Source organism: Triticum urartu, chromosome 6 (genome assembly GCF_003073215.2).
Source record: "Triticum urartu cultivar G1812 chromosome 6, Tu2.1, whole genome shotgun sequence".
Lineage (NCBI taxonomy): Eukaryota > Viridiplantae > Streptophyta > Magnoliopsida > Poales > Poaceae > Triticum > Triticum urartu.
Window position 1 is genome coordinate 361293089 of NC_053027.1, and position 72089 is coordinate 361365177.

Below are 72089 nucleotides of genomic sequence, written 5' to 3' on the forward strand. Positions count from 1 at the left end.
GTGCTTGGGAGGGTCCTAGAGCGACACGTTGGCGGATGTGCTGGAGCGCGGGCACGAAGTGGGGGTTTCCCGCGGCAAGCTCCTTGCCGCGGTCGTCGTCTTGTCGTGTTTGGGAGCTTGTCGCTCACCGGGCCTTGTCGGGACGCGTGGCGCGTCGCGGCAAGTTTTCTTGGTATGCCTTGGTTGGCCTTCCCGGCAAGCTCCTCTTGCCGGGGTTTTGTTTCCTTCCCGGCCAGCTCCTCTTGCCGGGGCCTTGGTTTGATTACTTTGCTCTTGAATGGTCTTCAAAGTAGCCGCGGAGGGTCTTGGCGGTCACTCGGCAAGCCTTGCCGCGGGATGCTGCGACTGCCCGTGCACAAGTTCGGGATACTAGGGTACCCCTACTCTAGTACACCGACACTAGGGTTTAAGCTTCTGTCACTTTAGCAACCCATCATCTATTTATTACTTCCCAATGCCTTCCCCTAGGCCAAAACAATGGTGAAGTGTCATGTAGTCGACGTTCACATAACACCACTAGAGGAATGACACATACATCTCATCAAAATATCGAATGAATACCTAATTCACATGACTACTTATAACAAGACTTCTCCCATGTCCTCATGAACAAATGTAACTACTCAAAAATCATATTCATGTTCATAATCAGAGGGTTATTAATGTGCATAAGGGATCTGAACATATAATCTTCCACCGAATAAACGAACTAGCATCAACTACAAGTAGTAATCAACACTACTAGAACCCACAGGTACCAATCTAAGGTTTTGAGACAAAGATCGGATACAAGAGATGAACTAGGGTTTGAGAGGAGATGGTGTTGGTGACGATGTTGATGGAGATTGACCCCCTCCCGATTATAGGATCGATGGTGATGACGATGGTGACGATTTCCCCCTCCCGGAGGGATGTTTCCCCGGCAGAACAGCTCAGCCGGAGCCCTAGATTGGTTCCGGCAAGGTTCCGCTTCGAGACGGCGGCGCTTCGTCCCGAAAGCTTCCTTCTTATTTTTTCCAGGGCAAAAGACACCTTATACCAGAAGATGGGCATCGGGGCCTGCCAGGTGGCCCACAGGTAGGGGGGCGCGCCCAGGGGGTAGGGCGCGCCCCGCACCCTCGTGGACGGTGGCTGGCTCCCTTCTGGTGCTTTCTTCGCCCAATATTTTTAATATATTCCAAAACTGACTTTCATGGAGTTTCAGGACTTTTGGAGTTGTGCAGAATAGATCTCTAATATTTGCTCCTTTTCCAGCCCAGAATTCCAGTTGCCGGCATTCTCCCTCTTCATGTAAACCTTGTGAAATAAGAGACAAAATGCATAACTATTGTGACATAATGTGTAATAACAGCCCATAATGTGATAAATATTGATATAAAAGCACGATGCAAAATGGACGTATCAACTCCCCCAAGCTTAGACCTCGCTTGTCCTCAAGCGGAAGCCAATATCGAAAAATATGTCCACATGTTTAGAGGTAGAGGTGTCGATGAAATAAAATACGGACATGATGGCATCATGATCATTCTTAGAACAACAACATAAATATAGTCATATGATTTTTTATGCTAAAGTAACAATCTTATTCACAATGTAAAGTATGCATCAGAAACTTCATTGAAAACTAGCAAACTATAATCTCAGTCATTGAAGCAATTGCAATTTATCATAACATCAGAAAGAGTCGATATAAGAGCTTTTCAGCAAGTCCGCATACTCAACTATCATTTAGTCTTTCACAATTGCTAACACTCACGCAATACTTATGGGTATGAAGTTTTAATCGGACACAGAGAAAGATAGGGGCTTATAGTTTTGCCTCCCAACCTTTTACCTCAAGGGTAATGTCAACAATAATGCTTTATGAAGACCCACATCCAATTAGCTATATATATCAGGATCTTTCCAACACATAGTGCTTGCCAAAGGATAAAATGTATAAAGGAAAGGTGAAGAGCACCATGACTCTTATATAAGGTCTAAGACAAAAATAAAAGATAGGCCCTTCGCAGAGGGAATCAGAGGTTGTCATGTGCTTTTATGGTTGGATGCACAAAATCTTAATGCAAAAGAACGTGACTTTATATTGCCACTTGTTATAGGGACCGTTTTTATGAAGTCCGTCGCTTTTATTTCTTCCATATCACAAGATCGTATAAAGCTTATTTTCTCCTCACTAATAAATCATACATATTTAGAGAGCAATTTTTGTTGCTTGCAACAATGACAACTTACTTGAAGGATCTTCCTCAGTCGATAGGTAGATATGGTGGACTCTCATGGCAAAACTGGGTTTAAAGATATTTGGAAGCACAAGTAGTATCTCTACTTGGTGCAAAGAACTTGTCTAGCATGAAGGGGAAAGGCAAGCTCAACATGTTGGATGATCCATGATAATATAATTTATTTCGGATATAAGAAAGCATAACCCATTACGTTGTCTTCCTTGTCCAACATCAACTTTTTAGCATGTCATATTTTAATCAGTGTTCACAATCATAAAAGATGTCCAAGATAGTATATTTATATGTTTAAACCTCTCTTTCTTTATTACTTCCTATTAACTGCAACGATGACCAAAACTATGTTTGCCAACTCTCAACAACTTTTATTCATCATACTCTTTATATGTGAAGTCATTACTCTCCATAAGATCAATATGATCTCTTTATTTCTTTTTATTCTTACTTTTATTTGATATTTTTTTCCTCAAGATCATAGCAAGATAACAAAGCCCTTGGCCGAAAACTAATCTTTATTATATATAGCTCAGGTACTCGATTACATAAATAAGGATCAACACAAAATTCAAAGCTAGATCTTAGTAAACTCTATTCTACTAGATCAAGATATAACCAAAATGATTGAACTAAGAAAAACGGTAAAGATAGAGGTGTGATGGTGATACGATACCGAGGCACTACCCCAAGCTTGGTAGTTGCCAAGGGGAGTGCCCATACCTGATACTAAGTTCTCCGGAGGTGATAGTGATGATGGAGTTGTTGATGATGTAGTGTCGCACATCGAGCATAGGAGATCCTCCAACTTGCGGATAATGCCCTTGAGTGCGGTGATATGCTCTCACAACAAAAGATTTTCACGTCTGAGATACTTATTTTGTATGCGAGCTAGCTCAATCATCTTGAAAGCTTCAATCTCAGTTGGGGTGAGATGGTTGTAGTAAGGTTGAGAGGCGCCTTCTTCTTCTACTATCGGGACTTGCTCCTTTGCGACCTCCTTGATCTTGTCACCTTCCTTAATTTCCCCAATTTCCTCTCGCCTCATCTCTATCTTCATTAGCCAAGCATCACTGCCCACGTTGTTGGAGGAGGGGGACGACATGATGCCTGGCCTTGAAAACTCTGACAGAAAACAGCTCATAACAAGAACAGGAGATATTTGCGTGGTACGATGGTAAAAACCTTCGGGAGATTATATAATGAACTTTTACTGAATAAAAGAAGTGCCCATGAGCTAGGGGGCGCGCCCTCCACCCTCGTGGATGCCTCGTGTCCTTTCCGGACTACTTATTTTCCTATTTTCTTACATATTCCAATACGGAGGAAAATTGCTATTAGAACTGTTTTGGAGTCGGTTTACTTACCGTACGACATACCTATTCCTTTTCGGAGTTTGAAAAATTCTGGAAAGTGTCTCTTATGTACTCTTCTGGGGTTACGGTGTCAATAACATTGGTTTCAACATTTATGGGATTACCTGAGATATAATGTTTGATTCTTTGACCGTTCACCACCATCGGATTTGTGCCTTCAAAGTTGTGGATTTTTCTGGCACCGGAATGATAGACCTCCTCAATAACGTAAGGACCTTCCCATTTAGAGAGGAGTTTTCCTGCAAAAAATCCTAAACAAGAGTTGTATAACAGAACATAATCACCTACATTGAACTCACGCTTTTGTATCCTTTTGTCATGCCATCTTTTAACTTTTTCTTTAAACAGTTTGGCATTCTCATAGGCCTGGGTTCTCCACTCATCAAGTGAGCTAATGTCAAATAGTCTCTTCTCACTGGCAAGTTTGAAATCATAATTGAGCTCTTTAATGGCCCAATATGCCTTATGTTCTAGTTCGAGAGGTAAGTGACATGCTTTTCCATAAACCATTTTATATGGAGACATACCCATAGGATTTTTGTATGCAGTTCTATAGGCCCATAATGCATCATCAATTTTCTAGGACCAATTCTTTCTAGACCTATTAAAAGTCTTTTGCAAAATTAATTTAAGCTCTCTATTACTCAGTTCTATTTGACCACTATACTGTGGGTGATATGCAGATGCAATTCTATGATTAACATCATACTTAGCAAGCATTTTACGAAAAGAACCATGAATAAAATGTGAACCACCATCAGTCATTAAATATCTAGGGACTCCAAACCTCAAAAAAATAACTTCTTTAAGCATCTTAATAGAAGTGTTATGATCAGCACTACTGGTTGGAATAGCTTCTACCCACTTAGTAACGTAATCAATAGCAACTAAAATATGTGTATACCCATTAGAGGAAGGAAACAATCCCATATAATCAAAGCCCAAACATCAAATGGTTCAATAACAAGTGAATAGTTCATAGGCATTTCTTGACGTCTACTAATATTACCAATTCTTTGACATTCATCACAAGACAAGACAAACTTACGGGCATCTTTGAAAAGAGTAGGCCAATAAAAACCGGATTGCAATACCTTATGTGCAGTTCTATCTCCAGCGTGGTGTCCTCCATAAGCCTCGGAGTGACACTTGCGAAGGATATGTTCCTGTTCATGCTCAGGTACACAACGTCTAATAACACCATCCACTCCTTCTTTATAAAGGTGTGGATTATCCCAGAAGTAATGTCTTAAATCATAGAAAAACTTTTTCTTTTGCTGGTATGTGAAACTAGGTGGTATAAATTTAGCAACAATGTAATTAGCATAATTAGCATATCATGGAGCAGTATGAGAAGCATTTATGACATCTAATTGTTCATCAGGAAAACTATCATCTATAGGTAGTGGGTCATCAAGAACATTTTCTAACCTAGACAAGTTGTCTGCAACGGGGTTCTTAGCTCCCTTTCTATCAATAATATGCAAATCAAATTCTTGTAGCAAGAGAACCCATCTGATAAGTCTAGGTTTAGCATCTTTCTTTTCCATAAGATATTTAATAGCAGCATGATCAGTGTGAACAGTTACTTTAGAATCAACAATATAAGGTCTGAACTTATCACAGGAAAATACAACTGCTAAAAATTCTTTTTTACTAGTAGCATAATTTCTCTGGGCACTGTCTAGAGTTTTACTAGCATATTGGATAACATTTAATTTCTTATCAACTCTTTGTCCTAGAACAACACCTACAACATAATCACTACCATCACACATAATTTCAAAGGGTAAATTCCAATCAGGTGGCTGAACAATAGGTGCAGAAATCAAGGCCTTCTGAAGTATTTCAAATGCTTCTACACAATCATCATCAAAGAGAAAAGGAACATATTTTTGTAAGAGATTAGTCAGAGGCCTAGAAATTTTTGAGAAGTCTTTAATGAACCTCCTATAAAAACCGGCATGACAAGGAAACTTCTTATACCTTTAATGTCTTTTGGACATGGCATCTTTTCGATAGCATCAACTTTAGCTTTATCAAATTCAATACCTCTTTCAGAAACTTTATGCCCCAAGACAATACCTTCATTAACCATAAAGTGGCACTTCTTCCAATTCAAGACAAGATTAGTTTCTTCACATCTCTACAAAACTTGATTAAGGTTGCTTAAGCAATCATCAAAAGAAGTTCCATACATGAAGAAATCATCCATGAAAACCTTAACAATCTTTTCACAAAAGTCAGACAATATAGCAGACTTACAACTTTGAAAGGTAGCAGGTGCATTACATAAACCAAAAGGCATATGTCTATAAGCAAAGGTACCAAAAGGGCAAGTAAAAGTGGTCTTTTCCTGATACTCTTTCGACATATGTATTTGAGAGAAACCAGAATAACCATCTAGAAAGCAAAAATGTGTATCTTTGGATAACTTTTCTAGCATTTGATCAATAAAAGGTAAAGGGTAATGATCCTTTCTAGTAGCTTTATTTAATTTGCAAAAATCAATTACCATTCTATAACCTGTAACAATTCTTTGTGGGATCAATTCATCTTTCTCATTGGGAACAACAGTAATACCTCCCTTCTTAGGGACACAATGGACATGACTTACCCACTGACTATCATCAGGCAAGTTGTGTTTCAAAATATGTCCCTGTTTAAAGAATACTTCATCTATGTCCCTTCTTTCATTCATAAACATATCATTTTCATGGTCTAGCAAATATTGTTCTAAAGGATCATTAGGAGGCACGCCAATAGAAGCAAGACCAATAATTTCATCTTTACTAGGCGATTATTTATCATGGGGTTGTCTACGAAATTTAGCAAAATTAAAATCACGAGACATATCCCCTAAACCAATAGAAACAATATCTTTTTTGCAGTCTATCTTAGCATTAACAGTATTTAAGAAGGGTCTACCAAATATAATGGAACAAAAGTCATGTTGTGGGGAACCAAGAACAAGAAAATCATTAGGATATTTAACTTTCCCACACAAGACTTCAACATCTCTAACCATCCCAACTGGTGAAATAGTATCTCTATTGGCTAGCTTAATTGTAACATCAATACCTTCTATATCAGCCGGTGCAATATCATGCATAATTTCTTCATATAAAGAATGAGGTATTGCACTCGCACTAGCACCCATGTCACATAAGCCATGATAGCAATGATCTCCTATTTTAATAGAAACAACAGGCATGCCTACAACAGGTCTATGTTTATCTCTAGTATCGGATCTAGCAATTCTAGCAGCTTCATCACAAAAGTAAATAACATGCCCATCAATATTATCGACCAAGAGATCTTTAGCCATAGCAACACTAGGTTCAACTCTAATTTGCTCAGGGGGTGTAGGTGTTCTAGCATTACTCTTAAACCACAGTTGAAGCTTTAGCATGATCCTTTATTCTAACAGGGAAAGGTGGTTTCTCAATATAAGCGGTAGGAACAATAGGATCAACATTATAAGTGATAGTCTTTTCTTGAACTTTAATAGGTTCAACTACTTTTACTTCAATGGGAGGATGATATTTAAGCCAGTTCTCCTTAGGGAGATCAACATGAGTGGCAAATGATTCATAGAAAGAAGCTACTATCTCAGAGTCAAGTCCATATTTAGTGCTAAATTCATGGAAAGCAACGATATCCATAAAAGATTTTACACAATCAAACTTAGGTGTCATACCTGACTCCTTACCTTCGTCGAGTCCCCAATCTTCAGAGTTCCGTTTAATTCTTTCCAATAAATCCCATTTGAATTCAATAGTCTTCATCATAAAAGAACCAGTACAAGAAGTATCAAGCATGGAGCGATTATTGAGAGAAACCCGAGCATAAATTTTTTGAATAATAATTTCTCTTGAGAGCTCATGATTGGGGGATGAATATAACATTGACTTAAGCTTCCCCCAAGCTTGAGCGATTTTGACCTAGAAAAAATAAGGAGAAAGCTTTCGGGACGGAGCGCCGCCGTCTCGAGGCGGATTGGGAAGAAGTACTTTTGCCTTCCGGCGGAGCGATTCTGCCGGGGGAACTTCCCTCCCGGAGGGGGAAATCATCGTCATCCTTATAACCAACAACTCTCCCATCTTGGGGAGGGCAATCTCCATCAACATCTTCAACAACACCATCTCCTATCAAACCCTAGTTCATCTCTTGTGTTCAATCTTGTTACCGAAACTATAGATTGGTACTTGTGGGTGACTAGTAGTGTTGATTACATCTTGTAGTTGATTACTATATGGTTTATCTGGTGGAAGATTATATGTTCAGATCCATTATGCTATTTAATACCCCTCTGATCTTGAGCATGATTTTTATTTGTGATTAGTTACCTTTGTTCTTGAGGTTACGGGAGAAATCATGTTGCAAGTAATCATGTGAACTTGATATGTGGTCGATATTTTGATAGTATGTATGTTGTTATTCCCTCGGTGGTGTCATGTGAACGTCGACTACATGAAACTTCACCATATTTGGGCCTAAGGGAATGCATTGTGGAGTAGCAATTAGATGGTGGGTTGCGAGAGTGACAGAAGCTTAAACCCCAGTTTATGCGATATTCCGTAAGGCACCGATTGGATCCAAAAGTTTAATGCTATGGTTAGAATTTATTCTTAATACTTTTCTCGTAGTTGTGGATGCTTGCTGGAGGGTTAATCATAAGTAGGAGGTTTGTTCAAGTAAGAACATCACCTAAGCACCGGTCCACCCACATATCAAAGTAGCGAACCCAAACCGAACCAACATGATGAAAGTGACTAGAAGAAATTCTCGTGTACCCTCAAGAACGCTTTGCTTATCATAAGAGACCGCTTTGGCCTGTCCTTGGCCTCAAAAGAATTGGGCTACCTTGCTGCACTTTTGTTACTACTATCGTTACTTGCTCGTTACAAATTATCTTGCTATCAAACTACTCAACTACTTACAGTTTCAGCACTTGCAGACATTACCTTACTGAAAACTACTTGTCATTTCCTTCTGCTCCTTGTTGGGTTCGACACTCTTAGTTATCAAAAAGAGCTAAAATTGATACCCTATACTTGTGGGTCATCAGACCCTTACCGGGCAAGCGTACTGCGTTGCATTATCCACATTCCGCCATCAATCCACCAAAGCAGGAGTAGGGTTTTACGCCTCGCAGCGGCCCAAACCTGGGTAAATTGCTTGTCTGCTCTCTACCGTGCTGCCGCGCGCTGGTCTGCTCTTTGTGCAACACGATGTCCCCCTGCCGAACCAGCAAGGGGCCTCCTGGTCCCATAGGTGGTCGTGGATATCCTGCGACATCTTTGGCGCGCTAGGTAGGGGGATCGCTTGCTCGAACCTGAAAGTGTGTGCAGCGCGTCATCTTCATCACCATCTTTGTCTTCGATGGCGCCCTTGACCATGGCGCCTAAGAAGAAGAAGTCCGGCCCTTCGGCCCATCCGTCCACCTCAAAGGCTCCGCCGCCTGCAGCCTCGGGCGCTTCAGAGGATTCGGAGGCGAGCGAAGACGTGAATGCTGCTGGGGGCGTGGTTGGAGTAGGTGGCACCATTGCCACTCCCCCTGCGGCCAACACGGGGGCTGGAGATGTCGGAGGAGAACTGCATCAACAACGCCTCGGCGGTCACAATCGACAAGGTGTGGGCAAGGGGGTCGCTCCGTCTGCGCCCTCTCCTCCCACTAACGGACATAGCCGCAACAATGGCGCTCGGTCCAGGGTGAGCCATTGCCCTCCGGCTGCACCCATCGTGGGAGCAACCGTGGACCATGTGTCTCCTCCCAGACGAGTCGACCAAACTGTTGCGCTCGGCGGAGCTACTGACCGTCGAGCACCACCGCCACATGACCCCGCGGCCCAGACAGTCGCCCCGTAACTGCATGGACGCGGCACCACCGCCGTCGCTGCTGCTGGCACCATCAGGAGCCAGGCAATGATGCAGCTGACGTCATCGACATCCATGCCAAGCACCGCCACAGAGGCTATGGCGCGAGCTCAGTTGCTGCTAAGGTTTCCACTCACGGCCAAGCAGATGGATGAATGGCATGCCACCATCCAGAGCCTGCTCGGTTTTGCCGAAGCTGGGGGCTCACGACGAGTCCGCCTGCCAGGGCCTCCCCAACCAATGGCAACCACCCGTACTGCTGGCCGAGCGGAGGGGGTTGTCCCCACGGTGCAGTCCCCACCACGGCAGCCAACGCAGGCGCAGCTGAATCAAGACCCCGATGACGTGTCGATGGCCTCTTCCGACCCTCGAGCACGTACAGACCAACGTCGAGCCCCAGAGGATAGGCGACGGGGAGATATGCACGTCGACATAAATCGACGCCACGACGACCTCCGCCAGACCGACGGGTGCGGTGGCCTCGACGTCGACGAACCTGCGCTCGGTGTTGGCGGGTGCCTACCTTTTGAGGTTGGCTGCCCTGCCTTTACACGAGAGCTGAGGCAAGTCCATTGGCCGTCCATTCGCACATTCAAGCTAGAGATACCTGAGAAGACGACGGAAGGCTAAACCCGGCAGAGTTCCTGAGCATCTACACCATCGCTATTCAAGCTGCCGGGGGAAGAGATGAGAAGGTGTTCGCCAACTACTTCCCATTGGCCCTCAAGTACAACGTGAGGTCTTGGCTGATGCACCTGCCAGAGAAATCCATTTCGTCTTGGGCGGTCATGTGCCACTAGTTCATCGGTGCCTTCACCGGTGACCACCAAGAGCCCGGCAAACCCAGCGACCCGCAACTTCTCCAGCAGAAAGAAGGAGAAACTCTCCGTAAGTATTTATAGATATTTAGTAAAGTTCATAGGAATATTCCAAATATCCATCTGGCAGCCGTTATAGCAGCCTTCCAGTCAATGTGAGCAACCGTCGTATTCATTCCAAGAGGAATGTGCCGTTGCCCAAGACTGTGAAGGAGCTATACATGCTGGTAGATAAGTGTGCTCGGATGGGGGAAGGAAGGAACTTTCTCGGAGAGGAGGATTGCATCAACGTTGCTTCAGAGGATGAAGATGAATCAGCAATCCAAAGGAAGGGCAAAAAGTGCAATAAGAAGCCAAGGGATGAAGCAGTGATGACCGTAGAAGGTTTGGGCACACCTAGTACCAGCAAGAAGGCTAAGGCTGAGGGGCCCGGCAAGAAATTTACCGCTTGCACAACCTACCAGGAAGCCGCTGCTGCTGAGAAAGCTAGGAAAGGCGATGGCCCGTACTGCAAGATCCACCAGACCAAGGGTCATGATCTTCAGGAATGTTACCAAGTTGAGCAGCTTGTCAAGAAATAGAGGGCAGAATATGACATGTGTGATAAGGAAAAAGGTTAGAATGCTACTGGTGGAAAGGGCCAAGGCGGCGAAGCGGCAAAACAAATCGCCCCGGCAAGCCCTATTGGAACCAAGGAAAACCCACCAGGGGTCAAGAGAAGGAAGTTTGTGATGATGGGAGTGATGAAGGGAATGGAGAGGAAACCAGTAAGCAGGAATTTCAGAAGGCCACTTACGACCTATGTGTTGATGGGGGTGCATATTTTCACACCTCCCACCGCCAGCTCAAGTGATGGGCATGAGAGATCAATGTTGTGGAGCCAGCGCCAGAGGCCCGGAAACCGCTCAAATGGTCCCGCACGCCAATCATCTTTGATGTGGAGGATCACCCTAACCGCACCATCATGGTAGGATGCTTGCCTTTGTTTGTCTCCCCGACAATTCGCAACCTCATGGTTACAAAGATGTTAGTGGATGGCGGGGCCGGTCTGAATCTGATTTCCCCAGCAGTCATCAGCAGGCTTCAAATAGGAGAGGAAGAGATAGAGGTTACCGGCATGTTTCAAGGAGTTAACCTTGGCAGGAGTCATCCTAAAGGGAAGATTACGTTGCAGGTGATGTTTGGGGGAGAACTAAACTACCAGACAGAGAAGGTTGTGTTTGACGTGGTTGGTCTCCCCCTGCCATACAATGGGATGTAGGGCGCCCGACCCTAGCCAAGTTCATGGCAGCATCCCACTATGCTTATAACACTCTGAAGATGCCTGGGCCACTCGGAGTCATCACTATCCCGTCAAATGAGAAGGATGCAATTATCTGCATGGACAAGATGTACCGGGATGTAGTCGCAGCAGAGGCTGCGGCAGCAACGGTTCCCGTCAAGGAAAGTAAAGGAAAGAAAAGGGATTGTAGGACCTCTGGCAAGGAGTTCGGGAAGCGTGGCCCCTCCGAGTGCATGGCACCCGTTGACGACGTGCCAGAGTGTTCCAACAGCAAGAGATCCAAGGTTGATGCACCCCAAGTGAAGAAGGTCCCGGCAGGGCTGGCTAGCGTTGATGGTACTTTCACCATCAGTGCCACCCTTGATGACAAATAGGAAAACACGCTCGTTGCCTTCTTGCGGGCGAATATTGATGTGTTTGCCTGGCAACCATCTGATATCCCCGGTGTTCCCAGGGAGGTAATCGAGCACCACCTTGCTGTGTGCCCACACGCCAGACCTATCAAGCAGAAAGTCCGGAAGCAGGCCTTGGAGAGGCAGCAGTTCATTGCCGAGGAAATCAAGAAATTGGAGGCAACTGGTTTAGTCAGAGGAGTACTGCATCCAACATGGTTAGCAAATCCAGTGTTGGTCCGGAAGGCTAATGGGAAATGGAGGCTTTGCATTGACTTCACAGACCTCAACAAGGCTTGCCCGAAGGACCCATTTCCCTTGCCGCGTATCGATCAGATTGTGGATTCCACCTCCGGGTGTGATTTGCTCTCCTTCCTAGACGCATACTCCGGATATCACCAGATCTTCATGTCCAAACAAGATGAAGAGAAGACATCATTCATCACCCCATGTGGTACGTACTGCTTTGCCCGCATGCTGTTCGAACTAAAGAGTGCCGGGTCCACTTTTGCAAGGGGGGTTCAGATTGGTTTTGAGCCACAGTTAGACAGACACATAGAAGCTTATATGGATGATATCATGGTCAAGACCAAGGATAATACCACTCTTATCCTGGATTTGGAGGAGACGTTTGCTAATCTATGCAAGATCAACTTGAAGCTTAATCCGAAGAAGTGTGTTTTTGGAGTCCCCTCCGGCAACCTACTTGGTTTCTTCATGTCCCATCGGGGGATCAAAGCTAACCCCGACAAGATCAACGCCATCGAGAAAATCCAAGAACCAAGGACAGTTAAGGATGTGAGATGCTTGATGGCATGCGTTGCTGCACTAAGTAGATTCATTTCCAAGTCTTCCGAGCATGCCCTGCCGTTCTTCAAAATTTCGAAGAAGGCATGGCCTATGAAGTGGACCCTAGAAGCAGATGCAGCTCTGTAGGAGTTGAAGGCCTACCTGTCGTCTGTGCCTACCATGGTTGCACCCAAACCCCAAGAGTTGTTGTTGATGTACTTGACGGCAACCAACCAAGTGGTCAGTGCGGCCTTGGTAGCACAATGAGAAGTGGATGAGGCAGGAAGTGCACAGATAACGACAGAGTCAGAAAAGGATCAGAGCAGCATGAGCATGGCAATGAGAACAACCCCATGGACACAACAAGGAAGAAGGTGGTGCAGCGCCCAGTGTACTTTGTCAGCTCCTTGTTGCAGGGGGCTAGATCGTGGTACTATGGCATGCAAAAGTTGATTTTTGGTCTCATTATGGCCTTAAGGAAACTGCGCCACTACTTCCAAGCCCATGAGATCACGGTTGTTACTCGTTTCCCACGGCAAAGGATACTTCGAAACCCTGAGGCTACCGACAGAATAGTGGAGTGGGCTTTGGAGTTGTCCAGCTTTGGTCTGAAGTTTGAGAGCACATCGACCATTCAGAGCAGGGCGTTGGCGGAGTTTATTGCAGAATGGAGGCCAACCCCTGATGAGGAAGTGACACAGACAGCTATCCCTGGCAAGGAATTGCCCCAAGAATGGATTATGTATTTTGATGGTGCTTTTTACCTACAAGGTGCAGGGTCTAGTGTGCTTCTTGTTGCCCTCTTCGGGGAGCACTTGAACTACGTCATCCAAATGCACTTTGCCCGGGAAGAACCCACCAACGATACAACTGAGTATGAAGGGCTCCTTGCCGGGCTCAGGATTCCAGCAGAATTGGGAATCAAGAAGTTGATCATATGAGGAGATTCGCAACTTGTGGTGAGACAAGTCAACAAGGATTATCAAAGCCCATTGATGGAAGCATATGTCGAGGAAGTGAGGAGATTGGAGGAGCACTTTGACGGGTTGCAAACAGAGCATGTACCCCGTGCGGTAAACAGCATAGTTGATCACCTGTCAAAGTGTGTGCTACCTCTTGAGCATGCGTTGGTTTTCCCTTGAAGAGGAAAGGGTGATGAAGCAAAATAGCATAAGTATTTCCCTCAGTTTTGAGAACCAAGGTATCAATCCAGTAGGAAACAACGCACAAGTCACCTAGTACCTACACAAACAATCAAGAACCTTGCAACCAATGCGATAAAGGGGTTGTCAATCCCTTCATGGTCACTCGCAAAAGTGAGATCTGATAAAGATAGTAAAGTAAATATTTTTGGTATTTTTGCTGTATAGATTGGAAAGTAAAGATTGCAAAATAGTAAACGAGATGCGATGTAAATAAAAGAGACGCAATATAATAAGAAAGAGACCTGGGGGCCATAGGTTTCACTAGTGGCTTCTCTCAAGATAGCATGTATTACGGTGGGTGAACAAATTACTGCCGAGCAATTGATAGAAAAGTGCATAATTATGAGAATATATAAGGCAATGATCATGAATATAGGCATCACGTCCGTGTCAAGTAGATCGAAATGATTCTGCATCTACTACAATTACTCCACACATCGACCGCTATCCAACATGGATCTAGAGTATTAAGTTTATAAGAACAAAGTAACGCTTTAAGCAAGATGACATGATGTAGAGGGATAAACTCAAGCAATATGATGTAAACCCCATCTTTTTATCCTTGATGGCAACAATACAATACGTGCCTTGCTGCCCCTACTGTCACTGGGAAAGGACACCGCAAGATTGAACCCAAAGCTAACACTTCTCCCATTGGAAGAAAGATCAATCTAGTAGGCCAAACTAAACCGATAATTTGAAGAGACTTGCAGAGATATTAAATCATGCATATAAGAATTCAGAGAAGAACCAAATAATATTCATAGATAATCTTGTTCATAAACCCACAATTCATCGGATCTCGCCAAACACACCGCAAAAGAGTATTACATCGAATAGGTCTCCAAGAAGCCTGGCTCCTGTGCTTATGCCCTATGTTCCCGTTTGTTTGGCTAGGGCATAAAGGGAGCACCTCTGCGATTGTTACAGCCGGGTCATCCAGACTTGTACCTCAGACTGGGTGAAGCCGAAAGCTAGCATTCTTAAGGGAATATTCGGTCGGCGAACTAAAGACATTTTACCTTCATCACACCATGAACCCCCAGATGTTACGTATACTGTGATTTTTCAATCACAGTTCAGACATGCATACTAGTGCATATCCGCCCAGGGAAAGGAACCCTTAATGGAACTATTCTCCCTGGAAGATGTTTCTTACAATAAACATGTAATATAACATAGCTTGCCGTATACAACTTTTATGTTCAAGAAACTATGACCCCTATGCCTGGTTTCCACGCATGCCCCGGTCTATATTACTGAGCGGGTATTCGGAAACACTCCGAGCCTTCGGGTCCAGAGGTCGAAGTGAAAAGGTCTGCCATGACAATCGTTTTACAATCCGGCTAGGGACAAATTTGTCAATTGAAGTACATAGTCACTTGGACTCAAAAACTTTTTCCTCTATGCCATCTAACAGGTTATCTAGCTTACAATCCCGTTGGGAATACTAGGCGGCTATCTTCACCTGGTCATACACCAGACTAACTGGAATTTTTTTCCATCTGACCCCTAAGGTCCGACCCGGGCCATATGATTCGGATCAAGCTCGGTGTATCATGTTTTTACCATGCCCAAGGCCTCTCGCTCACCTTCTCGGCATGTCGACATCTTTCATAATCGGAAGTGTCGCCGAGCTCCCTGGAATAGCTTCACAAGCTCCTTCATACTTCCTCGAAGAGAGGCGGATGTCCACAAAGCTTTGGCAATGCTCCGCATTGCTTGCCGAGCTCGCTCGTGCAGTTGGGACAACTCTTGCAGAAGGTCGCCTCGAGAGTCGGACATTTCCTCTTCGGGATGGCCAGTTAGCATACCTGCAGACATAAATTTGTCAGATCATTTCTTTGCTGAATTGCATAAAGGTAAGGCCAAAAACATACTGAATATGCCGCCTTGTAGCCTCCTATTCTCCTTGATGACGTGAGCTAGCCGGGCTCGCACATCTTTTAGTTCTTTGCCCAGCAGGGTATTGGAATCCTGTAGCTTCTTCTTTTCATCCCTGACCCACATCCGCACACGTTTGCCTGCTCCATGTTGCCTTTTGGCCTCCTGTTCACCAGCCTGGGCGATTTTCAGTTTTTCCCTTAGTTGATCTACTGATCCTGTCAGCGGAAACACAACAATATTAATATTACTGGTATATGATTATACTTTTTCTGATGGGGGGAAACATTATCAGGCGGTGCCTCCTTGGATTTCTCCAATTTGGTGGTAGTCGTAGCTAGCTAGGTTCGACACTTTTCCAGCTCTTGAGACAGCAGGATATTCTTCTCCGTGAGTACCTGATTATACAATGATCCTTAAATCAGTTGTATCAACTGTTTCAAGTCTCGGGGGCTACTGGTATATGATTATCAAATCAACACTTACCCGCATATCTTTTAAATGCTGGTCTGTGGCTCTGGCAAGTCCATCCCAAGCAGCTCGGATATATGCATCGGCCGAGCTGAAGGCATTGAATGCCTCTTTCGAAAAACCGAGGTCGTGGAGAGCGGCCCTCCGGCACCGATGATTCATGACACTCTCCACTTCAGAGTTCATGACGGACATATCATCTGAATCCTCTATGGAAGGGCAATCCGGCGTCACTCCTGTGTCAGCCCCCATCCTTAGGGCAGTGTCTAGAATCTGACTAGTGGAGGCGCGACAGGCAGGATCCCCGGACATAGTCCGGCGAACGCTCTTCCTGATAAAATGCAGCGGATAATATCACAATTCGATGTGACGACCAAGAGGCATATTTACAAAACAAAGCCGTACCTCTTCGATGAAGGTTTGGTCGTGTTATCGTCGGCCTTCCTCTTTGACGACTTGTTCGGCGCGGGTGCCGCGTTCTTCTGAAGCGCCTCTGGTGTAGCATGGCGCGCCGAGCGCCTCCCCTTTGAAGCACGAGACAGTGCGGTGGTTGAGGTACAGTAAGGAAGCTCTTTCGGAGGAGATGTCTCCTGATTACTTACATGTGAGGCAGCAAGGAGGCCGGGATAGTCGGCCACGATTGGCACTACTATGCCATCATAGCTCGCCTGTTAGAATACTCCCTCCTCGAGCTCTACAAATATGTCCGGATCCTCTTCATATCCGGGATCAAGGTCCCGATTACGGTTCTCCAGCTGTGGAGCGGGGCTATAGATCCCCGCTATAACCTTCCGCCATTCCTCTTACAGATGGAAGGGTTAATGCCAAATTAAGCCTGACTTGGGGAGAGGATTGAGTAGAGTCATGGGATTAGAACTCACATAGCTAGGAGGATTGTACATAGAAAATCCTTCCTGAAGTGTAAGATGGATGAACTCCTCTTTCTCCCCTTTATACATGTCGGCCAGTATTGTGGCCAGGGCGGTAAGGGAATCCGGACCCTTTCGTCCACAACGCGAGGCATTGCCTTCCCCATTGTAGTGCCACATGGGAAGCCCCCTGAATTGGAGCGGCTGGACACGTCGCACTATGGAAATGGCCATTACATCGATTATTGATAATCCGGACTGGGTGAGTGTCCTTGTCTTGCCCATTAATTGTTGGACTTCCGACTATCTTCCTCCTAGAGGCTCCAAGGGCGCCAGCTGGGCGTTTCTTCAATGGAGCACTGGTAAATTCAGGAAGGCCCATTCGGACTGGGTCAGGGAGAGCGACGTCCTCAATATATAACCATTCTAAGGGCCACTCTTCGGACGCCTTCTTCGGCGTGCCGGATAAGTATCTGGTCCCGGCTATGCACCATATTTCGGGGCCGCCCACCTCGAATATAGATCCCTTTGGGAGCAAGGGATGAGGCTGAACAGTTTCCTCCATAGCTCGAAATGGGCCTCGCAGCCCAGGAATAGCTCGCAAAGAGCAAACTAGCCCGCGATGTGTAGAATGGAACCCGGCGTGAGATTGTGCAATTGGAGGCCGTAGTACTCCAGAAGACCTTGGAGGAAGGGGTGTATTGGAAATCCAATGCCTCTTATCAAGAAGGATGTAAAGCACACTCGCTCCCCGCCGGCTGGATGGGGGAAATTTTCCGCTAGGGCTTCACCCATAAAAGAGGTTAATCCTGCCCGGACAGGGACTAGATCCGCGGGGGGGGGGGGGGGGGGGGGGGGGGGGGGGGGAGGAGGAATCGCTGCGTTTGAAGCTTTCTTAGCTGCCTGTGGGATACTGAGCATTTCCCCCAATCGCCTTTTTTGGAGCCATGGGGGCGGGAGGAAGAACTGGGAACGCTAGCCATGCTGGAATGGTTTCTCCTAGCAAGCTCTAAGGATTTTCCGCTCGATGTGGAATGGGATTTGAGATCCAGTCCCTTTAAATAGATGCCCTTCTTACATGGCCAATGTGGTATGTGCAAAAAGTACTTTGACCTTTCGTGTTCGCTTGACACATGGAAGCCAAAGCGGTGGAGACGCAGAAGCCAATGGGTACGACATTAAATGGAAAGCCGAGTATGACTCTTTGGATCAAATGCTTTGAAGTGTTCGGAGGAAGAACCTGCCTTGCAATGCCGAAGATTATCAGCGCGCCGGACACATCATCATTGAAGCCTGGTTCTGGGGCTACTGAGGGAGTCCTGGATTAAGAGGTCCTCGGGCGTCCGGCCTGTGTGACATGGGCCGGACTATTGGGCCATGAAGATACAAGATAGAAGACTTCCTCCTGTGTCCGGTTGGGACTCTCCTTTGCATGGAAGGCAAGCTAAAGCGTCCGGATGTATTATTTCCTTTCTCTGTAACTGACTTTGTATAACCCTAGGCCCCTCCGGTGTCTATATAAATCGGAGGGTTTAGTCCATAGAGGCAATCATAATCATACAGGCTAGACTTCTAGAGTTTAGCTACAACGATCTCGTGGTAGATCAACTCTTATAATCCTCATGTTCATCAAGATCAATCAAGCAGTACATAGGGTATTACCTCCGTCAAGAGGGCCCGAACCTGGGTAAAACATCATGTCCCCTGCCTCCTGTTACCATCGACCTTAGACGCACAGTTCGGGACCCCCTAACCGAGATCCGCCGGTTTTGACACCGACGGACCCAAGACAAGAACTTTCGATACGCCATAGAAGCACGACAGGTGGTGGATCGAGGAGCTGCCGATAGTTATCTGGTCCCTCAGTACGACACCTAATTGAGCTACCGGGCAGACTCCCTTCTTCCTCGTCTACGGGGCAGAAGCAGTTATCCTCACGGAACTCATTTACGGGTCTCCTCGAGTGCTTGCCTACGATAAAGTAGTGTAAGATCAGCACCGGTGTGACGATGCTGTGCTACTCGAGGAGAACCATCTCTGGGCTGCTACGCGTGCTGCATGCTACCAGCAGGCCCTGCATCGCTATCACAACCATAGGGTTCATGCCCGATGTTTTGAGGAAGGTGACCATGTCCTTAGACGCGTGTAGTCCGCCAAGGGTACAAACAAGCTGTCACCAAAGTGGGAAGGCCCTTACCGGATGGTACGAGTCACCAGACCTAGTGCAGTCCATCGGGAGACCGGAGATGGCACCCAGTTGCAAAACTCATGGAATATTGAGCATCTCCGCAAGTACTACCCGTAAGGTGCGAGGCTGTCGGGAACTGCCCGTCAGCCATCCTTTTGTACAGGCCTTGCCTCAGCTGCATGTAACCCCTTGTACAAAACCGGGGCGATGACCCTGTGCAATAGAAAATAAAGAAGCGTTGTAGAGGGGGTCCCCAACTAAGATTGCATGCATTCACGAGCACACCAAGATCACTGCATAAGCATCTCATGAGCATTTGCATATGCATATAGATAGGATTGCATCCTGCATTCATTCTCATCTATATGAAGTTGAAGGTTCCTGCCGTGAACTTGGCTTTGACAAAGGGCGAGAAGATTGCACGGCACAGTGATCCCCGGCAAGGCCAAATAGATAAGTTTTATCTCTTGTCCATTAGTGTTCTATAAAGCTATGAATTAGCATGAGAAAACGCTGCCCCTCCTTTGTAACTTAGGTGCTCCCATTCATGACTCAAACGGTTGCTTCAGTCAGGATGGTCGTAGTAGCCTCTCGTAAAAAGGGAGCTAGCGGGGGGCTGGCCCCTCTGTCTATTCCCCGGCAGACATAGCACTCCGACAGACAAAGAGGGTGCTGGCAGGATATCCTACTGGGGAAAACTCGTTTATTTACATTAAAGAGGCATTCCACCTCTGCATGGACATACACATGCACAGGTTCCCGGTAGAGTTTATCTTTTTCATTCATATGCTGATACAAGTACAAGCATTATAGAACACAAAAATGGACTCGAGAGATTACATTATTTGAATTAAAATTTGGCGATTGCCTACAAATTTAAGATTGAAAAAAGATAAGTGCTCTGTAAACTCCTCTCCCTATCCCCTTATCCCAGGTATTGCGGTGGGAAGAGGAAAGGACGGGCGCTGCGTCGGCTCAACGCCACCCCGATCCTTGTCAAGAACTGGCAACCCCAACCTGACAAGATCGGGAATGGCGAGGCTGCGAAGGAGGAAGAAGTACGGAGCACCATGACGACCCCCTGGTCACCGCCCCCAGGACTGAAAGGGGAGCTCCATCACAGGCACCGGCAGAGGAGGGTGCTGGAGCCCAGCCAGAAGGCCCCAAAAGGAAGTGGAAGAACCAGGGGGACGAGCTTTTTCCCGGCAGCCAAAAGGAACAGTGATGATGGCGTCAGGAAAAAAGGGGGAAGATCCAGGCAGACGGGCAACAGGTCGCCAGTACAAGATGAGCGCATCGATGTGGTTGTACTCCTGCAGGACGGCCTGCCTCCCGTCTTCTCCTTCCCCCAGGCTTTATCTCCATCCACACCATCCCGGAGGAAAGCCGAGGCTCTAGTCCAGCACCCCTGTCGGTGTCAAAACCGGCGGATCTCGGGTAGGGGGTCCCGAACTATGCGTCTAAGGCGGATGGTAACAGGAGGCAGGGGACACAATGTTTTACCCAGGTTCGGGCCCTCTTGATGGAGGTAAAACCCTACGTCCTTCTTGATTAATATTGATGATATGGGTAGTACAAGAGTAGATCTACCACGAGATCAAAGAGGCTAAATCCTAGAAGCTAGCCTATGGTATGATTGTATGTTGTCCTACGGACTAAAATCCTCTGGTTTATATAGACATCGGAGAGGTTAGGGTTACACAAGGTCGGTTACAAAGGAGGAGATACACATATCTGTATTGCCTAGATTGCCTTCCACGCCAAGTAGAGTCCCATCCGGACACGAGACGAAGTCTTCAATATTGTATCTTCATAGTCTAAAAGACCGGCCAAAGAATATAGTAAGGCTGTCCGGAGACCCCCTAATCTGGGACTCCCTCAATAGCCCCTGAACCAGGCTTCAATGATGATGAGTTCGGCGCGCAGTATTGTCTTCGGCATTGCAATGCGGGTTCCTCCTCCGAATACATCATGGAAGGATTTGAATACAAGGATAGTGTCCGACCCTTCAAAACAAGTTCCACATACCACCGTATAGAGAATAATATTTCCACAAATCTAATCTGCTGACACGTTTCGGCAACACGACATTATGCCACGGCCCCGTAATTATTTGAACCGTTTTTCTTCAACCAGCCTCACACATAACGCAAGGCGGTTTCTTGACACATCTTGTCAAAGCAGAGATCGTGCTCCCCTAATTACGGGATTCTCATCAATACGGTCGTGGGTAACCCAACCGTATCTAGGACTCCTAGATTATAGGCAAGTCCCAAACAGCTACGAAGAGGACGCTTGATATTCACCCTCCTTATAAAGGGACAAGGCTTTTACTTTTTTCCCTCCCGTGCTCAATCGAATCCTTCCCCCGCTCGAGTTCTAACACCCAAAGCCCAGGTCAGGTGCTCCGGATCTTCAATCATGTCCGGATCTAGCCTTCAAGGCCGGTGGATGCCCTCCTCCGTTGCGGAAGAAGACATCAAGAAGCTGAGGGAGGCCAGATACCTGACCGCCGAGGTTTCGCATCGGCTGCCTGCTCGAGGGAAGGTCGTCCCTACTCCTGAACCCAACGAAGACGTCGTGTTCATCTCCCACTTCCTCCGAGGTCCAGGCCTCACTCTGGACCCCTTCATTAGGGGGCTGATGTTTTATTACGGGCTAGATTTCCACGATCTGGCCCCGGACTCCTTTCTCAACATCTCATCATTTATTGTCGTATGTGAGGCCTTCCTCCACATTACCCCTCACTTCAGCCTATGGCTCAAGACCTTTGACGTGAAGCCGAAGATGGTCGAGGGGCAGCATGTAGCGTGCGGAGGCGCGTCAATAAGCAGGATTACTGGAGCTCCATGGCCAAAGGGTTCTATTCCAGAGGTGTCCGGATTATGGCAACGGGAGTGGTTTTACATCACAGCTCCCAGAAAGTGCCAAGTGGGTGGCTGCCCCTGCTTTTCGCTCAGGCCCTCCACCACAACTGATGTCATGGATTAGCAGAGGGCTGAGCTGGGGTCCCGCCAAGGACGTGCCTGTACTGCAAAGCCGCATTCAAAATCTCTTCAAAGGAGATTTCAGTTTGATTATGGTAATGCAAGTCATGCTGGTTCGACGAATCCAGCCATGCAAACGCCGGCCTCTTCGCATGTGGGAGTTCAACCCAGAAGGACCTCACGCTATTCAGGATTTCCTCGGCCTGATGCACGAGGAGATGTATAGATCATTCTTCGGACCCCAGATAAAGTGTTCGGATACTACCGAGGATGTGGGCCTGAGCAGCAACCGCACCGCCGACCAAGTAAGTTATCCTCTAGCCGAACACACTGACTTTCATTTATCATGACGTTATTCTGAGAAATCGCTCTTTGACCAGGAATGGATAACAAAGGCGAAGATGATTCGGTGTTCGGCCCCCCTTCCTGAGTGTTTGGAAAATCCGGTACTGGAAAAGATGCTCGAGCTAGCACCTTGCCCGGAGCCCTCAAAGGAAGACAAAGGGGGGAATAATGAGGGCGAAAGCGGGCCTCCATCGCTACCTATTCCGACCGAGGGAACGAGCGCCTCCGTGAGGGGGATAATCGAGGGGAGGAATCGGACATTCTCTCACCCCGGGGGAGGAAGAGGACTACCTCTGAAGATCCAGAAACCAAGGTTTCCAAGCGGGAGAAGAAATCTCCACCAGAGGGTCCTGCTTTGGAGGGTTCTCTTTCCGCACTAAGTCCGCGCGGGGATCAGCCCTCTAACGAGCTATAAGTAATTAAAAAGTACTTTAATGGTGAAGATATATTACCTTACCTCTGAGGAAAATAACCAAATTATTTATCTTGCAGTTTGGATCTTTGCCCTTCTGAGAAGAGCTCGTCTTCGGGGAATCTTCTTCCGGAGATGATGGAGAGCAAAACGCCTCCCCCGGACTCCTCCGCTCAAGAAGCAGCGACCTTGAAGTGTCGTCACGGAGGGCCTCTCCGGATCCAGTGAGGCCAGAAGATAATCCCATAGTCACCCGAAGTCCCCAGCGTCTGGCTCTCGAAGAGAGCAAACAGAAGAGTCCAGCACCGACTGGTATGCGGTCGGACGTACTGAGAGAGCTGTTGGAGCGAGCGGCCATCTCAGAAGAACACCATACATTGATGGGTACGGTGATGGAAAGGATCTCATCCGCCGAAAGCGGGTTGCATGATGCCTTTATGAGTCTACTGACGGGCTTTGAGGTACGTAAAATGATGTACATTTGTGATGGTACCGCACATTTTTAGGTGTGCCTTGTGTAGATAGTAGCCCCTGAGACTCTGGTTGTCACCGAGAATGGCGGCAAACAGAGGATCGTAGTCCCAGGCAATAACCATACCGCTTTAATGTGCAGGTAGTGGGAGCTTCGGTGGCTAGCCAGACTCATGAGTTTGCCGAACTGAAGCGGCAACTGGATGCGGCGGATCCCGACATCGAGCTTGTTAACAAGAGGCTTGACGAGGCACAGGGTAAGTGCTATTTTCTGGTGAATGCCACATAGTAAGAGCAGCATGATGCAGTATCTTTAATATGTTGTGACTGCAGATGGAGCTGCCACCGTGGAAACCCTGCGGGCGGAACTTGCCCGAGCCAAAGAACAAGCAAGGATTAGTAATGCGGCTGTTTTGAAGGCGGCCAAAGAGTTGAAAGCTGAGAAGGCCGCACATTGCGAGAGCAAAGAGAAGATGGCCAAGATGGCCGTAAAGTTAAAAGACACTGCCGACCGTTGCCAGTTCCTTGAAAAAGAAAACCGAGCGAAGGCAACGGACCTTGAAAAGGCCACGATGGCGAACAAAGACACCCTCTCTGCTATGAGAGCGAAGAAGGAGGAGCTGCGTGAAGCCGGGGATATTGCGGCTGGGAAGCCCTTCATGCTATAGAGAAAGTTCGGAGATCCACGGTATGCCCCTCTGGATCGGCTGTGGAGTTCAGCAGATGAGCGCTGCCGATGTGGCCAAATACTTCCAAGGTCAAACAGATCGTGAAGTTGACAAACTATTCTGGTCGCAATTCAATGTTCCAGAGCGTCTGCTTCTATTGACTGATCAGCTAGCCGAATGGGCCGAACTAAATAGGTTGTCCAGACTCGCCATGAGGTCTGTCGTGGATCAGCTGTGGCCGGAAAAGTCGAAGCCGAACAGCTATTTCAGCTTATAGTGCAGCAGTTCCTTGGTGCGGTGCCGCGCATCAATGCGATGAAGAGGTCGGCGTGCATAGAAGGCTCGCGGATGGCCCTTGCCCGTGTTAAAGCATACTGGGCGGAGATGGATGCTACCACTGTTGCGGCGCAGGGTTCGGCCATAGGCCGAGTGGCTGCCGAGCACTATTTCGAAGAGGTTCTCGAGGGTGCTCGTTTGATAGAGGCCCAGTGCTCGAAGAATATTATGTTTGAGTGACATGTATTCCCATTGTAAACACAATGTTTTTATGAAATTTATTAAGGCTGTGTTTAACTTTTGCCTGAAAATAATATGATGCCTCCTGTGCGGCCATTTATGTATACATGTGTATAACCTAAAAGATTGCAGTCGTCGGCTTCAGCCCCCACGCATATAATGCGGAGGTGTTCGCAGAAGATGCGTGTTCACACTTAACCCAACGTCTTGGTCCTATTAAGGAGGTGATAGGGCAGCGAACGAGGCAACCGGACTATAATGCTTTAACACTTTCACTTAGCCATAGGAGTTTGACGGTGGGGCTACTATATAGCCCCTGTTCGCTCCACATTCTCCCGAATTCAGGGTGCGTACATGCCTGGCAGGGAAACGGCCCTTCATTAAGGCGGAGGAATTCTAACATTCCGATAGGTCATCGAGTGGTTGACCAGTCTCACGCTATATCATGACAGTTAGTTTTCGGCTTTCTCTACTAAGGTGCTCGTCCGGATGACCCGGGGCACAATCGCAGTAGTTCTCCTAGTGCTACCTTAGCCGATAGAGCGGAACGTAAGGTACCAAAACATAGGAGCCGGGCAAACCCAACATTTGACCAAAGACATGATTCGGAGCTGATGCATATAAGGCCAAACTCGCGACGCCAAACACTCCCTAAGGTATTCGTTCTTTATGGTATAAACCGGGCCTAAATAGTGCCCTTTGTAAGAAGCCCCTGGTGTCCAGGTACGTGCATTATTCTGACGTGGCGACATGCCAAGACGCCAGCATCCTTCTCAATTGTACTGAGAATCCGAGGGATGTGTATCAACAAGAGACAGTAAAAAAGGTTGACGCAGGGTCTTAATCTAAAAAGAATCCTTGGGACGGGTCCCTGCTGCACATCTGCGCATGTGTCTTCGTTGTGCCATATCCTGGACGGGTGTAGCACGATGGTCATCTGTAAAATAGAGAAACTTAGGTGAAAAGTTGTCGTGCAAAAAGGTAGGTTTGAAGAAACCATGTATAATTCAAGATGAGTAAAAATTGCCACTTGTCTACACGCGTTGAGCCCCTTGTATTTGTAATAGGGGTGTGGCTTATCAAACCTGTGTGAGTTACATATAGCTGCGCCGGACTCATCTAACCGTGTCCGTGGTCTTGACGACCTATCAAATGCTTTAGCTGGTGAGGCCCTTTTTAGTGTGCGGCTGCCAAGGCAGTCGCACTCTCTTCGGCGCGCAGGGATCGCTTAATATTTCCATTCACTGTAATGATGCCACGTGCACCGGGCATCTTAAGCGTAAGGGAAGCGTAATGCGGTATTGCATTAAAGCGAGCGAAAGCTTCGCGTCCAAGTAGTGCTTGAAAGCCACTTTGGAATGGAGCAATGTGGAATGTTAAATTTTCGCTACGGAAGTTATCGGGGAATCCGAATATAACCTCTAGTAGCAGGGAGCCCGTGCAATGAGCCCCTGGGCCTGGTGTTACTCCTTTAAGGGTAGTGTTGCTGTGGCAAATTTTCCCTGGGTCTATCCCCATTTTTCGGATTATATCCTGGTATATCAGGTTTAAACTGCCGCAACCGTCCATCAGGACTCGTGTAAAGTGGTATCCATCAATTATTGGGTCTAATACCAGGGGAGCCCATCCTGCACGCTGGATACTTGCTGAGTAATCACAATGGTCGGAAGTGATCGGTTGAGACGACCAGTGGCAGGACTCCGTGGTGATAGGCCCTTGGGCATATTTTTCTGGGAGTGCCGTTTTGTTTCTCCCTTTGATCATGTGTAACATGTTGACTGTTTTGACTTCTAGTAGAAACTTCTTTTGTTCCCCAGTGTCTTGCTTGGGAGGCTCATCCTCGTCTTCGCTTGGTGTATCCTCCTACTTGTGTACGGTGTTGAGCTTGCCGGACTGCTTGAAGACCCAACATTCTCAGTGGGTATGATTAGCGGGTTTACCAGGGGTGCTATGGATTTGACATACTTGGTCCAGAATTTTATTTAGGCTAGACAGTTCGTCTCTGGCGCCTTTAGAGGGCGGCTTTTGCTGACTTGGCCGAGAGCTTTTGAATCTGGCGTTTACTGCCATGCTCTTCGTGCTGTCTTCTTTATTCCGACGCTTATTATTTTTGCTGTGTCGTGATTTCCCGTTTTCATCTCTAACTTCGGATGTACTTGGGTCGCTGGTCCTGCATCTGGCTAGCCAGCTGTCCTCACCCGCGCAAAAGTGGGTCATGAGGCTTGTTAATGCTGCCATTGTTCTCGGCTTTTCTTGGCCGAGGTGTCTGGCAAGCCATTCGTCGCGGACGCTATGCTTAAAAGCTGCCAAGGCTTCGGCGTCCAAACATTCGACTATTTGGTTCTTTCTTAGTAAGAAATCTGTTCCAAAGCTTTCGGGCTGACTCTCCGGGCTGTTGAGTTATATGACTCAAATCGTCCGCATCCGGAGGTCGGACATAAGTCCCTTGAAAATTTGCCCGAAAAGCATCTTTGAGCTCTTCCCAGCTTCCAATGGAGTTTTCGGGGAGGCTTTTAAGCCAGTGCTGAGCTGGCCCTTTGAGCTTAAGGGGTAAGTACTTGATGGCGTGGAGATCATCTCCTCGAGCCATATGGATATGGAGGATATAGTCCTCGATCCAGACCCCAGGGTCTGTTGTTCCGTTGTATGCCTCTATGTTTACGGGTTTGAATCCCTCTGGAAATTCATGGTCCAGCACCTCATCGATGAAACATAGGGGGTGTGCGGCACCCCTGTATCTGGGTGTACCGCGTTCTTCGGATGTTTGTTGTGTTGCATCGTATGTTGGAGCGCGTTTGCGTGGTTCATAGATGGATCTGGTTGCGACGTCCCCTTGATGCAGACCCTCGCATGGATCACGTATTGGCTTATGTGTCGCGTTGTTTACCGCTTTATGTTGGTCATGAGGATGTCTATCCAGCCAGGCGGCCGTTTTGATTTTTGGTTGCGGGGGATCCAAGGCCTCCTCATCGAATTCGGGTAGCAACTTCTGCTTCGGGTAGCTCTTGGTGGGGCGATTACCGCCGTACTTCGCTGCTACGTTGAGTACTTTGCTCCATCTGATTCCGAGTGTGTCTTGTGCAGCCTTGGGTCTTTGCTTTTGATTTTTTAGACTCCTCGCGGTGGCAACAAGCCTTTGACGGGCATTCTGTTGCTCCGGGTGTCTGTCCGATGTGAGGTCGTTCAGACTATTATCTTTGACAGAGTCAGGTTGTTCAGCTTGATTCTCCGTGTTGCCGTGGTCCGGCAATGGTTCCTCCTGCTCTAACGCTGGGTCTGTATGATCATTGTTTCTGCCGAGGCGGGATTTGGGGCGGCGCTTACGCCGCCGTTTTGACTGCTTCTCGAGGGAACAACCCTTTGTTGCGTCCTTCCGTTCCTCGTCGTCGTTTTCCTTTGGTGTGTCCACCATGTATACGTCATGTGGTGAAGTGGGCATCCAGTGCCCTGGGGGCAGTGGTTCCTGTTCGTCTCCTGCATCGTCGTCCATACCGTTGATGTCTTCGGAGTCAAGGTCGAGCATGTCGGTTAAGTCATCGATAGTGGCTACTAAGTGGGTGGTGGGTGGGCGGCGAATTTCTTCGTCATCCGCATCCCAAACCTGCCGGTCATAGTTCAGCCAGGATCCTCCTGACAAGGAGAGAGACCTTAATGAGTTCAGTATGTCGCCAAAGGGCGAGTGCAGAAAAATATCCGCAGAGGTAAACTCCATGATTGGCACCCAATCGGATTCGATAGGAACGGGCGCAGGCGGCTCGGGGTCTGTGGCCGAAGAAGGATCCGGCAGTTTAACAATACGGCTCTCGTGCAAGGTAAGGTCGATGTTTGGCTCGATCGCCGCTGGGGGTAAGGCCTCCGTGGCGGGGTCCATCCACCCGTCCATGGACGGCGCAACTGGCTCCGAATTGAGGGTCGGAGCGGCTGCCTGTGCGATCTCTTGAAAACTATCCGATGGTAGAGCTAAATCGTACTCATCGTGACCGCGTGACGCATAAGGCAGAGGCTCGATTCCGTTGAAGATCAAGTCTCCACGGATATCGGCCGTGTAGTTTAAGCTTCCAAACCTGACCTGGTGGCCAGGGGCGTAACTTTCAATCTGCTCCAGATGGCCAAGCGAATTGGCCTACAGTGCAAAGCCGCCAAACACGAAGTTCTGTCCGGGGAGAAAAGTCTCACCCTGGACTGCATCGCTATCGATGATAGTAGGAGCCATCAAGCCTGACGGTGACGACACAGAGGAACTCTTAATGAAAGCACTAATGTCGGTGTCAAAACCGGCAGATCTCGGGTAGCGGGTCCCGAACTGTGCGTCTAAGGCGGATGGTAACAGGATGCAGTTACCCAGGTTCGGGCCCTCTTGATGGAGGTAAAACCCTACGTCCTGCTTGATTAATATTGATGATATGGGTAGTACAAGAGTAGATCTACCACGAGATCAGAGAGGCTAAACCCTAGAAGCTAGCCTATGGTATGATTGTATGTTGTCCTACGGACTAAAATCCTCCGGTTTATATAGACACTGGAGAGGTTAGGGTTACACAAGGTCGGTTACAAAGGAGGAGATACACATATCCGTATTGCCTAGCTTGCCTTCCGCGCCAAGTAGAGTCCCATCCGGACACGAGAAGAAGTCTTCAATCTTGTATCTTCATAGTCTAACAGTCCGGCCAAAGAATATAGTCTGGCTGTCTGGAGACCCCCCTAATCCAGGACTTCCTCAACCCCCCTTGGGAAGACAGCGAGTGGCCGGAACGGCCAGAAGACTCGAGGTACGCCGCGCCCCACCTTGGCGGCGCGCCTCTCATCGACAACAACCTCAAGACTTCCAGGAAGGGCAATGCTGGGATTGCCAGGGACCTCCAGCCCCGTGTCCCAGCCGAGCCTTGAAGATATCAAGAGATTCGCCACACCAAGGACCATGCTCACTCCCCGAGCATTAGCACCAGCATAGGGCAATAATGGCCCCAAGCAGGAGCCTGGGGGCTGGCTCCGGGCTCTTCTCTCCAACATCACCAGCAGAAGCAGAGAACAAAGGAAGAAGAGGAGGAATGCGAAGGTGGATGACTCCGGCCTCCTGCGCCCCTCCCCTTTATAGGCCGGGCGGAGAAGGGAAGCAGCTCCATCAATGGGCGGCCACCATTTCCTCCACCAATTCAAGGCGGGCGGGCCCTCTCCAAGATGCTCTCCTACGCCACGCGCCTCCGTTACCTACCCTATGAGATGCATGCGGCATACGTGGCCAAGGATAAGAGCGCGCAGTGGGAAGAGTAAATTGGCAGTTTCTACACCGTGCGATAAAGTCGTTCACGGGCCTGATAACCCACAAGTATAGGGGATCGCAACCGTTTTTTAGGTTAGAGTATGCAACCCAAATTTATTGATTCGACACAAGGGGAGCCAAAGAATATTCTCAAGTATTAGCAGCTGAGTTGTGAATTCAACCACACCTGAAACTTAATATCTGCAGCAAAGTATTTAGTAGCAAAGTAATATGAAAGTAGTGGTAACGGTAGCAAAAGGTAATGATAACAAAAGTAATGTTTTTGGTATTTTGTAGTGATTGTAACAATAGCAACGGAAAATTAAATAAGCTGAGAACAATATATGGAAAGCTCGTAGGCAATGGATCGGTGATAGAGAATTATGCCGGATGTGGTTCATCATGTAACAGTCATAATACAGGGTGACACAGAACTAGCTCCAATTCATCAATGTAATGTAGGCATGTATTCCGAATATAGTCATACGTGCTTATGGAAAAGAACTTGCATGACATCTTTTGTCCTACCCTCCCGTGGCAGCGGGGACCTAGCGGAAACTAAGGGATATTAAGGCCTCCTTTTAATAGAGTACCAGACCAAAGCATTAACACATAGTGAATACATGAACTCCTCAAACTACGGTCATCATCGGGAGTGGTCCCGATTATTGTCACTTCGGGGTTGCCGGATCATAACACATAGTAGGTGACTATAGACTTGCAAGATAGGATCAAGAACTCACATATATTCATGAAAACATAATAGGTTCAGATCTGAAATCATGACACTCGGGCCCTAGTGACAAGCATTAAGCATAGCAAAGTCATAGCAACATCAATCTCAGAACATAGTGGACACTAGGGATCAAACCCTAACAAAACTAACTCGATTACATGATAAATCTCATCCAACCCATCACCGTCCAGCAAGCCTACGATGGAATTACTCACGAACGGCGGTGAGCATCATGAAATTGGTGATGGAGGATGGTTGATGATGACGACGGCGACGGATTCCCCTCTCCGGAGCCCCGAACGGACTCCTGATCAGCCCTCCCGAGAGGTTTTAGGGCTTGGCGGCGGCTCCGTATAGTAAAACGCGATAAATCCTTCTCCTTTATTTTTTTCTCCCAGAAAGTGAATATATAGAGTTGGAGTTGAGGTCAGAGGAGCTCCAGGGGGCCACGAGGCAGGGGGGCGCGCCCAGGGGGGTAGGCGCGCCCCCACCCTCGTGGCTAGGGTGTGGGCCCCTGGTCTTGATCTTTTGCCAGTATTTTTTATTATTTCCAAAAATATGGTCCGTGGAGTTTCAGGTCATTCCGAGAACTCTTGTTTCTGCACATAAATAACACCATGGCAATTCTGCTGAAAACAGTGTCAGTCCGAGTTAGTTCCATTCAAATCATGCAAGTTAGAGTTCCAAACAAGGGCAAAAGTGTTTTGAAAAGTAGATACGACGGAGACGTATCAGTGCCATTACTGGAGCAGCCCCACCACTATCAGCTTTACGCCACGCGTGGGGAATCCGGATGCTGGCCCAAAATCAAAGCTAATGAAGCAGTAATGGAAATCTCAAGGGGCCAACCCCTTCAGCAACCCTGCCTGTGTACTTATTAGGCCCTACCACGACGACGCTCAGCAGCGCGTTCGGGGCAGGCCCAGGGGCTTCTGTCGGTGCAACAGGCCCTGGGTCCATTGCCCAGACTATGCGCAGGCACAAGAACAGAATTGAAGCATCAGCTTAAGTCAGAGATTGAAGGACCAAGAGATTTGAAGAACCAACATGCAGCTCAGAGGGATCAAGATCAAGCCAGAGGAGCAGTATATCGGCAAGAGGAGGGCCTCCCTTGTCGGGCAGGCGAGCGCGGCAAGGGGCAAGGCCACCACCAGAGGCAAGCAACCAAGACGCCCCGGCAGGGCCTGCCATGGCTCGCGGAGGCAAAACCACCCCACCAACCACTCGAGCGTGACCCATGTCACCAATCAGTGCGGTGTCAAGCCACAAGGTGATTAAGTGGCAGCCATTCGCCACATGGCGGCCATTTCCTACAGAAGGAACATACAGATGAGACCCGTCCTACGACTGTCAATAGAAAAAGCGCGGAGCTGGCGAGATAGCACGGCAAGCCTTGTCGGGCAACCAGTGATGCGACACTAAGCGGTGTATTTAATGCACCCTGTCAGCCTGTAGAGTTAGGTATGATAGCACTATTTTCTATCATACCTGTTGATAATGACCACTTTGCCATTGTGGTGACCCCTTAATCTATAAAAGGAGGCCCATGGCACCCGTAGGAGGGGCTGGAAAAGTTAAGGAACCCGCACCACATACGCGTGTAGTCGTTGCTGCCATACGGTGACCCCTGCTGAGCAAGTGTACTCTGTTGCATTATCCACATTCCACCATCAATCGGCCAAAGCAGGAATAGGGCCAGTGGCCCGAACCTGGGTAAATTGCTTGTGTGCACTCTGCCATGCTGCCACGCGCTGGTTTGCTCTTTGTGAAACGCGACGTCCCCCTGCCGAACGAGCAAGGGGCCTCCTGGTCCCTTAGGTGGCCATGGATATCCCGCGACAGAGACATTCGAAACAAGATCCCATGTTGGTATGTTTCGACGACTGTTTTTTAGTGCAAAGTTACCAAGCGTGTGCTACACAAGTTATCATGCCAATTGTGTATAACACTACAAAAAAATACACTTCCGTGATGATACGTGTTTGGCACAATAGGTCACATTTTCTGTCATGTATGTACATTCATGACGATTTTATGACAGAATCAAGATAGTCATACATGTGCTGGCGTAGAAGTGTTGCATGGCATTACAAAAATTATCATCACGGAAGTGTCCACTTCCATGAGGATAAATCACGCGTCATAGAAGTGCTTTTGTCAAGGGTAATCGACATGTGGCTTCCACCGAAACAGGTAACCGTTAAGCTATTGGCTTCCGGTTTGGATCCGATAACCCGTTTACAGCCCCGACCAATGGGGATTTTCCACGTGTAAAATTCTCATTCGTCGGATAATGCACATGTCAGCTCATCATTGGGATAGATGTCATCCCTACTGGACGGAAGACGCCAATGATATGTCGACACGTGGCACAGCCCAATAGTGGCCCATTTAAGGGGAAAAGGCTGGCACAGCTAAAGGCCCATCATATTTTTTCACACACTAGTGGGCTGGCCCGTGAACAGCCTGCCATGTTTTGGGTCAAATTTATCAGATCAGGCCCGTTCACAGCCTGTCATGTTTTGGGCCAAATTACGACCCATATCAGATCAGGCCCATTAACAGACCACTATTCTTTTGGGCCCATTCTAAGATGGGTTTGTATTTCAGCCTGTTAAATGCCCGTTTACCAGTTCGGCCCGATAATAGTTTCGGCCTGTTAGCGGCCCATGGTGCATCTGGGACGTTGTCGGCCCGGTTTCACTTTAGGCCATTTAACGGCCCATGCAGAAACTGGGCTATTTATTGTCCGAAGTAACTTTAGGCCTGTTAACGGCCTGTAGTCTCCGTGCATAAATTTCAGCCCAACTTGGCCTATAGGCATGTTAATGCCCGTGTAACAGTTGGGCCTAATTATAGCCTGCATTGCTTACAGCCCATGTGTTAATGGCCCGTGACACTACTAGGGAAAACCCTAGCAGTAGCGCAGGTATTAGGTATATCAGTAGCGCGGGCTCCAACGCTACTCATACGGCGCTACAGCTAACCTGTAGCAATAGCGCGTGTTGGCCCGCGCTACTACTATACATGCATAGCAGTAGCGTGTGTTGGCCCGCTCTACTGCTATACATGTGTAGCAATAGCGAGCATTACAACAACGCACCGCTGCTAATAGCTGCATAGCTTTGAATTAGGCCGCACTACTAGTAAGGGCACGCTGCTGCTAACTTTCTCCCCTCGCTACTGCTAGTTTTATTAGTTTCTGATTTTTTCTGCATTTTTGTTTTGTATTTGAACATGTTTTATACAATAATCTTTAGCATATACAAATTTCATTATCATACACATACAAATGTAATCATAGGATATACTACAAATAGTCTCATCAAATCATGTCATCATCATAATCATCATCCAACACAAAGTGGTCTCTCGTCATCATCTCGAAAATAGCGATACAAGTATCGAATACTTGCAACTAAATCGTCATCCTTCTAAACAATGATATACGCGAGAAAAGCTATCACTATGCATGCGAGCGGAACTATGTAGTACATGAGGTGACGGTTAAGATTCCTCTCTCGTGCTAGCGTGAACCTCAAGTAACTAGCTTTTCCTTCATGTCTGCTTTTGAAGCCTTTATGGCCGTTGCCCGAGACCCCCTCCACTTGCGCCTGACACTCAGGTCACTTGTCGTACACTCCCGGAACCTTCCCTTTGTACACAACATATCACTGCTTCTTCGCCATCAAGAATCTAGGTACCTGTTAGAGATGCATCTTCATCAAGAGAATGTACAATCATATGCAACAAAATATACTTGAGCAACACGGAAAAGAAAGGGTTAGCAACTAGATGCAACATATAGTACAAACAATCAACGCAGTTCCATCGCACGCAAACTAATTAACTAGAGGTACGCAGGTCATCGTACCCAAACTAACAAAAAGTAGTGTTACGCAAGTTCGGCAGGGACCGTGGACATCCCAAAGTTTCATCGCTACAGAAACTATACAAGTTCAACCGACACATATCATCATGATCGGCATCGTAAAATCACAAGAAGTTCCATCCTTCCATATCATCGAGGATGGACCCTAGCTTCTTGAACGATGTGAGGTCATAACGTTGCATGCATATGCGAGTTCGGACGTCAGCTCGCGATATAGGGCCATGGTGGAACATCCCCTTCTCTTTGATGACTTCTTTCATGATGATCGTCGCAATGTCCCTCTGGATGCGAAAGAAGTCATCTCTAAGTTTATAATCCGCTTCTCCATGAGATTCTACCCACTCGCGGATATGATCATCGTTTTTGCTTGTCATGCGAAGCTTTTGGTGATCCATTCTGAACTCCATCATGAGATGGAGGAGGTAGAATCCATCGTTCTTTATTGGTTTTGGGACATGGATGCAACATAAGTTAGTTTTCTGCGAGAAACCTGTCTTGTTGTTCCTTTGTTTCCTGATCTGCAGGTGGCCACCCCTCAAGCTGAAGCCTTGGAGAGAAACACGTCTTCTTGTTCCTTTGTTTCCTGATCTGCAGGTGGCCACCCCTCAAGTTGAAGCCTTGGAGAGCACGCTGCTGCTAACTTTCTCCCCTCGCTACTGCTAGTTTTATTAGTTTCTGTTTTTTATGCATATTTGTTTGGTATTTGAACACGCTTTATACAATAATCTTTAGCATATACAAATGTCATTATCATACACATACAAATGTAATAATAGGATATACTACAAATAGTCTCATCAAATCATGTCATCATCATAATCATCATCCAACACAAAGTGGTCTCTCGTCATCATCTCGAAAATAGCGATACAAGCATCGAATACATGCAACTACATCGTCATCCTTCTAAACAATGATATACGCGAGAAAAGCTATCACTATGCGTGCGAGCAGAACTATGTAGTACATGAGGTGACGGTTATGATTCCTCTCTCGTGCTAGCGTGAACCTCAAGTAACTAGCTTTTGCTTCATGTCTGCTTTTGAAGCCTTTATGGCCGTTGCCCGAGACCCCCTCCACTTGCGCCTGACACTCAGGTCACTCATCGTACACTCCCGGAACCTTCCCTTTGTAAACGACATATCAGTGCTTCTTCGCCATCCAGAATCTAGGTACCTGTTAGAGATGCATCTTCATCAAGAGAATGTACAATCATATGCAACGAAATATACTTGAGCAACACGAAAAAGAAAGGGTTAGCAACTAGATGCAACATATAGTAAAATACAAACAATCAACGCAGTTTCATCGCACGCAAACTAATTAACTAGAGGTACGCAGGTCATCATACCCAAACTAACAAAAAGTAGCGTTACGCAAGTTCGGCTGGGACTGTGGACATCCCAAAGTTTCATCGCTACAGAAACTATACAAGTTCAACCGACACATATCATCATCATCGGCATCGTAAATCACAAGAATTTCCATCCTTCCATATCATCGAGGATGGACCCTAGCTTCTTGAACGATGTGAGGTCATAACGTTGCACGCATATGCGAGTTCGGACGTCTGCTCGCGATATAGGGCCATGGTGGAACATCCCCTTCTCTTCGATGACTTCTTTCATGATGATCGTCACAATGTCCCTCTGGATGCAAAAGAAGTCATCTCTAAGTTTATAATCCACTTCTCCATGAGATTCTACCCACTTGCGGATATGATCATCGTTTTTGCTTGTCATGCGAAGCTTTTGGTGATCCATTCTGAACTCCATCATGAGATGGAGGAGGTAAAATCCATCGTTCTTGATTGGTTTTGGGACATTGATGCAACATAAGTTAGTTTTCTGCGAGAAACCCGTCTTCTTGTTCCTTTGTTTCCTGATCTGCAGGTGGCCACCCCTCAAGCTGAAGCCTTGGAGAGAAACCCGTCTTCTTGTTCCTTTGTTTCCTGATCTGCAGGTGGCCACCCCTCAAGCTGAAGCCTTGGAGAGCATCATCTCAAATATTCATTACGTGGGTGTAGTCCTTATTCTCGTAGTTTCTAGTAGGGTCGAAATACACGGAGTGGGAACCTCGCGGGTAAAGAACGATAAGGACGGCGTGCCCGTTGCTGCGGGGAAAAACACCTCAAATTATTCTCCATTTGAGCGAGAAGGAATGATTGAAATGTACGAAAGGGTTGTCCGGCATTGACTTAGTTTGGATGATAAGGCAGGAGGACAATTTCCTGGTCCTTATTCTCTAACATGAAGTTTTCAAGGTACTCCCTAGCAGTTTTACGCTCAAAGTCGCTGAGACTCAGGAAGGACTCGTGCATGTAGTATGGATCCGCCACACAGATTTGCGAGACTTCTTCTCTCTTCATGACAGAGTTCATATGTAGCACAAAAAGGCGGACGATTGTAAAATCAAGCCCCCTTGTCAGAAACATCTCGTAGATATGCTCAAACCATAGGAAGAACACCTCCGTGGCCGTGTGTCGGTGTAGCACTTCCTCACAGGCACACGAGCCGCGTATGTCGGATATCCTGGATCCTTCGAGGTTAGTATGCTTTTCTCAGTTGACAGCATATGGTCGTGCAGTCTCCTAAGATGCCCTGATATTGCCTCCAGCAGTTTCGGCGGTAGCACCAGCTCGCCCGTGACATGGAACATGGCCGCACCTTTGACAGGTACAGGCTCTTCAAAATTCACCGCCTGGCTGCTATGTGCTCTAGCTTGTTTGTAGGCAGCAGAGCCTCTCTTCCCCAGTCTCTTCCTCTCCTCTTTCTTGGAGCTGACGTTCCAGACCCTTCCTTAACCCCTGCCCTAGTGTTTTCGGGCTAAGCACTGTACAACCCTCGGCTAGTTGAGCATGTGTTGAGGCGGCATCTTCAGCGTGTCCTGTGAGGATTGCATGAAGAGAGGCTTCTTGCAATCCCTGCCAGGACGTTCCTGCCTGGGCAGATCATCCAAATCCTCATCAGCATGTTGGTAGCCCAAGTCGTCATATGGTTGACTCATCATATTTAAGTCACCGTCATAGGCGCCTCTATTGAGGAACCGAAGAGGGTCCTCATCCATCTCATTATGCATACTTTGTTCTACGGGGGTGATTACATCAGCCACTATTGGACCCCCTTCATCACATCGTCCGCCGCTCTCACCCGACACTACAGGCACTAGTAATTGCGTAGGCGGGGTGGTGGTGTTCATACCTGCTTGTTGATGTGTGGTTATTGGTGTGCTCTCAGCGAAAAAGATTCTTCGTCCGTAGAAGCACCCAATCCTTGCAGTTTCCAATCCACGGCGGGGTCTCATCGTCCTCTCCCCCTAGCCATATTGGAAGAGGCAAATCCTCGTGCCCCGATTTCGCACTCGACAAGGTAACCCTGAAGTGCCCACCGGGCATCGGCTGGCCATGGAACGTGAGTTCTAAGGGCTTCATTATCACCGCGTTTCCCACGTCCACCTTCTAGCCTTTGATCAAGTAGAGTATGCCGCACGTGGTTTCGTCGGCCTGCAAACACATGTCTGCGGCGTAAAACATCCGAAAGGCAATGAAGATGGAACATTCTAGATATATATTGGTGCGACATGTTATTACCGTGAGGGCAATGAGCTCAGCCGAAGACGAAGGCCCGCCTAGCATGGCATAGAATGAGGACGGGCTGCTATGAGCGGGTGCTGATGGGGGTGCGGGTGCGGGAGCAGGCGCGGTTGAGTGAGCAGGAGATGCTGTGGTGGTGCTGTTCATCGAGTTACTCCCGACGAAACAGGGCATGGGGAAATCATCTACCATCTTGTCTGGATTTTCCTTCATCCAATTGATGATAGCCGGGATCAAGTTAGTAGCGAAATCATTTCTGCAGGCATGTATAGTTGTATCGACTGCCTGCTGTAGCAACTCATTTTTCTCCTCGACTACTTTGTTTGCGTCCTCAACTGCTTTTTTTCGAACGCAAGCTTCACCTTCTCCTCGGCAGTTGGAATTCTGGACTAAAAAGGAGCAAATATTAGAGAGCTATTCTGCACAACTCCAAAAGTCCTGAGACTTCACGGAGCATGTTTTTGGAATATATAAAAAATATTGGGCGAAGAAAGTACCAGAGGGGGCCACCAGCCAGCCACAAGGGTGGAGGGCACACCCTACCCCCTGGGCACCCCCCCGACCGTATGGGCCCCCTGTCAGGCCTCCGGTGCCCATCTTTGGCTATATGGTGTCTTTCATCCTGGAAAAAATCAAGAAGAAGCTTCGGGACGAAGCGCCACCGTCTCGAGGCGAAAGCTAGGAAGAACCAATCTAGGGATCCGGCGGAGCTGTTCTGCCGGGGAAAAATCCTCCCGAGAGGGGGAAATCATCGCCATCGTCATCACCATCGATCCTCTCATCGAGAGGGGGTCAATCTCCTTCAACATCTTCACCAGTACCATCTCCTCCCAAACCCTAGTTCATCTCTTATATTCGATCTTGGTCCCAAAACCTCAGATTGGTACCTGTGGGTTGCTAGTAGTGTTGATTACTCCTTGTAGTCGATGCCAGTTGGTTTATCCGATGGAAGATTATATTTTTAGATCCTTAATGATAATTAATACTACTCTGATTTGATTATGAATATGCTTTGTGAGCAGTTATGTTTGTTCCTGAGGACATGGGAGAAGTCTTGTTATAAGTAATCATGTTCACATAAATTATTTGTTGTGATGAGACATTCGAAACTAGATCCCATATTGGTATGTTTCGATGACTGTTTTAGTGCAAAGTTACCACACATGCGCTACACAAGTTACCATGCCAGTTGTGTATAACACTACAAAAAACACTTTTGTGATGATACGTGTTTGTCACAGTAGGTCACGTTTCCTGTCATGCATGTACATTCATGACGATTTTATGACAGAATCAAGATAGTCATACATGTGCTGTCGTAGAAGTGTTGCATGACATTATCAAAATTATCATCACGAAAGTGTCCACTTCCTTGACGATAAATCGCGCGTCATAGAAGTGCTTTCGTCAAGGGTAATCGACACATGGCATGCACCGTAACGGGTCGCCGTTAAGCTCTTGGGTTCCGGTTTAGATCCGATAACATGTTAACAGCCCCGACCAATGGGGATTTTCCACGTGTAAAATTCTCATTCGCCAGATAATGCACGTGTCAGCTCATCATTGGGATAGATGTCATCCCTACAATGGACGAAAGACACCAATGATATGTCGAAACATGGCACAACCCAATAGTGGCCCATTTAAGGTAAAAAGGCCGGCCCAGCTAAAGGCCCATAATATTTTTTCACACACTAGTGGGCTAGCCCATTAACAACCTGCCATGTTTCGGGTCAAATTGACACCCATATCTTATCAGGCCCGTTCACAGCCTGTCGTGTTTTGGGCCAAATTACGACCCATATCAGATCAGGCTTGTTAACAGGCCACTATTCTTTTGGGCCCATTCTAAGCCGGGTTTGTATTTCAGCCTGTTAAATGCCCATTACTAGTTCAGCCCGATAATAGTTTCGGCTTGTTAGCGGCCCGTGGTGCATCTGGGATGTTGTCGGCCCGGTTTCACTTTAGGACATTTAACGGCCCATGCAGAAATTGGGCTATTTCTTGTCCGAAGTAACTTTTGGCCTCTTAACGGCCTATAGTCTTCGTGGATAAATTTTAGCCCAACTTGGCTTATCGCCCTGTTAATGGCCCGTGTAACAGTTGGGACTAATTGCAGCTCGCATTGCTTAGAGCCCATCTGTTAATGGCCCATGACACTGCTAGCGAAAATCCTAGCAGTAGCGCGGGTATTAGGTATATCAGTAGCGAGGGCTCCCACACTACTGATACGGCACTACAGCTAACCTGTAGTAGTAGCGCTTGTTGGCCCGCGCTACTGATATACATGCGTAGCAGTAGCAAGCATTACAGCAACGCACTACTGCTAATAGTTACAGCGCTTTGAATTAGGCCGCGCTACTGGTAAGGGCGTGCTGCTGCTAACTTTTCTCCCCTCGCTACTGCTAGTTTTATTAGTTTTTGATTTTTTTTCTGCATATTTGTTTTGTATTTTAATAGGCTTTATACAATAATCTTTAGCACATACAAATGTCATTATCATACACATACAAATGTAATCATAGCATATACATACAAATAGTCTCATCAAATCATGTCATCATCATAATCATCATCCAACACAAAGTGGTCTCTCGTCATCATCTCGAAAATAGCGATACAAGTCCTGAATACTTGCAACTACATCGTCATCCATCTAAACAATGATACACATGAGAAGAGCTATCTCTATGAGTGAGAGCGTAACTATGCAGTACATGAGGTGGCGGTTATGATTCCTCTCTGGCGCTAGCGTGAACCTCAAGTAACTAGCTTTTGCTTCTTGTCTGCTTTTGAAGCCTTTATGGCTGGCGCCCGAGACCCCCTCCACTTGCGCCTGACAGTCAGGCCACTCGTCGCACACTCCCGAAACCTTCCCTTTGTACACGACATATCACTGCTTCTTCGCCATCGAGAATCTAGGTACCTGTTACAGATGCGCCTTCATCAATAGAATGTAAAATCATATGCAACAAAATATACTTGAGGAACACGAAAAAGAAAGGGTTAACAACTAGATGCAACATATGGTCATCATTTGTGCTTGTCATGCGAAGCTTTTGGTGATCCATTCTGAACTCCATCTTGAGATGGAGGAGGTAGAATCCATCGTTCTTGCTTGGTTTTGGGATATGGATGCAACATAAGTTAGTTTTATGTGAGAAACCCGTCTTCCTGTTCCTTTGTTTCCTGATCTGCAGGTGGCCTCCCCTTAAGCTCAAGCCTTGGAGAGCATCGTCTAGAATATTCATTACGTGGGTGTAGTCCTTCTTGTAGTTTTTGGTAGGGTCGAAATACACGGCATGGGAGACTCGCGGCTAAAGAACGATAAGGAAGGTGCGCCCGTTGCTGTGGGGAAAAAACACCTCAAATTATTCTCCATATGAGCGAGAAGGAATGATTGAAATGTATGAAAGAGTTGTCCTACACTGACTTACTTTGGATGATAAGGCAGGAGGACAATTTCCTGGTCCTTATTCTGTACCATGAAGTTTTCGAGGTACTCCCTAGCAGTTTTACACTCAAAGTAGCCGAGACTCAAGAAGGACTCGTGCATGTAGAATGGATCCGCCGCACAGATTTGCGAGACTTCTTCTCTCTTCATGACCGAGCTCATATGTAGCACAAAAAGGCGGACGATTGTACAATCGAGCCGCCTTGTCAGAAACATCTCGAAGATATACTCAAACCGCAAGAAGAACACCTCGCGGGCCATGTGTCGACGTAGCACTTCCCCTCGGGCACACGAGCCGCGCATGTCGGATATCCTGGATCCTTCAGGGCTAGTAGGCTTTTCTCAGTCGACAAAACATGGTCGTGCAGTCTCGTTAGATCCCCTGATATTGCCTGCATTGGTTTTGGCGGTAGCATTGGCTCGCCCGTGAGATGGAACATGGCCGCACCTTTGACACGTACATGCTCTTCAAAATCCGCTGCCTCACTGCTATGTGCCCTGGATTGTTTGTAGGCAGTCGAGCCTCTCTTCCCCGGTCTCTTCCTCTCCTTTTTCTTAGGATGACCTTCCAGACCCTTCCTTAAACCATGCCCAGTGTTGTCGGGCTAAGCACTGTACGACCCTCGGCTAGTTGAGCATGTGTTGAGGCGGCATCTTCAGGCATGTCCTGTGAGGATTGCATGAAGAGAGACTTCATGCAGTCCCTGCTAGGATGTTCCTGCTCGAGCAGATCACCCATATCCTCATCATCATGCTGATAGCCCGAGTCGTCATATGGTCGACTCATCATATTTAGGTCACCGTCATAGGCACCTGTATTGAGGAACCGAAGAGGGTCCTCCTCCATCTCATCATGCATACTTTGTTCTACAGGGGCGATTACATCAGCCACTATTGGACCCCCTTCATCACGTCGTCCGCCGCTCTCACCCAGCACTACAGGCGCTGGTAATTTCATAGGCGGGGTGGTGGTGTTCGTACCTGCTTGTTGATGTGTGGTTATTGGTGTGCTCTCGGTCGGCTCTAGACAAAGGAGATTCTTCGGCCATAGCAGCACCAACCCTTGTAGTTTCCAATCCATGGCAGGGTCGCATCGTCCTGCCCCCTAGCCGTACTGTAAAAGGCAAATCCTCGTGCCCCGATTTTGCACTCGACAAGGTAACCCTGAAGTGCCCACCAGGCATTGGCTAGCCATGGAACGTGAGTTCTAAGGGCTTCGTTATCACCGCCTTTCCCACGTCCACCTTCTGGCCTTTAATTAAGTAGGGTACGGTGCATGGGGTTTCGTCGGCCTGCAAGCACATGTATGTGGCGTAAAACATCCGAAAGGCAATGAAAATGGAATATTCTAGATATATGTTGGTGCGACATGTAATTACTGTGAGGGCATCGAGCTCAGCTAAAGACGAAGGCCTGCCTAGAGTGCAAGAGAATGAGGACGGGTTGCTATGAGCAGGTGCTGATGGGGGTGCGGGTGCGGGAGCAGGTGTGGTTGTGTGAGCAGGTGATGGTGTGGTGGTGTTGTTCACCGAGTTGCTCCCGAGGAAACTGGGCATGGGGAAATCATCTACCATGTTGTCTGGATTTTCCTTCGTCCAGTTGATGATAGCTGAGACCAAGTTAGTAGCGAAATCATTTTTGCAAGCATGTACAGTTGCATCGACTGCCTGCATTAGCAACTCATTTTTCTCCTCGGCTGCTTTTTCGCGTCCTCAGCTGCTATTTTCTCGAACGCAAGCTTCACCTTTTCCTCGGTAGCTGGAATTATGGACTGGAAAAGGAGCAAATATTAGAGACCTATTCTGCACAACACCCAAAGTCCTGAAACTTCACGGAGCATGTTTTTGGAATATATAAAAAATATTGGGCGAAGAAAGTACCAGAGGGGGGCCACCAGCCAGCCACAAGGGTGGAGGGTGCGCCGTACCGCCCCTCCTTGGCGCGCCCCCAACATTGTGGGCCACCTGGCAGGCCTCCAGTGCCCATCTTTGGCTATATGGTGTCTTTAACCCTTGAAAAAAAAATCAAGAAGAAGCTTTCGGGATGAAGTGCCGCCGTCTCTAGGTGGAACCTGGGCAGAACCAATCTAGGGCTCCAGCGAAGCTGTTCTGCCGGGGAAACATCCCTCCGGGAGGGGGAAATCATCGCCATCGTCATCGACATCGATCCTCTCATTGAGAGGGGGTCAACCTCCATCAACATCTTCACTAGCACCATATCCTCCCAAATCCTAGTTCATCTCTTGTATTCGATCTTGGTCCCAAAACCTTAGATTGGTATCTATGTGTTGCTAGTAGTGTTGATTAGTCCTTGTAGTCGATGCTAGTTGGTTTATCCGGTGGAAGATTATATTTCCATATCCTTAATGATAATTAATACTCCTCTGATCTTGATTATGAATATGCTTTGTGAGTAGTTACGTTTGTTCCTGAGGACATGGGAGAAGTCTTGTTATAAGTAATCATGTGAATTTGGTATTCGTTCGATATTTTGATGAGATGAATGTTGTCTCTCCTCTATTGGTGTTATGTGAACGTCGACTACATGACACTTCACCATTATTTGGGCCTACGGGAACTCATTGGGAAGTAATAAGTAGATGATGGGTTGCTAGAGTGATAGAAGCTTAAACCCTAGTTTATGCATTGTTTCATAAGGGGCTGATTTGGATCCATATGTTTCATGCTATGGTTAGGTTTACCTTAATACTTCTTTTGTAGTGGCGGATGCTTGCGAGAGGGGTTGTTCATAAGTGGGAGGCTTCTCAAAGGAAGGGCCGCACCCAATGCACCGATCCACCCACATATCAAATTATGAAAGTAACAAACGCGAATCATATTTTCATGATGAAAACTAACTTGACTACAATTCCCATGTGTCCTCGGGATCGCTTTGCTTTACATAAGAATTCATCCAAGCTTGTCCTTTCCTACAAAAAGGATTGGTCCACCTTGCCACACCTTAGTTACTTTATTTACTTGTTACCCATTACAATTTATCTTATCACAAAACTATTTGTTACCGATAACTTCAGTGCTTGCAGAGTATACCTTGCTGAAAACCGCTTCTCATTTCCTTTTGCTCCTCGTTGGGTTTGACGTTCTTACTTATCGAAAGGACTACGATAGATCCCCTATACTTGTGGGTCATCAAGACTCTTTTCTAGCGCTGTTGCCGGGGAGTGAAGTGCCTTTTGTAAGTGGAATTTGGTAAGGAAACATTTATATAGTGTGCTGAAATTTACGGTCACTTGTTACTATGGAAAATAATCCTTTGAGGAGTTTGTTCGGGGTATCTTCACCTCGACCTGAACCACAATTAGCTACTCCTCAACCTACTGCACCTACTGAAAATATTTATTATGATAAATCCATGCTCGATACTTCTTGTACTGGTTCCTATATGAAGAAGGATATTGAATTCAAATGGGATTTATTGGAAAGAATTAAACGCAACTCTCAAGATTGGGATCTCGACGAAGGTAAGGAGTCGGGTATAAACCTTAAGTTCGATTGTGTTAAATCTTTTATGGATACAGATGTTTTTCGTGATTTTAGCACTAAATATGGACTTGACTCTGAGACAATAGCTTCTTTTTGTGAATCTTTTACTACTCATGTTGATCTCCCTAAGGAGAAGTGGTTTAAATATCATCCTCCCATTGAAGTTAAAGTAGTAGAACCTATTAAAGTTGAAGAAGAAACTATTACTTATAATGTTGATCCTATTGTTCCAACTGCTTATATTGAGAAACCACCTTTCCCTGTTAGAATAAAGGATCATGTTAAAGCTTAAACTATGGTTAACAAAAGTAATATTAGAGCACCCAAACCCTCTAAACAAATTAAAGTTGAACCTAGTATTGCTATGGTTAAAGATCTCTTGGTTGATAATATTGATGGGCATGTTATTTATTTCTGTGATGAAGCTGCTAGAATTGCCAAACCCGATACTAAAGATAAACATAGACCTGTCGTTGGCATGCCTGTTGTTTCTGTTAAAATAGGAGACCATTGTTATCGTGGCTTATGTGATGTTGGCGCTAGTGTGATTGAAATTATGTATACCTTATATAAAGAAATTATGAATGATATTGCACCTGCTAAGATAGAAGATACTGATGTTACTATTAAGCTTGCTAATAGAGAAACTATATCACCAATTGGGATTGTTAGAGATGTTGAAGTCTTGTGTGGGAAGATAAAATATCCTACTGATTATCTTGTTCTTGGTTCCCACAAGATAATTTTTGTCCCATTATATTTGGTAGACCTTTCTTGAATACCATTAATGCTAAGATAGACTGCAAGAAAGACATTGTTACTGTTGGTTTAGGGGATATGTCTCATGATTATAATTTCTCTAATTTTCATAGACAACCCCATGATAAAGAATTTCCTAGTAAGGATGAAATTATTGGTCTTGCTTCTATTGTCGTGCCTCCTACTGATCCTTTAGAACAATATTTGTCAGACCATGAAAATGATATGTTTATGAATGAAAGAAGGGAAATAGATGAAGTATTCTTTAATCAAGGACCTATTTTGAAACATAATTTGCCTATTGAAATCCTTGGGGATCCTCCTCCACCTAAGGGTGATCCCTTGTTTGAGCTTAAACAATTACATGATACTCTGAAATATGCTTATCTTGATGAAAAGAAGGTATATCATGTTATTATTAGTGCTAACCTTTCAGAGCATGAAGAAAAGAAATTATTGAAAACTCTGAAGAAGCACGGTGCCGCTATTGGATATACTCTCGATGATCTTAAGGGCATTACTCCCACTCTATGTCAGCACAAAACTAAATTGGAGAAAGATGCTAAACAGGTTGTTGATCATCAACGACGATTAAATCCTAATATGAAAGAAGTGGTAAGAAATGAAATATTAAAGCTTCTAGAGGCAGGTATAATTTATCCTAATGCTGATAGTCAATGGGTAAGCCCTATTCATTGTGTCCCTAAGAAGGGAGGTACTACTATTGTTCCTAATGATAAGAATGAATTGATTCCACAAAGAATCGTTACAGGTTATAGAATGGTCATTGATTTCCGCAAATTAAATAAAGCTACTACAAAAGATCATTACCCTCTACCTTTTATTGAGCAAATGCTAGAAAGATTATCCAAACATACACATTTTTGCTGTCTAGATAGTTATTCTGGTTTCTCTCAAATACATGTGTCAAAAGATGATCAAGAGAAAACCACTTTTACTTGCCCTTTCGGTACCTTTGCTTATAGATGTATGCCATTTGGTTTATGTAACGCACCTACTACCTTTCAAATATGTATGACTGCTTTATTCTCCAACTTTTGTGAAAAGATTGTTGAGGTTTACATGGATGATTTCTCTATTTATGGAACTTCTTTTGATGATTGCTTAAGCAACCTTGATCAAGTTCTGCAGAGATGTGAAGAAACTAATGTTCTATTGATTGGGAGAAGTGCCATTTTATGGTTAATGAAGGTATTGTCTTGGGGCATAAAATTTCTGAAATAGGTATTGAAGTTGATAAAGCTAAAGTAGATGCTGTTGAAAAGATGTTGTGTCCTAAAGATATCAAAGGTATAGGAAGTTGCCTTGGTCATGTCGGTTTCCATAGGAGGTTTATTAAGGACTTGTGTAGAAGAATTTGATTGTGTAGAAGCATTTGAAATACTTAAGAAAGCCTTGATTTCTGCACCTATTGTTCAGCCACCTGATTGGAATTTACCCCTTGAAATTATGTGTGATGCTAGTGATTGTGCTGTTCTAGGACAAGGAGTTGATAAGAAATTAAATTGTTGCTAAATTATATTGTTGCTAAATTTATACCACCTAGTTTCACATACCAGCAAAAGAAAAAGTTTTTCTATGATTTAAGACATTACTTTTGGGATGACCCACACCTTTATAAAGAAGGAGTAGATGGTGTTATTAGACGTTGTGTACGTGAGCATGAACATGAACGAATCCTATGCAAGTGCCACTCTGATTTTTATGGAGGACACCACGCTGGAGATAGAACTGCACATAAGGTATTGCAATCCTGTTTCTATTGGCCTGCTCTGTTCAAGGATGCTCATAAGTTGGTCTTGTCTTGTGATCAATGTCAAAGGATTAGTAATATTAGTAGACATCGGGAAATGCCTATGAACTATTCACTTTTTATTCAACCATTTGATGTTTGGGGCTTTGATTATATGGGACCTTTTCCTTCCTCTAATGGGTATACACATATTTTAGTTGTTGTTGATTATGTTACTAAGTGGGTAGAAGCTATTCCAACTAGTAGTGCTGATCATAACACTTCTATTAAGATGCTCAAAGAAGTTATATTTCCGAGGTTTGGAGTCCCTAGATGTTTAATGACTGATGGTGGTTCACATTTTATTCATGGTGCTTTCTATAAAAATGCTTGCTAAGTATGATGTTAACCATAGAATTGCATCTCCATATCATCCTCAGTCTACTGGTCAAGTATAATTGAGCAATAGAGAGATCAAATTAATTTTGCAAAAGACTGTCAATAGATCTAGAAAGAATTGGTCTAAGAAACTTGATGATGCACTATGGGCTTATAGAACTACTCATAAGAATCCTATGGGTATGTCTCCGTATAAAATGGTTTATTGAAAAGCATGTGACTTGCCTCTTGAACTAGAACACAAGGCATATTGGTCTATTCAAGAGCTCAATTATGATTTCAAACATGCCGGTGAGAAAGAGGTTATTTGACATTAGATCACTTGATGAATGGAGAACCCAAGCCTATGAGAATGCCAAGTTGTTTAAAGAAAAGGTTAAAAGATTGCATGATAAATGGATACAAAAGCGTGAGTTTAACGTAGGTGATCATGTTTTGCTATAAAACTCTCATTTCAGATTTTTTTTGCAGGAAAGCTTCTCTCTAAATGGGAAAGTCCTTACATTATCAAGGAGGTCTATCATTCCGGCACCATAAAAATCAACAATGTAGAAGGCACAAATCCGAAGGTGGTAAATGGTCAAAGAATCAAACATTACATCTCAGGTACTCCCCTAAATTTTGAGACCAATATAATTGAAACCGTAACCCTGGAGGAGTACATAAGGGACACTTTGCAGAACGTTTCAGACTCTGAAAAGGAATAGGTGTGTGGTACGGTAAGTAGACTGACTCAAAAACGTTTCCAATGAAAATTTTTCTCCGTTTTGAAATATTTAAAAAATTAGGAAAATTGAAAGTAGTCTGAAAGAGACATGAGGCCACCACAAGGGTGGAGGGCGCGCCCTAACCCCCTGGAGCGCCCCCGACCTTGTGGCCACCTCGTGTGCCCTCCGGACTCCGTTTTCTTGCACGATACTTCTTTTGGTCAGTAAAAATTCATCATATAATCCCCTGAAGGTTTTGACCACCATACCACAGCAAAATCTTCTGTTTTTGTTTTGAGTTGTTTTAGCAGCAGATTTGGAGCAAGATGTCTTTGCAAGATTTGGTCGGGGAGAGTCGGGTATCTCACCCGGCACCAGGCCCAAGAGCATACAACGATGCTAACCACTTTGGGCCAGCAACGGAGGAAGAGATGGAGGCTGACTTGAAAAGAGTGGATGCCATGGAGGAGGATCAAGAAGTTACCTCTCATCTTCAAACCAGATTCATGCTGGAGGAACTTCAGAGCTCAGCAATACCAAATTCGGTTATTCCTCCCAATGCTAGATTTCTCTCTTATGAAAATATGAAAAAGAGTGTTGCTTTTTCTCCCGCAGCAAGAAACATCCCTGGGTTGATGGAGCTCTAGCTGTCACGGGTAAACTTCGCAAGGAAGTAATGGATCTTAAGCAGCAAATGAATAAGCTCGAGGAAGAGAATCATATCCTCGGAGGCATCATCGCCAAGAATATCACATCACCACCTCCGAAGAAAGAGATCTAAATACATGGGTATGGGCACTCCCCTTGGCAACTGCCAAGCTTGAGGGAGTGCCCAGGTGCGTGGCCCCGAGCTTGGGGAGGGTTGCATTCACCTCGCGAGAGAACTTCTTGAAGACGCGTTGGGAAGCTGAGGCTTGAGCGCCACCCAAGATGCAGGCGATGGCGCGCGGCTCCTGGAAGCCCCCAGCGCCTTCGTCCTGCTGGGGGTCGTCGTTTCTCCTTGGTGGCGGCGGCAGCGAAGGGAGACCAAGGTTACCCTAAGGACGATCCTCGCGAGCCTGATCCCTCCAGGCGCCCTCACGAGGCTAATCCTACCAGCAGTCCTCGCGAGGCTGGCCGCGCCACTCCTGGTGTGGCCCACGGTCGTCCCAACGTCCTCCACCTCGTCCACCTCCTGAGTCGTAGCCCCGGTCATTGCGCATCTCATCCCAGTAAGAGGTCGATACCGGGGGCAGGTTCAGGAGCCACGAGCAAGCTCCGTCCTTAAGAACCATGGGAAACCAGTGCGCCATGACCTTTTCGTCGCCGTTGGCCGCCTCGATGCTCCGCTCATAGAGCTGCAAGAACTCCGTGGGGTCGGGGGTGCCGTCGTGGCGAGGAGGCAAGTCCGGCTTGAACTTGCCTGGCCAAACGATGCTACGCAGCTCAGGAGTGAAGGTGTGGCAGCCTGTCGTGGCCACCGGGGTTTGTCATGGAGGCGGAGCTTGATCCTGGTGTCCCTGCGCCGCCATGGAAAGTGGCGCATGGAGCTGCCGCGGCAAGCAGTCCTGACATGGCGGTGCTGGGAGTGGTGGAGCATTTTCTTGCGGATGGGGAACCTCTTGGCAGCTTCTTTATTCATGCATGGGCACACGGCTCGGTGGATCACGCCGCGGGACCGCGCACCTTGGAGCGAGGACGCGTCTTGACGCGGAGGAGGCGGAGGCGCTCCATGAGCCGCACATCTCGGCGCGAGGGCGCCATCTTGGTGCGGAGGGGGCAGAGGCGCTCCGTGAGCCACATCGCCCGTAGTTGGGGGCAGGCGAGGCAGCGAGATGGATGGTGCAGGAGAGCCCCCCGTGGCGCTGACGAGCTCGGCGATGCGGTCCAACCAGTCCTCGTAGAGGTCGTCCACCGGGTGGTAGCGTAGGAGCTCATGTGCCATGAGCAGTGCGTCCTGCGCGTCGGTGGGTGCACGGCGAGCGTGAGACGATGAGCCGGCCAGAGTCAGCAACGGGGTGGCGGTGCGGCCGTCAAGCCGCACGGAGGGGTGCAGTGAGGAAGCTTGCTGCTCGTTTGCTGTCGGGCCGGTGGCGGCGTTGGCGGCGGGTGACAAAGAACGACGAGGAGGCCCGCCGACAAGGGCTGTCTGAGCGACACGGGTGGCGAGGGCGGCGCCGTGCTCGGCGCGGGCCCGGCGAGCGTCGGCCATGAACTCAGCGCAGTGGTGAAGCGCGGATTGACAAAGCGGAAGGCTTCAGCGCACCCCTACCTGGCGCGCCAAATATCAGATTTCGGGTTCTGGCAGAACCCTTGAGGTTCGAACACTGGGGTGCGCACGAAGATCTCTCCCCCTCTAGTTCGCACATACCATGATCTCACGGCCTAGCTCGACGAACCCAAAGAACACGAGACACAAGAGTTTATACTGGTTCGGGCCACTGATGTGGTGTAATACCCTACTCCAGTGTGGTGTGGTGGATTGCCTCTTGGGCTGAGGATGAACAGTTACAAGGGAAGAACACCCTCCTGAGGAGAGGTGCCCTTGTGCTTGGTGAGTGTGGTGGCTTTGGTGGAATGGATCTGGTCCAAGATGAGGTTCTTAGATCTCCCCTCTACGGTGGTGGCTAGTCCTATATATAGAGGCCCGGGTCCTCTTCCCAAATATTAGGCGGGAAGGGATCCCACAATGGCCAATTTGAAGGGGGACAGCTAGTACAAGCTGACAAAAGTAGTCTTCGTCTTCCAAAGGCTCTGGTGGTGACACCGTCTTAGGCTCGACGGTGACCTCCGTCCTGCTATCCTGCTAGTCTTGGTCTTGGTGCACCGATATGGAAACCTTTGCTTGATGCCTCGGGACTCCTCGCCTGTGCTTGCCTCTTTAGCACCAAAGAGGAAACAAGGACACTGCGCGCGCTGGCGCTGGTTGGCTCCAGTCGTCATGGCTTGCGTCACACAAACCTCGCGAGGTGTCCCTTGCCTTGATCTCTCCGCCCCTCGCGAGCCAGCCTGGTGAGGCCGCTCCTGAGGAGGTCTTGCATCGTCCTCCTCACGAGGCTTGGCCCCTCGCGGGGGTCTTGAGTGTTTGCTGGTGAAGATGGGCCATACAGGGCCGCTGGTGGAGCCACGCCGCGGGTCGCAGGCAGGCAAGTCTGGGGACCCCCGTTCCCAGAACGTCGACAATTGGTGTGCTCTCGGCCAGCTCCAGACGAAGAAGATTCTTCGGCCATAGCAGCAGCCAATCCTTGCAGTTTCCAATCCACAGTGGGGTCTCATCGTCCTCTCCCCCTAGCCATACGGAAAGAGGCAAATCCTTGTGCCCCGATTTCACACTTGACAAGGTAACCCTGAAGTGCCCACCAGACATCGTCTGGCCATGAAACGTGAGTTCTAAGGGCTTCGTTATCACCGCCTTTCCCACATCCACCTTTTAGCCTTTGATCAAGTAGAGTACGGTGCATGGGGTTTCATCGGCCTGCCAACACATGTCTGCGGCGAAAAACATCCGAAAGGCAATGAAAATGGAATATTCTAGATATATGTTGGTGCGACATGTAATTACCATGAGGGCATCGAGCTCAGCCAAAGATGAAGTCCCGCCTAGCGTGCCAGAGAATGAGGATGGGCTGCTATGAGTGTGTGCTGATGGGGGTGTGGGTGCGGGAGCAGGCACGGTTGCGTGAGAAGGTCATGGTGTGGTGGTGTTGTTCACCGAGTTGCTCCCGACGAAACTGGGCATGGGGAAATCATCTACCGTCTTGTTTGGATTTTCCTACGTCTAGTTGATGATAGCAGGGATCAAGTTAGTAGGGAAATCATTTCTACACGCATGTACAGTTGCATCGACTGCCTGCTGTGGCAACTCATTTTTCTCCTCGGCTGCTTTTTTCGCATCCTCGGCTACTTTTTTTCTCGAACGCAAGCTTCACCTTCTCCTTGGTAGCTGGAATTCTGGACTGGGAAAGGAGGAAATATTAGAGACCTATTATGCACAACTCCAAAAGTCCTGAGACTTCACGGAGCATGTTTTTGGAATATATAAAAAATATTGGGCAAAGAAAGTACCAAAGGGGGGCCACCAGCCAGCCACAAGGGTGGAGGGTACGCCCCCCGACCTTGTGGGCCCCCTGGTAGGCCTCCGATGCCCATCTTTGGCTATATGGTATCTTTCACCCTAGAACAAAAATCAAGAATAAGCTTTCGGGACGAAGCGCCGCCGTCTCAAGGCGGAACCTAGGCAGAACCAATCTAGGGCTCTAGCGGAGCTGTTCTGCCGGGGAAACATCCCTTCGGAAGGGGGGAAACACCGCCATTGTCATCACCATCGATCCTCTTATCGAGAGGGGGTCAATCTCCGTCAACATCTTCACTAGCACCATCTCCTCCCAAACACTAGTTCATCTCTTGTATTCAGTCTTGGTCCCAAAACCTCAGATTGGTACCAGTGGGTTGCTAGTAGTGTTGATTACTCCTTGTAGTTGATGCTAGTTGGTTTATCCGGTGGAAGATTATATTTTCAGATCCTAAATGATAATTAATACAACTCTAATCTTGATTATGAATATGCTTTGTGAGTAGTTACGTTTGTTCCTGAGGACATGGGAGAAGTCGTGTTATAAGTAATCATTTGAATTTGGTATTCGTTAGATATTTTGATGAGATGTATTTTGTCTCTCCTCTAGTGGTGTTATGTGAACATCGACAACATGACACTTCACCATCATTTGGGCCTAGGAGAAGGCATTGGTAATAAGTAGATGATGGGTTGCTAGAGTGACAGAAGCGTAAACCCTAGTTTATGCGTTGCTTCGTATGGGGCTGATTTGGATCCATATGTTTGATGCTATGGTTAGGTTTACCTTAATACTTCTTTCATAGTTGCGGATGCTTGCGAGAGGGGTTAATCATAAGTGGGAGGCTTGTCCAAGGAAGGATAGCACCCAAAGCACCGGTCCACCCACATACTAAATTATGAATGTAACGAACATGAATCATATGAGCATGATGAAAACTAAGTTGACAACAATTCCCAAGTGTCCTCGGGAGCTCTTTGATTTATATAATAGTTCGTCGAGGCCTGTCCTTTGCTACAAAAAGGATTGGGCCACCTTGCTGCACCTTAGGTACTTTATTTACTTGTTACCCATTAAAATTTATCACATCACAAAACTCTCTGTTACCGACAATTTCAGTGCTTGCAGAGAATACCTTGTTGAAAATCGCTTGTCATTTCCTTCTGCTCCTTGTTGGGTTCGACACTCTTACTTATCGAAAGTACTACGATAGATCCCCTATACTTTTGGGTCATCAAGACTCTTCTCTGGCGCCGTTGCCGGGGAGTGAAGCGCCTTTGGTAAGTGGAATTTGGTAAGGAAACATTTATATAGTGTGATAAAATTTACAGTCACTTGTTACTATGGAAAATAATCCTTTGAGGGGTTTGTTCGGGGTATCTTCACCTCGACCGGAACCACAATTAGCTACTCCTCAACCTACTGCACCTACTGAAAATATTTATTATGAAATCCCTTTAGGTATGATAGAGAAACTGCTAGCTAATCCTTATGCAGGAGATGGAACATTACACCCTGATATGCACCTAATCTATGTGGATGAAGTTTTTGGATTATTTAAGCTTGCAGGTATGCCCGAGGATGTTGTCAAGAAGAAGGGCTTCCCTTTATCTTTGAAGGGAATGGCACTGACATGGTATAGGCTATTGGATGGTATTGGATCATGGAACTACAAGCAATTGAAATTGGAATTTCATCAGAAGTTTTATCCTATGCATCTGGTTCATCGTGATCGGAATTATATATATAATTTTTAGCCTCGTGAAGGAGAAAGTATCGCTCAAGCTTTGGGGAGGCTTAAGTTAATGTTATATTCATGCCCAATCATGAGCTCTCAAGAGAAATTATTATTCAAAATTTTTATGCTCGGCTTTCTCATAATGATCGACCCATGCTCGATACTTCTTGTACTGGTTCCTATATGAAGAAGGATATTGAATTCAAATGGGATTTATTAGAAAGAATTAAACGCAACTCTGAAGATTTGGATCTCAACGAAGGTAAGGAGTCAGCTATAAACCTTAAGTTTGATTGTGTTAAATCTTTTATGGATACCGATGCTTTTCATGATTTTAGCACTAAATATGGACTTGACTCTGAGATAGTAGCTTCTTTTTGTGAATCTTTTGCTACTCATATTAATCTCCCTAAGGAGAAGTGGTTTAAATATCATCCTCCCATTGAAGTTAAAGTAGTAGAACCTATTAAAGTTGAAGAAGAAACTATTACTTATAATGTTGATCCTATTGTTCTAACTGCTTATATTGAGAAACCACCTTTCCCTGTTAGAATAAAGGATCATGCTAAAGCTTCAACTGTGGCTAACAAAAGTAATATTAGAGCAGCCAAACCCTCTGAACAAATTAAATTTGAACCTAGTATTGCTATGTTTAAAGATCTCTTGGTTGATAATATTGATGGGCATGTTATTTATTTCTGTGAAGCTGCTAGAATTGCCAAACCCGATACTAAAGATAAACATACACCTTTTCTTGGCATGCCTATTGTTTCTGTTAAAATGGGAGACCATTGTTATCATGGCTTATGTGATGTGGGTGCTAGTGTGAGTGCAATTCCTTATACCTTATATAAAGAAATTATGAATGATATTGCACCTGTTGAGATCGAAGATATTGATGCTACTATTAAGCTTGCTAATAGAGAAACTATATCACCAATTGGGATTGCTAGAGATATTGAAGTCTTGTTTTGGAAGATAAAATATCCTACCGATTTTCTTGTTCTTGTTTCCCACAAGATAATTTTTGTCCCATTATATTTGGTAGACCTTTCTTGAATACCATTAATGCTAAGATAGACTACAAGAAAGACATTGTTATTGTTGGTTCAGGGGATATGTCTCATGATTTTAATTTCTCCAAATTTCGTAGACAACCCCAATGGTAAAGAATTTCCTAGTAAGGATGAAATTATTGGTCTAGCTTCTATTGTCATGCGTCCCGCTGATCCTTTAGAACAATTTTTGTTAGACCATGAAAATGATATGTTTATTAATGAAAGAAGGGAAATAGATGAAGTATTCTTTAATCAAGGACCTATTTTGAAACATAATTTGTGTGTTGAAATCCTTGGGGATCCTCCTCCACCTAAGGGTGAATCCGTTTTTGAGCTTAAACAATTACTTGATACTCTGAAATATGCTTATCTTGATGAAAATAAGATATATCCTATTATTATTAGTGCTAACCTTTTAGAGCATGAAGAAAAGAAATTATTGAAAACTCTGAAGAAGCACCGTGCCGCTATTGGATATACTCTCGATGATCTTAAGGGCATTAGTCCCACTCTATGTCAGCACAAAACTTAATTGGAGAAAGATGCTAAACCGTTTGTTGATCATCAAGGACGATTAAATCCTAATATGAAAGAAGTGGTAAGAAATGAAATGCTAAAGCTTTTGGAGGCATGTATAATTTATTATATTGCTGATAGTCAATGGGTAAGCCCTGTTCATTGTTGTGACGCCCCGATAATTAAACTACAGTAATCCCCTACTAATGATGCCAGGTCATCACATTACTGTTGCTAATCCTCGCCTGATCAAATCTTAGTTCAAACTCAAACTCAAATTAAAGCCCAGAATTGAAATTTCTCAAACACGCAAAATAAAATGTTCAAAGTGTGGAAAATATTCCATAACTAATTATGTTGGTGACCCAACACTTTGGTAAAGTATTTTAATGCTCTTTTGTGAATATAACAGTGGCTAAAAATAACTATTTAATGTTTTTTAAATAATAAAAATACTAAACTATTTTATTTGAACCTCGAACTAAATGTGGCAGTGGTATAATTAGTAAAACCAATTTAGGTGTTGTTCCTATATTTTATAATGCTAATACCTATTCAAAAACAAAAGAAAACTAGAACTGTAAAAAGAAAAATAACAAATTAAATAAGAGGTAAACAATCCCCCCGCCCCTCTGGGCCTTAGCCCATCCGAGCCAGAGGCCCAGCCGAACGTCCAAACGCTCCCTGCTCACACTGCTGCAGCGACCGAGCCACCGAGGGCGCTCCCGTTGAACCGCCTCGCCGACGACGCCGGAGGGGATAAGGGCGACGCCTCGGGCTCCCCTTGTCCCCTCCCCACTTGCCCTCGCGCTCCCCCTCCTCCTCTCTCCCCCTCTCGCTACACCCCTCCTCCAGATCCAACCGCGTCCGACACCGTCGTCGCCATGGTTGCCCTCGCCGGCGTGGCTACCCTCCTCCCCGGTGCCTGATGACATGTCCCTCCGCCCCGCCATGGTGTGCTTCATCGCCTGGAACCACGAGACCAAGATGGAGAGCCCCACATCACGGGGATCGAGCTCTCCTTCATCCTTCGGACGTCGCCGTTCGTCAATGACTCCGGCGATGTCGATCCTGTCCGAGCCCACCTTTGCACCCCTACGGGATCCCGGTGAGCCGCCCGTCCAACCCCTATGTCCCTCCCCTTCGTTTGCATGCCGTAGGCCGCCATCACCGTCGTGCCCAAACTCTCGCGTACGTGTACATGCGTGCAGCTACTGCGTTGCTTTGCTTGCGACGCTGCTGCTGCTGCGGCCCGCACCCGCCGCTGCCGCCTAGTCCTCGTGCCGGCCGCGCCCGAGCCACCCCCGCGCTTGCTCTGCCGCTCTGTGGCCGCGTAGCCCCCTGCTGCCCGCCGACCGCCCGCTGCCGCATGCACGCGCCCGTGTTGGTCACTACTACTGCGCCGCTCCACCCGCGCGTGTGTAGGCCCGCTCCTCTCCTATGTGCAGCTCGCGCACCTGCTGGCTACCTTGCCCAGCCCGGCCTTGGCTCAAGCTTGCGCGCCTTCTGGCTACCTTGCCCAGCCCGGCCTTGGCTCAAGCTCGCCGCCCCGCGCTTGCCTCGGCGAGCCACTGCGCCGCCAACGCGGCCGCGTCGCTGGCCCCGCTGCGCCTCTGCCCGCGCCCGTTGGTTCCCTTGCTGCTGCCGTGCTGCGCTCCGCTCGCGCTCGTCCGCATATGGTTTCGCTTGCTGCTGCGGCTGCCCCGCCTACGCCCGCCACGACCAACCACGCGTGCCCCGGCTCTCCTCTGGACTACTAATTACTGTAGCTATGGCTAGCTTTGCGAATTTTACACCAAGTAACCCCCTGGACTGCCCCTAAACAGCAGCTAAACAACTGTTAACAGAAGTAAGAATAATATTGGTAGGTAGTACACTTGTCAAAGCTCAAATGTTTCCATTGAACCAAATCAATTTGATGCATGGATTAATTCCTATGAAAATCACAAAAGTCCATCTTTTCTTAATAGAAAACAGATTTTACCCCCATAGCAGCGTGTGTGTGATGTGTAGGTGTGTGTGTGTGTGATGTGTGTGCAGCGTGTGAGTGTGTGTGGCCGATGTGCCAAGTGCGTGGGGCTGCCCCCAAATTAGTCTAGGTCTAATTTAATTAGGTGGATTAGTTTTAGGATTATTTTTGCTGTCTAGCTAGTTTTATTAGGGCCTTTTATTAGTGCTAGGTTACTTTAGTAGTAGATGACATGTAGGCCCCCTTTTAAATAAGTTAGGTTTATTTATTTGTTTAGGTTTATAGTCCATGGCATGTGGGCCATACCTATCCTTTTGACTAGTCAAATTGACTCGGTCAATTCGGTTTAAGCTAAGTATAATAATTCTAGAATATTTTGAAAACTTTAGAAAATTAATATAAAATAATACGTAACATGGATGAAAATACTTTATATATGAAAGTTGCTCAGAAAAGCGAGGCGAATCCAAATACGCAGCCCGTTCGTCCACCACACATCCCTAGCATAGCAAACCCGCAACTTTTCCCCTCCGGTTCGTTTGTCCGAAAACGCGAAACATCAGGAATACTTTTCTGGATATTTTTCCCCTTTGCCCGTATCACCTATCCATGCGTTAGGTCACACCTAGCACAACGTATTGACGCGTCTCACTTTGTGATACTTTGATTGCTCTGTTATTTATTGTGTTTTCCCTCCGTTACTTCTTTCCGGTAGACCCCGGGACTGCCGGCGACCCCTAGTTCGACTACGTGTTGACGACACGTCCTTCTTGCCAGAGCAACCAGGCAAGCCCCCCCTTCGATCACCAGATATCGCCTACTCTTCTCTCTACTGCTTGCATTAGAGTAGTGTAGCATGTTACTGCTTTCCGTTAATCCTATCCTGTTGCATAGCCTGTCCTTGCTACTATTGTTGTTACCTTTACCTGCTATCCTACTGCTTAGTATAGGATGCTAGTGTTCCATCAGTGGCCCTACACTCTTGTCCGTCTGCCATGCTATACTACTGGGCCGTGATCACTTCGGGAGGTGATCACGGGCATATACTATATACTTTACACAGTTACATTACCTGTGGTACTGTTCGGAGTTAGGGGCTGAAGGGGCAGGTGGCTCCATCCCTGTAGAGGTGGGCCTGGGTTCCCGACGGCCCTCGACTATTACTTGTGGCGGAGCGACAGGGCAGGTTGAGACCACCTAGGAGAGAGGTGGGCCTGGCCCTGGTCGGCGTTCGCGGATACTTAACACGTTTAACGAGATCTTGGTATTTGATCTGAGTCTGGCTACTGGCCTATACACACTAACCATCTACGCGGGAACAGTTATGGGCACTCGACATCGTGGTATCAGCCGAAGCCTTCGTGATGTCAGCGACTGAGTGGCGCGCGCCGGATTGGACCGTAAGCCTGCTCTTGTATTAAGGGGGTAGTTCTGCTTCCGGCCGCGTACGCAACGTGCAGGTGTGCAATGGGCGATGGGCCCAGACCCCTGTGCCATAGGATTTAGACCGATGTGCTGACCTCTCTGTTGTGCCTAGGTAGGGCTGCGACGTGTTGATCTTCCGAGGCCGAGCATGACCCAGGAAAGTGTGTCCGGCCAAATGGGATCGAGCGTGTTGGGATATGTGGTGCACCCCTGCAGGGAAGTTAATCTATTCGAATAGCCGGGATCTTCGGTAACAGGACGACTTGGAGTTGTATCTTGACCTTATGACAACTAGAACCGGATACTTAATAAAACACACCCTTCCAGGTGCCAGATACAACCGGTGATCACTCTCTCACAGGGCGACGAGGGGAGGATCATCGGTTAGGGTTATGCTATGCGATGTTACTTGGAGGACTTCAGTCTACTCTCTTCTACATGCTGCAAGACGGAGGCTGCCAGAAGCGTAGTCTTCGACAGGATTAGCTATCCCCCTCTTATTCTGGCATTCTGCAGTTCAGTCCACATATAATAGCCTTATTCCAGTTGATACCAATGCATACATATGTAGTATAGCTCCTTGCTTGCGAGTACTTTGGATGAGTACTCACGGCTGCTTTCTCCCTCTTTTCCCCCTATCCCTTCTACCTGGTTGTCGCAACCAGATGTTGGAGCCCAGGATCCAGACGCCACAGTCGACGACGACTACTACTACTCGGGAGGTGCCTACTACTACGTGCAGCCCGCTGACGGCGACCAGGAGTAGTTAGGAGGATCCCAGGCAGGAGGCCTACGCCTCTTTCGATCTGTATCCCAGTTTGTGCTAGCCTTCTTAAGGCACACTTGTTTAACTTATGTCTGTACTCAGATATTGTTGCTTCCGCTGACTCGTCTATGATCGAGCTCTTGTATTCGAGCCTTCGAGGCCCCTGGCTTGTAATATGATGCTTGTATGACTTATTTTATTTGTAGAGTTGTGTTGTGGTATCTTCCCGTGAGTCCCTGATCTTGATCGTACACGTTTGCGTGTATGATTAGTGTACGATTAAATCGGGGGCGTCACAAGTTGGTATCAGAGACGACTGCCTGTAGGAATCCCCCTTCCACACTCCTTGGCCGAAGTTGAGTCTAGACATTACAAAAACTTTTACTAACATGGCTGTGTGCCTTACGGGCCCACGTCGCCATCTGGGTGGTATTAGGATCTTTTACTCCTCGATCCTTACTCTAGGACTCTGAACTCTCTTCTATTCGGGTTAAATGATTTTGCTAACTCTGACTCTAGGATCTCGTAACCACTTCCTCTCGGAGAGCCCCGAAATTATCGATGATCGCTTGCTTCGCCACAAGATTCTGCAGATACTCCTCGATGTTTCTCGAGACACTGTGCCAACTGCCTTGCAGTTCCTAACCACCGATAATCCCCGTGAATAACATCCTTACCGCTTGTACCTTCATCCCCAGTTTCTCCTGTTATTACAAGATACAGCTAGTACTCTCCGTTGTTCTAAGAATCCTTTGTGCCTTTTTCTATGGAGCTTCTTTTCGCAGTGCGGATAATTCACTTAACTGGGGTTCGTTCGTCCACATCTGTTCATATGCTTTCCAAAATACCTGAAAATGCTATCTAATCTTTCAAAATCCTTTGTGGCCTATTGCTCTTGATTCTCCTTGTCTGCTTGCATTAGGATTAATTCCATATGTCTAGCAATATTCTTTAAAATTCTTTGTGATTGACATTCTGTTCCTATGGATTCAGCGTGTGCGCGAATACTCGCAATCATCAATTAATCCTTGGAAATTTTCTTTCTGGCTCAGACATCCTTTCAAATATGAGCCGGTTCTTGCCCAATCCAGATTTGATCGGGTACAACTCTAAGTCTATTCAACTTACTCATCTTTTGATCAGAGCCTCTGCTTCTGATCCTTCGTCTTGAAATCATAATTCCTTTGTACCCAAGCATTGAATCATTCAAACGTTTCTATAAGCCGATGCCTTTGCATCCCCTTCTTCATCTGATTGATTACCAATACTCACATCAACTCTGTCGTGAATCGCCAGATCCATTGCTGGGTTAATATCCATAGTGTCCTTCACATCCAAAATCTTGTGAGTTTTTCCCTGTTACAAAATACCTTCGGTAAATGGTATCATCTGCTTTGACTCCAATACTCTGCTTTTGAACTCGTATCTTTTGCTTGGTTGATGGTTGTATAGATTCGTAAAAATGCCCCGATGGGTTGAACTTATGCCTTCCATAATCCGTGTGAACCCGAGAGTTCTCACGAGTCTTACTCTTCTGGTACTTCACCAAATAAATAATCTACACTACGATTTCTTTGAAAACAAGGAGTGAATGAAAGGTTATGCATTGAAGAAGTGGGAGTCGACCTTGAACCCTTGTGTTCATGCCCATGGACCCGATGTAGAACTTATCATGGAAGCTGCTCATAAAAATAATTATTTCTTTGGTACAAGATCATCTTGTATCTATGAATTGATCCTTTGTAATCATGGTCCCGACCATATTTCCTCCTTGATTCCATTTACCAGATAAGTTAAAATACTTATCCTCTGCAAATCATTTCCCCTGTCCAACCTCTACTCCGATTTACCTTCAGGCATTACACCTAGTACATGATGTTAGGAAGTTTTATACCCCATCACATCATTCCTAGCCTGATCGGCTATATTTTTATCGTGTCAACTTTTAACTGTGCTACCTGGTCCTTATGCCCGGAGCAACTTTCGACGACGAGCTAAGCTTACGTCGATCTTCCTCATCTTATCATTTCACCTCGAACAACAAGCTTGACTTCGAGCTTGTGTCAAATCCATGGTTCTCATAGCCTTTCACTTCTTCCTTCCTTTTCTGCTCGATGGCATCTTCATTGAGTCTCTCGACAAAATTTGTCGTGATCACCGCCAGCACTTTCGCTTCTTCAGAGATGTCAAGTGAATTCACGGCTAGAAATACCATACTTGCCTCTTGATGATTCATGTTATCATCGACCACTTTATTGCCTGCCGTTCAACACAAACTTGTTCGTGTTTTGTGTTATACCTTGAGATCCTTGCTACCCAACAGTTGTTCTTCATTACCTTGGAAGTATTACCATCTTTTATGTCAAGAAAGTCGTGAGAATTTCACCACCTCTTAAGAGATCTTGATACAGGTGATACTTCTTGCCATATCCGTTCATTCCTTGGTCCCCGTGTTGTTTCTAACCGGAAAACCGACAATTGAACTATGATGTGCGACTTCAAAACTTCTAGCAACCCTATTGCTTTGAAGTTAATGGTCGATATTTCATTCTTAGAAAATTGGTTATCGAATCACCATTCTAACATTGATCATGCTACCTAAGCCCATATTTCGGGTGCACCTTTCAATCAATGATTAACTGTGTATGTTTTCCTCGAGCATACCTCATTATATCATTTGATCTGACAAATTTTATCTCCTTGTTCGAATACTGGTGGGAATCCATCTTTTGGAAATCTAGACTCATTGTCGCTGAGTTCATCAGCCACCTCCTCATCCTCTCCTTTGTTTAATGATGAACTCATGATTCAGAACTTGCTTCCATAGTTCATTTCCTGATCATCTTACAATGTCATCTCGTCAATTTGAGTTGCACCTTTTCTTCTCAGGCATCCTGAGTCTGGGGTATCCTGACACAAATCGGACCTGAATCTTGGTCAGATATGATGGTTGGAACATATTCCCAAGAGTTATAACATTGGACTTTAATCCAATAAGGTGATGTCATCCTAACACACCTACCTGGAGGGCCTATTGTTTTAGTTTCCTTTTTAGCAAGGTTAGCCATTCTTCCATGAGGAAATTGTAAGGCTTATTCTATAAGTTGTTCCTGATGGATCCTTTGTGTATCCAATGTCTGATCTTTACCCAGTGACCATGTCAATGCTATCTCGAAGCTTGTCTGTGGTACTCCGAATTTCAACAAGAACATTTGAAGCCAATGCTAAATGTTTCTTGCTAAATTATCTAAACACCGTTGTATGCGTAGTGTCATGAAATTTCTCTCCCCTTACCAAAAGGGTTTTCTACATGATATCCTGCCACGGATACCATGCTCTGCTTGTCCTTGGGAAGGATATATCCCTGAATTATATGACTAAAACACATTTTTCCTTTCCATCACCGGATTAATCTGATAATCATATGTCCTTTCCATTGTTTGGTTTAACCTTTCTTGAGGTCTATATAATCTAAGCAGTATTACTCTACTGCTTATGTAAACACCTTGGTGTACAACTCTGTTAGCAAGACCCTGTTACCATTGTTGATGACATTTCGGTGACCACCGATGGACGGGAACTTTGCCTATTGGTCTGCCTCGTTCAACGAGCAGGAAAATGGTTCTCTTTGTCCCTTGCCCTTGGTACCGATGTTGTTGCCGACATAACCGATAGGCTATCCTCTGACATCCCTTGCTTACATGATCGTGCAAGATGTCACCGCCCTTCCAACTTTTAACCCACATGGTGGGCCCATAACCCACAGTTCCACAGGATCAAAACCTGACTCACATGTACACCCTGTTTCCAAAGTTAATCATCGCGCTTGGCTTCGTATGCAATTCACGAGCCACATTCCTAGTGATCTATTCTGGTATCAAACGCAATACTTATTCACGTTTCCCTAAAACCCTTTCACCTTCTGACTAGGCATTAAATGATTGCTTGGCTTCTTGAAACTTTTTATTGTTCCTTCGAACTTTATTCTCGACATGTTTTATTTGTTCAACTCGAGAGGTACTCATATGCTCATTCATCGGTTAATCCCAGATTATTACCCTTATAGCATTATGTCGTTGCCGATCTGCCCCGTTACCTATTCGTAAGTACGACAGAGTTTCTGAAGAAAGGATGACGACTTCATCACGACGATATGAAGCAGAGAAATGAAAACACCAATGAAAGGGATCACCTTCTTCGAGAAGAGCAGCCAGGAACGAGAAGACTCGTTAGAATATCATAACCAACTATTTCCCCCTTACTCCACCTCTTAAATCTCGGGACGAGATTTCTTGTAGTGGAGGAGATTTGTGACGCCCCGATAATTAAACTACAGTAATCCCCTACTAATGATGCCAGGTCATCACATTACTGTTGCTAATCCTCGCCTGATCAAATCTTAGTTCAAACTCAAACTCAAATTAAAGCCCAGAATTGAAATTTCTCAAACACGCAAAATAAAATGTTCAAAGTGTGGAAAATATTCCATAACTAATTATGTTGGTGACCCAACACTTTGGTAAAGTATTTTAATGCTCTTTTGTGAATATAACAGTGGCTAAAAATAATTATTTAATGCTTTTTAAATAATAAAAATACTAAACTATTTTATTTGAACCTCGAACTAAATGTGGCAGTGGTATAATTAGTAAAACCAATTTAGGTGTTGTTCCTATATTTTATAATGTTAATAGCTATTCAAAAACAAAAGAAAACTAGAACTGTAAAAAGAAAAATAACAAATTAAATAAGAGGTAAACAATCCCCCCGCGCCTCTGGGCCTTAGACAATCCGAGCCAGAGGCCCAGCCGAAAGTCCAAACGCTCCCTGCTCACACTGCTGCAGCGACCGAGCCACCGAGGGCGCTCCCGTCGAACCGCCTCGGACGACGCCGGAGGGGATAAGGGCGATCCTCGAGCTCCCTTGTCCCCTCCCCACTTGCCCTCGCGCTCCCCCTCCTCCTCTCTCCCCCTCTCGCTACACCCCTCCTCCAGATCCAACCGCGTCCGACACCGTCGTCGCCATGGTTGCCCTCGCCGGCGTGGCTACCCTCCTCCCCGGTGCCTGATGACATGTCCCTCCGCCCCGCCATGGTCTGCTTCGTCGCCTGGAACCACGAGACCAAGATGGAGAGCCCCACATCGCGGGGATTGAGCTCTCCTTCATCCTTCGGACATCGTCGTTCATCAATGACTTCGGCGTTGTCGATCCTCCCAGAGCCCACCTTTGCACCCCTACAGGATCCCAGTGAGCCGCCCGTCCAATCCCACTGTCCCTCCCCTTCGTTTGCATGCCATAGGCCGCCATCACCGTCGTGCCCAAACTCTCGCGTACGTGTACATGCGTGCAGCTACTGCGTTGCTTTGCTTGCGACGCTGCTGCTGCTGCGGCCCGCACCCGCCGCTGCCGCCTAGTCCTCGTGCCGGCCGCGCCCGAGCCACCCCCGCGCTTGCTCTGCCGCTCTGTGGCCGCGTAGCCCCCTGCTGCCCGCCGACCGCCCGCTGCCGCATGCACACGCCCGTGCTGGTCGCTACTACTGCGCCGCTCCACCCGCGCGCGTGTAGGCCCGCTCCTCTCCTATGTGCAGCTCGCGCGCCTGCTGGCTACCTTGCCCAGCCCGGCCTTGGCTCAAGCTTGCGCGCCTTCTGGCTACCTTGCCCAGCCCGGCCTTGTCTCAAGCTCGCCGCCCCGCGCTTGCCTCGACGAGCCACTGCGCCGCCAACGCGGCCGCGTCGCTGGCCCCGCTGCGCCTCTGCCCGCGCCCGTTGGTTCCCTTGCTGCTGCCGTGCTGCGCTCCGCTCGCGCTCGTCCGCATATGGTTTCGCTTGCTGCTGCGGCTGCCCCGCCTACGCCCGCCACGACCAACCACGCGTGCCCCGGCTCTCCTCTGCACTACTAATTACTGTAGCTATGGCTAGCTTTGCGAATTTTACACCAAGTAACCCCCTGGACTGCCCCCTAAACAGCAGCTAAACAACTGTTAACAGGAGTAAGAATAATATTGGTAGGTAGTACACTTGTCAAAGCTCAAATGTTTCCATTGAACCAAATCAATTTGATGCATGGATTAATTCCTGTGAAAATCACAAAAGTCCATCTTTTCTTAATAGAAAACAGATTTTACCTCCATAGCAGCGTGTGTGTGCTGTGTAGGTGTGTGTGTGTGTGATGTGTGTGCGGCGTGTGAGTGTGTGTGGCCGATGTGCCAAGTGCGTGGGGCTGCCCCAAAATTAGTCTAGGTCTAATTTAATTAGGTGGATTAGTTTTAGGATTATTTTTGCTGTCTGATAGAGGCAAAGGTGTCCCGATGTTTCGATGAGATGGTGGCTATCGTTTCTGTGGGAGTCGACCTTGACGATCCGACTACGAACGTGCGAGACGTCGCGCCTTAGCAATCGCTAAACCAACTTCCGAGGGGTTATTGACCACGCCGGAGCACGATCAACCTGACCACGAGGGCCTGTTTCCTGCGAGCAAACGAAGAACAAGCAAGAAACTGAGATTGCAATCTGGATATTGCGAATATAAGATGAAAGCTTTATTGATCAAGGTGGGGTTCTGTGACGTCTTGGTCTGGTCGTTGGACACAAACGAAGTACGCGAGTTGCAGCTATGGCGAACTTTTAATCTAAACAAAACCCAAAGTCTAAACGACGCCCTAAGGGCTGTATATATGGAGGAAGAGGGGGAATTTCGTGGCCCTTGGGTGGGGTCCGAAACCAACCCTAACTCTTGTTTCCCCACACATACGGACTCTAAAAATAGCCTATACTTAAGTATTTCGAAATTACATGGGCCTGGCCCATTAATAAGGTGACGCAGCACCTAGAATAGCCTATGGACGAATATTATGAAGTGGCATCTTGTATATTTCGTCCAAGGCTTCATGCACTCCTTATGGCGGCTTCAAAGTCCTGAAATCATCACTTGTAACTCCGTTCTTGATCCCCTTGCGCATGCCATCAACTCCATGTGTGTTCTTGCTCCAATGTTCATCCTTCTCCAAGCTAGGCCCTTCATTTGTAAGCAAAACAAATGTATCCAATTTAGGCAGCATCATAATCTCATGAACATTAGAATCATTACCAAGAAACGAAAGTACCTGGTAATTTAATTGGCGTGCGCGAGCTCTAGTAATTGGTCCAGTATATGTAACAGTAGGGGCTGTGGGTGTAACAATGGTATTGATGTCCTCATCATCCTCCCCTTCTTGAAATGAAGTCGTCCTCGACGGAAGCTCATCTTCCTCACCCAAATAAGGCTTCAAATCTGCAATATTAAAAGTGGGACTAACCCCAAAATCTGCAGGTAGCTCAAGTTTATATGCATTATCATTTATTTTCTCTAAAACCTTAAAAGGACCATCAGCACGTGGCATTAGCTTTGATTTGCGCAGATTAGGAAATCTATCTTTACGCAAATGTAACCAAACAAGATCTCCAGGCGCAAACACAACATGTTTTCTACCCTTATCTCCAGCAAGTTTATATTTAGCATTCATACGCTCAATGTTTTCCTTAGTTAACTCATGCATTTTTAAAATCAATTCAGAACGTTCTTTAGCATCAAAATTAACCTTCTCTGAAGATGGAAGAGGCAACAAATCAATAGGTGCACGAGGTAGGAAACCATACACAATTTCAAAAGGGCACATCTTAGTAGTAGAATGCAATGAACGATTATAAGCAAATTCAATATGAGGCAAGCATTCTTCCCACATTTTCTTGTTATTCTTCAAAACAGCCCTAAGCATAGTAGACAATGTTCTATTGACTACTTCAGTTTGTCCATCAGTTTGGGGGTGACAAGTAGTACTAAAAAGCAGCTTAGTCCCCAACTTAGCCCATAAACATCTCCAAAAGTGGCTAAGAAATTTAGTATCACGATCTGAAACAATAGTATTTGGCACACCATGTAAGCGAATAATTTCACGAAAGAACAAATCAGCAACATTAACAGCATCATCGCTTTTATGACATGGTATAAAGTGTGCCATTTTCGAGAACCTATCCACGACAACAAATATGCTATCCCTCCCCTTCTTTGTTCGAGGTAAACCTAAAACAAAGTCCATAGATATATCCTCCCAAGGAACACTAGGTACAGGCAAAGGCATATATAAACCATGAGGATTGAGTCGTGACTTAGCTCTTTGACATGTAGTGCAGCGAGCAACAAAACGCTCAACATCCCGTCTCATCTTTGGCCAAAAGAAATGTGTAGCAAGTATATCCTCCGTCTTCTTGACGCCAAAGTGTCCCATTAATCCTCCTCCATGCGCCTCCTGCAACAACAAAAGACGAACGGAGCTAGCTGGAATGCATAGCTTGTTAGCACGAAACACAAATCCATCGTTAAGAACGAACTTGTTCCAAGTTCTCCCTTCCTTACAATTCTGCAATACATCTTTAAATTCAGCATCATGAACATATTGATCTTTGATGGTCTCCAAACCAAATATTTTAAAGTCAAGTTGTGAAAGCATAGTATAACGACGAGACAAGGCATCAGCAATAACATTTTCTTTACCCTTCTTGTGTTTAATGACATAAGGGAAAGTCTCAATGAATTCAACCCATTTAGCATGTCTACGGTTCAGTTTTGCTTGACTTTTAATGTGTTTCAAAGATTCATGATCAGAATGTATAACAAATTCCTTGGGCCATAAATAATGTTGCCATGTTTCTAAGGTCCGAACAAGAGCATATAATTCTTTATCATAAGTAGAATAGTTCAGACTAGGCCCACTCAATTTTTCAGAAAAGTATGCAACAGGTTTTCCATCTTGTAATAACACACCTCCTAATCCAATTCCACTAGCATCACATTCAAGCTCAAAAGTCTTATTGAAATTAGGAAGTTGGAGTAAAGGAGCATGTGTCAACTTATCTTTCAATACCGTGAAGGCTTCTTCCTGTGCGGTACCCCAAACAAAAGGCACATCCTTCTTTGTAAGCTCGTTGAGAGGTGCAGCAATGGTGCTGAAATCTCTCACAAAACGCCTATAGAAACCAGCGAGGCCAAGGAAACTCCTCACTTGTGTGACCGTTTTGGGCTGCGGCCAACTCTCAATAGCTTCAATCTTGGCTTTATCAACTTCAATTCCCTGTGGAGTAACAACATAGCCAAGAAAAGATACTCGGTCGGTGCAAAAGGTGCACTTTCCAAGGTTTCCAAACAAACGTGCATCACGTAGAGCAATAAAAACAGCACGTAAATGTTCCAAATGTTCCTCCAAAGATTTGCTATAAATCAATATGTCATCAAAGTAAACTACCACAAATCGTCCAATGAAAGCACGTAAAACTTCGTTCATTAACCTCATGAAAGTACTAGGTGCATTAGTTAACCCAAAAGGCATGACTAACCACTCATATAATCCAAACTTAGTTTTAAATGCTGTTTTCCATTCATCTCCCAATTTCATACGAATTTGATGGTATCCACTACGCAAATCAACTTTGGAGAATATTGTAGAGCCACTCAATTCATCAAGCATATCATCTAGCCTAGGAATAGGATGACGATAACGAATAGTAATATTATTAATGCCTCTACAATCAACGCACATACGCGATGTACAATCCCTTTTCGGCACTAGAATAATAGGAACAACACAAGGACTCAGGGATTCACGAATATAACCTTTGTCGAGCAGCTCCTGGACTTGACGCATAATCTCCTCCGTCTCCTCTGGATTGGTACGGTACGGTGCACGGTTGGGTAGCGATGCATCGGGAATTAAGTCAATCTGATGCTCAATCCCTCGAATAGGTGGTAATACCGGTGGCATGTCTTGTGGAAAGACGTCAGCGAACTCTTGCAAAATGTTAATAACAACCGGAGGCAAAGAGGAAGGCACGTCCTCGAATGAAAATAATGCATCTTTGCACACAAAAGCATAGCAAATAGATTTGCTGAAATCTAGATCATTGATATTAGATTTGGTGGCAAGTAAACTTGCACTTTTCAATTTAATTTCAGAAGCAACATTAGATGGTTTATTATTAGGCTTCATGTGTTGCTCAAATTCTTTTGCCACAATCTGATTTTCACTCTTATTTTTCTCCTGGTTTGCTTTATTAGCTCTATTAATACCATCTTTCAAAATGGAATCAAGAGTCATAGGAAGCAAAGTAATATTTTTATCCTTATGAACAAGAGTATACTGATTTTTTTTCTACCATGGTGTACAGAATTTTTATAAAATTGCCATGGTCTACCAAGTAATAAAGAATATGCTTGCATAGGTACCACATCACAATCAACATAATCAGCATATGTAGAGATACTAAAATGCACACGAATGGTACGTGTTACCTTAACCTTGCCGCTATTGTTGAACCATTGGATGTAGTAAGGATGTGGATGCGGTCTTGTGGTGAGAGAGAGCTTCTCCACCATCTCCATGCTAGCCAAGTTGTTGCAGCTCCCTCCATCTATGATGACGCGAGTAGAACGTTCCTTCACAACTCCCTTTGTATGGAACAAATTATGCCTCTGATTTTGCTCAGCTTGTGCAACCTGCACACTCAAAACACGTTGAGCAACTAAACATTCATACATGTCAGCATCTTCAGCAGCCATGTATTGCGTCTCATGATCAGAATCATCTGCACCGTGTTCATGTGTAATAAGAGCCATAGTCTCCTCATCATAGTCATTACCAGACTCATACCCACCATCCTCAGTAGCAATCATCACGCGCTAAGATTTGCATTCTCTCGCAAAATGTCCTCTTCCCTTACAAGGACGAAAAATAATATCACTTGTGTGCCATGTTGATGCCATGGAAGAAGAAGAGCTCTGCGCAGGCCCGACAGGTGTGCTCTTGGCAGATAGTGGTGGTTGTGCCTGCTTTCTTGTATCATGACTGGAGGTGGCACCTGATGGAGGTGCTGGTGTAGTGGAAGTAGAGGATACACGTGGTGTCCATGATGAAGATCAACCTGCAGAAAAGTTAGTTCGTGCCAATGCATGTCGATCATGCACTTCACGTTTAGCTTTACAAGCAAGATGGAATAAACGAGTGATATTATTATACTCCTTATACTCTAGAATGGTCTGAATCTCTCTATTTAATCCACCCATAAAACGTGCAAGCATAGCTTCATTCTCCTCGACAATACCACATCTAATCATGCCAGTTTGTAATTCCTGATAATATTCTTCTAAAGAATTTTTTCCTTGTCTTAAACGCTGTAATTTTTTAAGTAATTCACGTTGATAATATGGTGGAACCCAACGAGTATGCATAGCAGTTTTCAAAGCAGCCCAAGTAGCTGGAATAGGATATAATCTACAATGTTCAGACCACCAAACACATGCAAAACTAGTGAAAGCACAAACAGCAGCAGGAACACGTCTCTCCTCGGGATATTGTAAACATGTAAAACGTTGTTCAGTTTCTAACTCCCAAGTAAGATATATATCAGGAACATATCTACCCTCAAATGGTGAAATATTCAATTTCAGTTTAGGGAGATGGTCATGATCTCATACCTGAGGGGGAGCCCTACCATTGCCATTATTTGCATGTGGACGACCCGGTGGTTGTGGTGTTGGTGGTTGCACGTAGTTCTGATTTTGATCAACCTCATCCTCGTAATATCCCACATAATCATCCTCCTCCACATCAGCAGTAGGAGCCACAGAAGTATCAACAGCAGCACCAGCAGTTTGGCCCGACTGAAGAGGGACACGGCTCGCTCGGCGAAGGG